This window comes from Amblyraja radiata, chromosome 27, assembly GCF_010909765.2.
Source record: "Amblyraja radiata isolate CabotCenter1 chromosome 27, sAmbRad1.1.pri, whole genome shotgun sequence".
Classification (NCBI taxonomy): domain Eukaryota; kingdom Metazoa; phylum Chordata; class Chondrichthyes; order Rajiformes; family Rajidae; genus Amblyraja; species Amblyraja radiata.
The window spans coordinates 34,538,959-34,611,047 of NC_045982.1; the positions used below are offsets into that span (position 1 = coordinate 34,538,959).

Below are 72,089 nucleotides of genomic sequence, written 5' to 3' on the forward strand. Positions count from 1 at the left end.
TTAGAGTTATCAAGTGGGCACATCTCTTCACTTCAATCACTGATTGAGAAACAGATTGTAGACTATAAAAGATATGATTCATTGCAAGGCCTGATTTCAGCTCATCCTTGGTGAACGATCTCTGGTACACCAGGCTGGTACCCTATTCAGCAGCATCATGCTGTCCACTGATCTGCACCAGGACACCACCATTCACCTCATCCTGTCTCTGAATCCGCGCTGCTGTTAATCTGAATCTGAATCGCCGCTGCTGTTGGTGTCAATATGCAGGGGTTTGGGTACTTTGGAAATGGCAGGCATCTGTGGGAAACTGGGCTTCACTGATAGTGACAATACATTGCAAGGTGCTGGAGACCCATGTGACCTAGTTGGCTCCAGTAAGTCTGGACCTCTGAAGAAGCCCCGGGAAGCTTCTGCCCATTTGACCCACCTGTCGCCACTAAGTCTTGGTTCCTAAAATGGTTTCTGTTATGTTTCAGTATACTGATGCTTAATGTATAGGGGTATATGGGTATACAAGGGTGGGTCATTCGTTAGGGCATGTCGATTGTCTTTCCTTCTGTTCTCTTTGCGCGAGGCTGCTGAGGGCTCAAGTGAGTGGATCCGAGGCAGGCCCCGTGGTGCTGTGTACAAATAAAGAATATGTATACAAAATGTATACAATATGTATACACAATATGTATATAAAAAATGTATACAAATATGTAAACAAATAAAGAAGGGTTTGGACTCCAGTGTTCGACTCAGTGGTTTACTGAACCAGACGAGGGAAAGAGTATTAGATCCGGAATCAACATTGGCAGACCAATTTCCCACCGGCGATGAATAAAGTTCTATTGTATCGTATCGTATCTGATCCAATTTACAGGTTTTCTGCCAGTGCGATGCTGATCACCCACATGTTAGATCATAAGATCATAGGTGATAGGAGTAGAATTAGGTCATTCAGCTCATCACATCTACTCCGCCATTCAATCATGGCTGATCGATCTCTCCCTCCTGATCCCATTTTTGTGCCTTCTCCCCATAACCCCTGACACCGTACTAATCAATGAGAATGAGAAACAGTAAATTTCCATGCATTGGATCACAAAATAAACAGACTGTACACCAAGCATGAAACTTTGAAAAGAAACATTTCCCAAATGAAAGGCCAGAAAGAGACAATACCATCAATTTAGAAGCTACATACTTATTCGCAATGGACTTTAAAGCAGAAACAGAAGCAGACTTTGTGTGCAGGAAGGAACTGCAGATGCTGGTTTAAATTGAAGATAGACACAAAATGCTGGAGTAACTCAGCGGGACAGGTAGCATCTCTGGAGAGAAGAAATGGGTGGATAGGAACTGCAGAGTTTTCCAGTTAGACTGGAAGTGGGCATTATGAAGCCAACATGTAACATGTTTCTGGTGCTTTCCCGACAGTTCTTGCTTAGTCGATCACTAGGTTTCATATCTTGCCATAACAAAAGTTTCTCATTGTACCTCGGTACATGTGATAATAAACTAAACTCAGCTGGATTGGACTGTGGCTGGATTTTTACCGTTGATAATGTAATGTTACCTTAACTACATCAATAAATAGAAGCCGTTTTCTTTTAGGGAACAATTTTTATTCGTAGATCATCAATATTTTGCTAAAGTTGACAAAGACGCCTTGGCCTGGTTTGCTGCATGGAAAAAAACAAAGGAAATAATCGGTCAGAACCATTCATTTCAGAACAAAACATAATTGTAGTTGATAAGATTTTCATAAAGCAGAATTGCCTTTCTTATGCTGACGCACCACGGACAAGCTAAAGTTTGTGCCATGTTTCTTTTAATTCCATAATTAATCTTCAGAAGATAACATGGTAATTCAACTGAAGAGGCAACGGAGAGAAATTGCCAAGTAAATTACAGAGATGTTTCAACACAGATATGTGACAGCATGAGGTGCAGTTGATATACCTTCTGCCTCACAAATCCAGCGACCTAACCAGTCCTGCCCTCTAGTATTACCAGTGTGGAGTCTGCACGCTCCCTGCAACTGGGAGGGTTTCGTTCAGGTGCTCTGGCTTCCGTTCACATCCTAAAAATCTGTGGTCGATACAATAATTGCCTCCAGTGTGTAGGTGACTTGGTGGTGTCTGGAACACGCTGCCAGAGATGGTGATGGAGGCAGATATGATAGTGGCATTTAAGAAGCTTTTAGATAGACACATGTAGGGAATGGAGAGATATGGATCAAATGCAGGTAGAGGAGATGACTTCAACGGCATCATGTTTGGCACAAACATTGTGGGCTGAAGGGACTGTCCCTGTCCTATAATGTTCCATGTTCTAAGTCCAGGATCTTTCATCAGAACAGGGAGAGGGATAAAACACATTTGTTTTCATTTACAGAGAAGATGCAGGAAGGATGTGTAGAATAAAAGGGAATACTTCTAACAGGGTGAGATTAAATATATTAGTGTCGGAAGGAACTGCAATTGCTGGTTTACACCGAAGATAGACACAACATGCTGGAGTGACTCAGCGGAACAGGCAGCATGTCTTGAGAGAAGAAATGGGTGATGTTTCAAGTCTAGACTCTTCTTCAGACTGAAAATCAGGGGAGCGGGAAACGAGAGATATGGAAGGATATTGTGTGAAATATATGTGATAATTAGAGGCAGATAATGCTTTTTTGCTTTCCAAATAGCAGTGCTGTGGGCATGACTGTACTTGCTCATCAATGTCAACAGCAAGTGAACCGATCAGGTATTTTTAAGCAATATTTAGGCACGTTTCAGGTTTCCTTCAGATTCAATCTTTCAAAATGGTTTGTCCACCATCAAGTGATCAGTTTCTGAAGCACAGGGGTTTTCTGAGTGCTGGTAATGTGTTAATATTATTATTACAGGAAGACCTCAATGAATACCTGTCTGTCTCTTCATCTTTTTATTTTTATTTTAGTTAGTTAAGTGTTTTGTTTGGAGGTCTAGACTTTTTTTATGTGGGGGGTGGGGGGGGGAGGGGGAGGGGGAAACTACCTTTCAGGGTCCCTACCTGGTCGGAGTGGCGGCTTTTCTCCGGGCTGCAGCTTTGACCCGTCCTCGCGGCCTACCAGCGGGCCTGGAGCGGCGTTTCCTGTCGGGGACTGCCCAGAACCTCGGCTTCGGCGGCGGCACAGCGCTGGAGCGCTATCGCGGAGCGGGCGATGCCTTGCCCGGGTCTCCGCGCTGGAACTCCGGTGAGCTGAGATCGCCGGGTAAAACATTGCGGAGCTGCGGGACTGTGGAGCGACCAGCTGCGGGCGGCGGCGCTGAACTTAACATCGGGAGCCTGGGATCTCTAGATGAGATCGCCAGTTGCGGAGCTCCAACCGGCGCGGCCTTGTTGGCTTCGGAAGCCGCGGCCTCCAATGCGGAAGCAGCCGTTCCAGGGTTCCCAGGCCGCTGGGAGGACTCTACCAACGCCGGCGAGAACAGCCTGGAACATCGGGCCTCCCTAGAGGCAACTGTGGAGGCCTCAATGGGCCCGACTATGGGTGAACTGGGGTTGGGAAGCCACTCTGGGGGGATGTTCTTTGTGTTTAAGACTTTCATTGGTGTTATGTCTGTATTCTTTTTTTGTGTGCTGCAAAATGGCAAAAAGCATTTCACTTCACTACACTTGGGTGTATGTGAATGTGACTAATAAAATACCTTTAATAGTACCTTCTCACCATGGTAGTTTCTCTGAAGATAGACACAAAAAGCTGGAGTAACTCAGCGGGCCAGGCAGCATCTCTGGAGAAAAGGAATAGGTGACGTTTTAGGTTGGGACCCTTCTTCAGACTCTGCCTGAGATGCTGCCTGACCCACTGAGTTTCTCCAGCATTTTGTATCTATCATCGGTGTAAATCATCATCTGCAGTTCCTTCCTACAGTAGTTTCTCTTCAGTTTAGATGCATGTAAGATGCATGTTATTTCAGTGGGTTTTTTTGATTGGGTGAACAGGGTACATATGGATAGGACAGGTTTAGACGGATATGGGCCAAACGCAGGCAAGTGGGACTAGTGTAGATGGGGCACGTTGGCCGGTGTGGGCAAGTTGAACAGAAGGGCCTATTGGACTCTGAATGATTCTGAATAATCAGGTAAAAAAAACTTATTCATGAATATCTTCATATTACCTTGAGTTTTATAGCTTTTTCTGGATAGTACTGGTTTGTTAAAAGAATGATTTGTTCATTGGACTGATTAATTTTAATTCTAGTGAAAGATATAATTGTCACAAAACTATAGCAATGGAAACCAGAGGACACAGCATTGTCTCATCTCTGTGAGTTACCCCAGTTACTATTGGAAATTAGATGGAAATCTGTGACTTAGTTGGCATTCTTTCCAATTTTACAATCATGGTAGATGTTTTATTTTACTTCGGAGTCACGTGAGTGACTACGTGAAGAACCCGCTCAGCACACATGCGCGGCATTACGTTCAGCAGAGCAACAGCGGCGCATCGGGAGTCAGGCGCTCCCGCTACGGGGTGAAAGAACGGACCGTCAGGTAAGCTCTGAGGTCGGGTTTTTCTTTCACAGGGAGCCTTCTGCTGTCAGGCAGAGAAGAAAGGCTCTAGAACAAACCTGTCCTCCGCTCGACTCCACGGAGGAGCGTTCCATCTGGGGGGGGGGGGCAGCAACAAGGCGGTAGGACCACTTACCCGGCGCTCCGCTATCCCCCGACACCGCGCTGGAAGCAAGCCACGGAAGAGGTGTCCGACCAGTGGCTTCGACTTGTCGAACGGGGACGTCTCTCCACCCGCACGGGGGGGAAAGACAGCCGCCTGAAAAGACCTGTTCCCCGCTCGACTCCACGGAGGAGCGTTCCATCTGGGGGGGGGCAGAAACAAGGCGGTAGGACCGCTTACCGGGTGCTCCGCTATTCCCCGACACCGCGTCCGAGCCCAGCCCGCTAGCGCCTAAGCAGCGGGCTGGAAGTAAAGCCACGGAAGAGGCGTCCGGCCGGTGGCTTCCGACTTGTCGGACAGGGACATCTCTCCACCGGCCCGAGGGAGAGACAGCCGCCTGAGCCGCTGGAGCGGCTCCTGGAGCAGGAGTTCCAGCGAGACACGCTTCGTGAGGGGCGCTCTCGCATGGGAGAGTTCAGGCACTCCCTCCACAGTGTCTTCTGCACTGTCCATTGCTTCCTCCTTACCCGAGGGTAGCTTTGGTGACCAGGACTGGGCTGGTCAAGAAGATGGCTGAAGATCTCGGGAGTATGCAAGGGGTGCAGGAACAGGAAGAGCCACTAGGTGTGGTGGACTGCTACGTGGCAACCCCACGTGCAGGAGGCCGTTAAAGGCCAAACCAGCGGCCAGCATTAACTACCTCTCCAACAGGCCCCTACAGGAGAGGTGGTCAATAAGGCTTTAGGAAACTGCAGCGGATCCTCAGGCTCCTGACGTCAGCCATCACATCGTTTGCTCGTTCCGTGGACAAATATGGAGATGACCACAACCTTCGTAAACAAATCATAAAACCTGCCATAAAATCCTAAATTTGCGGGGTTTTGCATACCCCAACCACTGAGCCAGACCCACTGCTCTTTGGCAAAAACCTCACAAAGCATATGAAGGATATGGAAGAGGCTTTAAAATACCTTCGGTCTCATGAGGGCAGGCCAGGGACGAGCAAACCAAAAACAATAATTCCTAAGCAGCAGCACCGCATCGCGTCCATCAGTCGACGTATACCATATGGGACTGGTGTAAAGCTCGGGGTCCGCATTCTATCCCCGGAAGTCTTTTTTAGGCCAGGGCCTTTTTTCCCCATGGAAAATGCGCCACCCCCCAACATCACCGCCACGTCAAACGACGTGCAAGACTCGTTGGACCAGCAGGAAACAGAAGAAATACCCATAACCATGGAGGTAGGTGGGTCTGGTTCCTACCAGCATATAGAAAATAGGGGCTTAATACTAACAGGGGGGAGATTACACCTGTTTTAAGAAGCACGGGAGTCTATCACGAGTGATCAGTATATACTCAATGGCATTAGTGGATATAAAATACAATTCATACTAGAAAAATTGCCACCAGTTCTAAATTCACCCCAGAGGGTATTTTCCCTCTCCGTTAGAGAAACGAGAGGGACAAGCTGAACTGGTGAGACTAATTACAAAGGGTATCATGGGAAAACATGAACCCTTGGAATTCGTATCAAATATATTCACTAAACCCAAAAAAGATGGTGTATGTCGCATCATCATTGACTTAACTTCACTAAATATGTTTGTTAAGTATATACATTTCAAAATGGAAACGGTTGTTACTGCCAAACAACTAATTTCCAAAGGATACTTCATGGCAAGCATTGATCTTAAAGATGTTTACTATTTAGTACCATTCACAAGGATCATCGCAGATACCTGAAATTTACCTGGATGGGGCAGCTATGGCAGTTTAAAGCGTTACCCAATGGATTCACATCAGCCATAGATTATTCACCAAGATACCAAAACCAGAGCTGACAATATTCAGAAGACAAAAACATATTGTCATGGCATATCTTGATGATATCTTAAATAATAGGCAAGACCATGGAATTGACTATGATAGCTGTATCAGCTACCAAACAGTTGTTCGAAACCCTGGGATTGTCTTACATCCAGATAAATCTAAGTTGAAGCCATCCACAATCATGGACTACTTGGGCTTCACAATTAATTCAGTCTACGTGACTGTAACATTGCCAAGAGACAAAACAGTTGAATTGGCACAATCATGCAACAATTTAATGATTCGGACCTTTGCACTGTCAAAACTTACAAAGAGCAAAGGTACAGGCACCAAAACGACACACAGGTCATTATGATCGTGTCATAAAGTTACCCACTGAAGCAATATCAGAACAACAGTGGTGGGCAAAAAACGTTTGGCATAGTTTCAGCCTTATTATCATCACTAACCCTTGTTAGTTATCCAAACAGATGCCAGTGCTCAAGGCTGGGGAGCAACTAACTCTATATCCAGCACAAGTAGTAGATGGACTAACCGAGAGTCATCGTTACCACTTACACTGGGCATTAATTATCTAGAGATGTTGGGTGACTTTTATGGTTAAAAGCATATGCACAAATATGCAACACTTGCATGTACAGTTACAAATAGATAATACTACGGTGGTGGCCTACATTAACCATATAGGCGGCATAAAATCGGTATCATGCGACATGTTGGTCAACACAATTTGGCAATGGTGTGTTGAAAGACATATTTGGCTATCAGCAACTTACCTACCAGGTAAGCTAAATACAGTGGCAGACACCAGGTCACGTAAATTTAATGACAACATCGAATGGATGTTAAACCCCAAAATATTTGCAAAAGTTATCAAGCAATATGGCACGCCAGATATCGATTTATTTGCATCAAGGCTAAATTACCAGGTACCTATGTATGTCGCTTGGGAACCAGACCCTGAGGCAGCAGCAGTAGATACGTTCGCGCTGGATTGGGGAAATTCTTCTTCTATGCATTTTCTCCCTACTGCCTCATCAGTTGGGGACTACGTACAATACAAATGGACTCTGCTTCAGGTATTTTGATAGTACCCGACTGGCCTACGCAGCCATGGTTCCCAATACTCCATGACATGGTTGTTGAAACTCCGATGGTATTCCCCAGTGACCCAGAGTTATTAACACCCAATGTCGGGCACAAGCCACCCGTGCCATGAACAAATCAAACTCCTGGGTTGCAGATTCTGCACAAACCACTTCTGGGACTGGGATTATCAGAACAAACCGTCGACACCATGTCAGCATCCCTCCGAACATCCACTAAAAACAGCACTTGTCCAGCATCAAAAAATGGGAGAAGTACTGCTTGGATACAGGGACCACCTACTCAACCGCTACAGTTACCAACGTACTGAAATTCCTGGCGAACCTTCACCACGATGAAGGACTCAGCTACAGAGCCATCAACACAGCTAGAAGTGCCCTGCCTGTCTATTTAAAACCAGCTCCAGGACAACAGGCCATGGGGTCCCACCCGCTGGTGGTCAAACTAATGAAGGGTATTTACAACTCTAACCCCCTAGACCAAGGTGCACCCATACATGGGATGTCAGTGTGGTCCTGACATATCTCAGGGGATAGCCACCAGCCAGATCCCTCAACCTGGAACAATCTATGCTCAAAACACTCATGTTGATGGCACTTGTATCTGCACAGAGGGTCCAGTCACTACACCTATTGCGACTGGACAGCATGCTCACAGCTCCAGACCAGATCTCTGTCGTTATCCAGAGACTGATCAAACAGAGCAGACCAGGATCACCTAATCCAGTCGTGGAATTCCGGGCTTACCCGCCAGAACCACGGTTATGTGCCATGACCCACCTACTATCCTACATAGTCACAACCAAAATATTCGAGGGAGATGAAAAGCCTTGTGGGTCAGTCTTAAAAAACCTTATGGTCGGGTGACGAGCCAAACCATTTCGAAATGGCTCAAGCAGGTGGGATAAACACTAACATGTACAAATTTTATTCCACCAGGGCAGCATCCACGTCGACGGCTAAAAGAATGGACGTGCCTATAGACCACATCCTGGCTACAGCAGGATGGTCGGGGGAAAGACCGTTCAGAAATTTTATAATAAGCCGTTGGCAAAACCTGTTTTAGTTGCAGGAAAGATTTTACAGACTGCAAATATTTAATTTAAGCCCAGGGGAGCAATTTAATTTCTTTGTTGTTATTGTTAAAAAATACCATTGTGTTTTTCTACAAACAGATTCATTGGTTGATTACGATAACACACTTCCTCCCTCAAGGACTTCGGCAGTGCGTGAAATAATACCTGTTACACGGTTTGAAATCACAGAGCTTTGAAGTCTTCACGTAGTCACTCACGTGACTCCGAAGTAAAACAGTAAGATTAAACGAGAACTTACCAGTTTGAAGTTTGATCTGTATTTTATGAGGAGTTACGATGAGGGATTACGTGCCCTCCGCTCCCACCCTCATTAATATGGGTCAAAATGTTAAACTGATGTCTCCTTTTCTTTACTATGTTTACTTCAATAACTGTGTCTATCTGTGATTCCACATGGCTGCTTTGAAGTATGCCGCGCATGCGTGCTGAGCGGGTTCTTCACGTAATCCCTCATCGTAACTCCTCATAAAATACAGATCAAACTTCAAACTGGTAAGTTCTCGTTTAATCTTACTATTTTAGTTTATAGTTTAGTTTAGAGATACAGCTCAGAAACAGGCCGTTCAGCCCACCGAGTCCCTGCTGACCAGCGATTCCCGCAAACTAACACTATCGTAAACACATACTAGGAGCGATTGGAGTCTTTGGAGTGTGGGTGGAAACCGGAGCACAAGGAGAAAATCCACGCAGGTCACGGGGAGAATGTACAAACTCCATACAGACAGCACCCGTAGATAGGATCGAACCCGGGTCTCTGGCACTGTACACTCTACCTTTCTAAACACACATTAGCTGTAGTTGCCCCATCACTGCAGTGTGTAAAGTTCAACAGCACTTCATTGTCTATGGAGTAATTTGGTCGGTTTTGAAGCTGTGAAATATTTCACGGAATTTAATGATTATGAATACAGTTCATGGCACAGTGAAGACCAGAGAGATTTTTTTAGCACTGAGCAAGTGATAAGTCTAGTAAAACCCAGTGGTTGCAGGAAACATACATTGAAATCCAGTTATTAAAAATATCCTGTTTGGCAAAAGAAAGTGAAAAAGTTAAAAATCACAACGCATTTATATTCGAGGTCAGAGTCTGAAACCATCCCAATGGCTGCTCTTTGTCTTCTGCAGAGATATAATGCAACACAGATAGACACAAAATGCTGCAGTAACTCAGACGACCTGGAGAAAAAGGATAGGTGACATTTCAGGTCAGAACCCTTCTTCAGACTGAAAATATTGGGTGGGGGGTGAGCGGGGGGGAATAAACTGCAGGGGAAAAAAGGCCCAAATAAATCTGGGCCAGCAATTGCTGACTTCAGGAAGGGTGGAGTCCATAATGGCCCATTGTTGGCTGGGGAAGGTGAGGTAACAAGAGGGATACAAGGATGCGAACAGTGGAACTGGTAGGATGACTAGGGTGGGGGAGAGGTGGAAAGAAAGGGGCGGAAGGGGTGGGAATGTATGAGTTCCTTGAAATGAGAGAAATCAACGTTCAAAGGCCACATTCCTGTAATGTTCTATGTTCTAGGTCCAGGACCTTTCACCAGAACTGTGAGAGGGATGATGGAAGGTTGTTTTTCAGACTGGAGGCCTCAGGCTAGTGAAGTGCCTCAGGTTCAGTGCTGGGTCCATTGCTGTTGGTCATCTATATCAATGATTTGGATGAGAACGGACAAGGCATGATTGGCAAGTTTGCAGATGACACAAAAGTGGGTGGTATTGTAGATAACGAAGATGGTTGTCAAAAATTGCAGAAGGATCTTGATTGATTAGGCAGGTGGGCTGAGGAATGGTTAATACAGATAAATGTGAGACGTTGCATTTTGGGAAGTCTAAGCAGGGCAGGGCCTACAGTGAATGGCAGGTGTTGTAGAGCAGGGGGATCTAGGAGTGCAGGTACATATTTTTTGAGATGCATCTCTAGCAACTGGATTCTCAACTGCCTCGTCAACAGACCATAATCGGTAAGAATTGGCAGCAACACGTCTTCCTCGTCAACCATCAGCACAGGAGCATCTCAAGGCTGTGTGCTCAGCCCACTGCTCTACTCACTCTATGCTCATAACTGTTCAACCACACACAGCTCCAACTCCATTTCAAATTCACTGACATGGTTGACAATCATGGATAGGACAGGTTTGGAGTGATGTTTAGAAGAAGGGTTTCGGCCCTAAACGTTGCCCATTTCCTTCACTCCATAGATGCTGCTGCACCCGCTGAGTTTCTCCAGCATTTTTGTGTACCTCAGGTTTGGAGGGATATGGGCCAAACGCAGGCAGGTGGGACTACTGTAGCTGGAACATGTTGGCCGATGTGGGAAAATTGGGCCGAATGATCTGTTTCCACAAGGTATGACACTATGCTTGGATACAAACACAGGGATGTAATGGTGAGGCTCTAAAAGGTGCTGGTAAGGCCGCATTTTGAATATTGTGAGTAGGTTAACCTATGATGAGCGTTTGTCGGCACTGGGACTCTACTCGCTGGCGTTTAATAGAATGAGGGTGACCTCATTGAAACATACAGAATAGTGAAAGGCTTGGACAGAGTGGATGTGGAGAGGATGTTTCCACTATTGGGAGAGTCTAGGACTAGAGGCCATAACCTCAGAATTAAAGGACGTTCTTTTAGAAAGGAGATGAGGAGAAATTAATTTAGTCAGAGTGTGGTGAATCTGTGGAATTATTTGCAACAGAAGGCTGTGGAGGCCGTCAGTGGATATTTTTAAGGCAGAGATAGATGTATTCTTGATTAGTACGTGTCAGAGGTTATGGGGAGAAGGCAGGAGAATGGGGTTAGGACAATAGACAATAGACAATAGGTGCAGGAGTAGGCCATTCGGCCCTTCGAGCCAGCACCGCCATTCAATGTGATCATGGCTGATCAACCGCAATCAGTACCCCGTTCCTGCCTTCTCCCCATATCCACTGACTCCGCTATTTTTAAGAGCCCTATCTAGCTCTCTCTTGAAAGCATCCAGAGAACCTGCCTCCACCGCCCTCTGAGGCAGAGAATTCCACAGACTCACCACTCTCTGTGAGAAAAAGTGTTTCCTCATCTCTGTTCTAGGAGATGAGAGGTAGATCAGCCATGATTAAATGGCGGAATAGACTTGATGGGCCAAATGGTCTAATTCTACTCCTATCACTTATGACCTTATAACCTTATGACTCTATGACACGGGGTGGGAGATTGCAACCTTCACATGGTCCACCCTGTTTCGACTAATGCAATCAACCTGACGTGCATAAACAAGATCAAATAGAACAAGTTTCCCTACAACTTTAGGCTGCGCACGCCATACGCAAGAAGAAGAAGAAGACTCTATGACACCACCACATTTGTTGGACAATTTACAGCCAGACTATAGGAGGGAGATCAATCATCTGATTGAATTGTGGCAGAACAACAACCTTGCTCTTTTAACATCAGCAAGACCAAGGAGATGATTGTTGACTTCAGAAGAGAGAGGCCGAGGATCCACGGAACCAGTCTTCATCAACGGGTCAGCGGTGACGGAAGTCAACAACTTTAAAGTTCCTAGGTGTGCATATCTCTGAACATCTCTCCTGGGCCCAGCACACTGATACAATCGTAAAGAAAGCCCATCAACGCTTCTAATCCAGAGAGGATTGAGAGATTCAGTCTGTTAACGAATACTCTCTTGAACTTCTACAGGTGTGTCGCAGAGAGATTATTGATTGGTTGCATCATGACCCGGTTCGGCAACTCAAGCGCCCAGGAATAAAGTGGTGAACACTGCCCAGTCCATCACGGGTACTGATCTCCCCACCATTGAAAGGACCTACAGGGAGCACTGCATCATAAAGGCAACCAGCATCATCGGTGACACTCACCACCGTGGCCACACTCTCAAGGTGGCACAGTGGCGCTAGGGTAGAGTTGCCGCCGCCTTACAGCGCTAGAGACCCGGGTTCTATCCTGACTACAGCTGCTGTCTGTACGGAGTTTGTATGTTCTCCCTGTGACCGCGTGGGTTTTCTCCGGATGCTCCGGTTTCCTCCCACGTTCCAAAGACATGCAGGTTTGTTATTTAATTGGCTTCTGTAAATTGTATATTGTCCCGAGTGTGTAGGATAGTGCTAGTGTATGGTGTGATTGCTAGTCAGCACGCACCTGGTGGGCTGTATCTCTAAAGTCTAAAGTCTAGAGACAGTTAAACACTGTTGACTCTTGACTCTCATTTTCCATCCCATTCCCACTCTCACCTCTTTATCCTCAACCTCTAATACTCTTCCAATGAAGCCCAACATCAGTGTGAGCAACAGTTCCTCTCCAGCTTCTCCATATTGCACTTATTGAGACTCAGTGATCACCTTCGGACAAACACCCATTCCTATTTGTGTCTAAACTGGTCAAAGCTGGCCAGAACAGTTCAAATTAAGTCTGAGATGGGTCTCGACCCGAAAAGTCACCCGTTCCTTCTCTCCAGAGATGCTGCCTGTCCCATCGAGTTACTCCAGCATTGTGTCTGCCTTCAGCTAAAATTAATTCTGTTATTCTCTTTAAACCAATTCTCACTAATCTGTTGCATTCTTTCAGCATTGCCTTATTCCAGAATTCCAGCAACTGTTCTCCACAACGCTCGGTTCATGCATTGTTTTTATTCAATCACTCACCACTCATTCACATCCCTTAATTTACTCTGCTCCAGCCAGACAGATCAGCTGTGATTAATAGGCATTTATCATCCTGTCATCAGCGCCCTTTGTGTTGTGGCTCGGTCACCACCCATTACATACATTCCATTTGTTCTCTCCACCCCTCCCTTTCTCCGCAATTGCAAACACACTTGTTTTTTTACATTTCACCATTTCCAATGAAAGGTGGTGGAGCTGGGGCTCCAAGGGTGCTTGCCTCTGCAGATGCTGCCTGACCTGTGGAAAACCTCCAGCCTTTATTTGTTGTTATTCTAGATTAAGTCAATGTCTTCAACATAAAAAGCACATTGGAAAAAAAGAAGAATGGAAAAGTTAGAGGTGGTTGTGGAGGCTTTGACAAAGATCCTTGCATCTTCTCTAGCCACAGTGACGGTCTGGGAGGTCCCGAGAGTGGCTGATGTAGTTCCTTTGTGTAAGAATGGAAGCAAAGAGAACTGAAGCCTTGCATCAGTGGTGGGATTTACTCCAGTTTAGAAGGGAACAGGTTAATTAGAGACAGTCAGCATAGACAAAGCGTAGACTTTGTACGTGGCAGGTCGTGTCTTTCTAACTTGATCGAGTCTTTGAGGAAGTGACAAAGGTCATTCAAGATGTATTCTAGAGAGTTAGATACAGCTCAGGGCTAATGGAATCAAGGGATATGGGGAGAAAGCAGGAACAGGGTACTGATTCTGGATGATCAGCCATGATCATATTAAATGGCTCGAAAGTAGACAAAAATGCTGAAGAAACTCAGCGGCTCAGGCAGCATCTATGGAGCGAAGGAATAGATGACGTTTCGGGTCGAGACACTTCTTCAGACTGAAGATTTTTCCAGCATCTGCAGTTCTTTCTTAAACATATTGAATGGCTCGAAGGGCCGACTGGCCTACTCCTGCACCTATTTTCTATGTTACTATGTTTCTATTGATGAGGGTCAGGAGGTGGATGTTCTTTACATGGATTTTAATGAGGCATTTGATGGTAAACTAATCCAGAAGATTAAGATGCCTAACATACTTGGTCGTGTAGATTTGTAATTTGCTTACTGATTGATGGAAGACAGAGGCTTGTGGTGTAAGAACAATATTCAGGCTAGATGTTTGTGAGCAGTGGAGGTCTGCAGGGATCTGTGCTGGGATCGCTGCTGCTTATAATATGTATAAATGAATGACTTGGACGTAAACATAAACGGGTTGGTTAGGAGGTTTTCAGATAACACCAAGATTGCTGGGAGGACTGTGAGGAAGGTTGTGCAGGTTTCCAGCGGGACATAGATCAGCTGCAGAAGTGGGCAGAGAAATGGCAGATGGAGTTTAATCCGAGCAAGTGTGAGGTGTTGTACTTTGGGGGGTCAAATGTAAGGGGAAGATACACAATGAATGAAAAGGCTCTTAATAGCATTGATGTACAAAGAGATCTGCATACCATAACTCCCTGAAAGTGGCAACACAAGTAAACAGAGTGGCAGAGTGGTCCATTCCTTCTCTCCAGAGATGCAGCCTGTCCCGCTGAATTACTCCAGCATTTTATGTCTATTTTAGGCATATGGTATGGTTCCTTTCACAGGTCGCAGATTGAGTGTAAGAGTCAGGAAGTCATGATGCAGATTTATAGGACTTTGGTGGGGTGGGAGATTGCAACCTTCACGTGGTCCGCCCTGTTTCGACAAATGCAATCAACCCGGTGTGCACAGTCAAATAAGATCAAATAGAACAAGTTGTCCTACAACTTTAGGCTGTGCACGCCATACGCAAGAAGAAGAAGATAGGACTTTGGTCAGGCCACATTTGGAGTATTGAGTACAGTTCTGTTCGCCACGTTACAGGAAGGATGTTGGACGCTTAGAAAGAACACAGAGGAGGTTGGCCAGTCTGATGCCTAGATTAGCAGGAATTAGCTACAGGGACAGAATGGACAGACTTGGGTTGTTTTCTCTTGAATGCCTGAGGTTGCATGGTGAGCTGAGAGCAGCATATAACATTATGAGGGCCATAGGTCGGGTAGACAGGCAGAATCTTTTTCCCAGGATCGAAAAATCAAATACTGGAGGGTAGAGCTTTAAGGTGAGAGGAACAAAGTTTAAAGGAGATGTGCAGGGCATGTTTTTCTACAGGGTCGTGAGTGCCTGGAACGCGGTGGTGGTTGAAGCAGATATGAGAGTGGTATTTAAGAGGCTTTTGGATAGGCACATGGATAGGCACATGGGTATGCAAGGAATGGAGGCATATGGGTCGTGTGCAGGCAGATAAATGACGATCTTGGCAGGATGTTCGGCACAGACATTGTGGGCTGACAGGCCTGTTCTTGTGTTATACTGTTCTATGCATTATGCCACACACAGTGTATTATGTATTATTCATACACAGACATGTAATGTGCTAACACATTTGTCAATGCAAACAAGGTGGTGCGGCACGGTGGCGCAGCGGTAGAGTTGCTGCCCTCCAATGCCAGAGACCTGGGTTTAATCCTGACTACAAGTGCTGTCTGTATGGAGTTTGTATGTTCTCCCCGTGACCTCGTGGGTTTTCCCCATGTGCCCCAGTTTCCCCCCCACACTCCAAAGACAAGTTAAGTTAATTGGTTGCGGTAAAAATTGTAAATTGTTCCCAGTGTGTAGGATAGTGTCAGTGTGCGGGTGATCACCAGTCCGAAGAAGGGTCTCAACCCGAAACGTCACCTATTCCTTCTCTCCTGAGTTACTCCAGTATTTTGTGTTTATCTTCGATTTAAACCAGCACCTGCACTTCTTTCCTACTGATCACTGGTCGGTGCAGACATGGTGGGCCGAAGGTTCTGTTTCTTTTTTTTTGAACTCAACATTTATTGACATAACAAAATACACATACAGACAAAACAAAGAAACACACAAAAGACAGTTGCAAAATGACAAAATACAAATCACCTAACCTCTATTAGCATCGCATCAAATCCTCTTAACATTCTATCATAAAAGCATGTTATTCACAGGCACCAGAGCAAGCTCATCCATTCATATCCTTAATCAATCTTGGCATTTGTAATAGTACCGGTTTCCATATAATATTAAAGGCTGCCTGCTGCCACGTCCTCAACTGGAGTTTAGCAGTTATACTTTCCATCAAGTATACATTTTTCAATCTTTCCCTCCACTGTTGAACATTCGGTGGCATTTCCTTTCTCCATAGCACTGTTATCATCTTTTTAGCAATCGACAGCATCACCCAAAGCAAATATTTCTGATTTTGAATATCTGTCTCCATAGTATCCATCAGTATCCATGCTGTATCTCTAACTAAAAACTCTAAACCATAACCCAGTATTGAAATGGTTTGTAACATTGCCAAAGCTGCCATGGGGCTCTACTCACCATTGGAAGTAACAGCACCCTGCAAAAACTCCATTACGCAGGCCGTTGCCAGGAACCTCCAGCTCTACTCCGAAACAGACCTCTGGCACACCGGGCAATGCACCCATATACTTCAACACACCCGTTCCAACCTTGCCAATCGGCAATATAACCTTCACTTTGTGCCCAATCTTTAGATCCAAGATCGAGCGTGGTGCGTATGCTTTCAAGGGTTGGTCTCTTCTGACATCCACCTTCAATCTATGAGAGAGAATAGAATCGCACTTAATGTAAAAATGACCATAGGACAACACGATACGATAGACTTTATTCGTCCCCGGAGGGAAATTGGTCAGCCGACAGTCACAACACACAAGGTACAGGAAAACTCAAAATTACGTCAAAATACATCACGTCAAAATTAAAATTCAATTAAAGTGACACAAAAAGAACAAGATATGTGAGTGTTGTGTGGCTGCCGTGTGCATAGCGCCTTCACCGGAACCATCCAACAAACACACAAACGAACAAGAGTGTGCAGAAGCTCTTTTGGTGTAAACTGTGTGGAAGGGGGCCTCCGAGAATGAAGGGGGGGGCTGCCTGCTGCCACGTGCAGCGGCCGGCATTAGATAGGAATGTTCAGTGAACTTTTGTAACTTTGTCAGTGTCAAAACGTGGCGACCCTTGTTTACTGCCTGGGTGAGGTCTGCTGTATGATTTTACTGGGTTGTATGAAAATCAAAGCTGGGTACATGTGACAATAAAGTCTCATTGAATCATTGAATTGATTTGCATTATTGAAGAGTTAGATCACAATGATGCAAGCTATCACTCATTCTAGTGATAGTCCATTCTGTTATATCTCCTGTGACTTCCATTTCCATCTCTCAAAACCTGTCGTGGGACATCCATTACAGCTGAACATTCCCTAAACGTCACCCGTAATATATGTGGCTACAAATACGCATATACACATACCCCCTGCACTGAGGCGCACGTATACATGCACACCCACACACACACACTCATGCATGCACGCACACACACATGCATGCACGCACATATACACACATGCACAAGTACGAATGCATGCACAAATACACACTAGCACACATCCACACATGCACACCACACATATGCACACACACATGAGCGTGCACATAGGCACACATGCACAAACGCACACATGCACACGCAAACACACACACCCCTCAAACAGGTACCCCCCCATGGAAGGATGTCCCTCCACACCATATCCATATTGACCTCCATCTATCTCCATATCTGCTTTGTCATTTATCAACCCCCACTGTCTGCTCTGTAGATCCTTTCTCTCTTTTACCTCTGAACCACAGATTTAAAATCGCAACATTAAGGCTAGGCATGATTCAGTTAATATTGGTCCAGAGTAGCTTTCTGTTGGATGTGTCGGCTGAATTGTCATCCTTGTGTCACAGTTCACTGTTGTTGGGAGAATGGCACTGCTTACTTGATTACATTTCATGCATCTACTCATCATGGGGGGCATAAAAGCTCCACCCCAGTCTGCATCACCTCAACATCCACCATCCAACAAAGACAAGCGAGTTTAATCTGTGCTTTCACCTTTTGAACACTTCCCCAACGCCCATCCCAATCAAGTTGCAGCTTGTAGTTACGGCTCTGCAAGGAACAGGAAGAGCAGGATGAAGTGAAACTTTCAACAGCTCGGTGAGATGAACTCATTTAGCCCACGAGTATGTTTAAGTCCAGAAATTGTTCATGTGGCTCTAAGAAACCAGAACTGCAACTTACATTGCACAATGGGAGAAGATGCAACTGTTGACAGAATAAGGCACACACCTTCCTAGTGACACAAGGCTATCTCTATTTATTTTTTCAGGCATGCCCACCAGCTATTAAGTGTCAGAAGGAACTGGAGATTCTGGTTTATACCAAAGATAGACACAAAATGCTGGAGTAACTCAGTGGGGCAGGCAGCATCTCTGGAGAGAAGGAATGGGTGACATTTCGGGTTGAGTCTGACGAAGGGTTTTGACTCAAAACATCAACCTTTCCTTCTCTCTGGGAGATGCTGCCTGACCCGCTGAGTTACTCCAGCTTTTTGTTTCTATCTTTGGTGTAAACCATCATCTGCAGTTCTTTATTACACATCTATTAGTTTTAGTTTAGAATCAGGCCCTTCGGCCCACCGAGTCCACACCCACCAGCGATCAGTTCTAGTTCTATCCTACATGCTAGACACAATGTACAGAAGCCAATTAGCCGCCAAACCTGCACGTATGTAGAACGTGGCAGAAAACCTGAACACCCGGAGAAAACAAGGAGAACATACAAGCTCCATACAGTCAGGATCAAACCTGGATCTCTGGCGCTGGATCTCTTCCCCTGTGCCCATTGCCTATCCTAAATTGTATTTGAGAGGGTCATGAACAGTCTTCTTGAACTGCTCCTCCTTGTGAGGTGCTGATTATGTTCCAGCAGTTTTACCCAGTGAGGATGTGAGAACAACTCCACAAGCTGAGTTACTCCAGCACTCTGTGCATTCCTCCAGCAGTTCATTTGTCTTGGTTCAGACCACTATTTTGTTCTATTTCCCCAGCCTACAGCCAGAGTTAAGTCAATGGCAACAGCAGGAATGCATCATTCTCCATTGGCACCAACTTTCGTCTAGAGATGTTTGCTCAATCCCTTCTGATGAAGTTCATGAAACTAATTCATCAATTTTCCATTTAAATATACTGGATACATTTTGTTTCTGGTCAATCTTGCCAAGAAATTAAATTGGAAGGACACAGTACATTCCTCTCAACCACAACACACACATTAAATAAAAATATATCATGTCTTTGAAATTCAATAACATAATGTAACTCTTAAAGGTGATGGATGTATGGTGTGACTTTATTTAAATTCCATTCTACTGTGTGCACTTGCATTATTCTTCCTGTTCCGTGTCACATTGAATATAGAACGTAGAGCACAAGAACAGGCCCTTCAGCCAGTAATGTCTGTGCTGAACATTATGCCAAGTCCAACTCTTATCTGTCTGCACATACTCCATGTCCCTCCATTCCCTACATACCCATATGCAATCCAAAGGTCTCTTAAATGCCACTATTACATCTGCCTCCACCACTACAGTACCCGGATGCGGCGCCGACGGACGAGAAGCCGAAGCAAAGAAGTCGAAGCCAAAGAACCGAATGGAAACGAGGCTGAAACTTCAACTAACCGAAAGGGCGGGACGCCTAAAAGCCAACTAACCGAAAAGCTGCGTCGCCTAAAAGCAAACTCACCGAATGGCCTCTCTGTCGAAACACCACCTACCCGAAAGATGGCGTCGCCTACAAGCCAATGAGCCGAATGCCGCTCAACAGAAAAGTCAACAAACGGACATGACGTTGCCGGGGGGCGGGACTTGTCTGGGATTGGTCCAGACCTCCGCATCCATCACATCACTGTGAAGGGATGAACATTGTCCCAAACCTCCGCTCCACCCGACCACAGCCGTGGGAGTGTGGGGGCTGTCCCGAGGGATGCGCACCTTTGGCCGCTTTTAACTTGGTGCTTGGGTTCAGATTGCCCAGTCACCTATGGTTTGTGTGGGAAAATGAACCCCACACTTCCGTCTCCCCCTTCTCCCTCCCCTCTTCTCTCTCCCCCCTCTCTCTCACTTCTCTCTCTCCCCTTCTCTCTTTCACTCCCCTCTTCTTTCTCTCTCTCTCCCTCTCCCCTCTTCTCTCTCCCCCCCCCCCCCTTCTCTCTCCCCCCGCTCTCTCCCTTCTCTCTCTCCACCTCTCTCTCCCCCTCCTCTCTCTCTGACAGCTGGAACAGTGGAGGAGATGCAAGTGAACCTCTGCCTACTTGAAAAAACTGTCAGGAGCCCTGTATGGAGTTGAGGGGGGAGGTAAAAGGATAGGTGTTGCATCTCCTGCAGTTGGTTTGGGTGGGAAACGACGAGTTGACCAGGGAGTTGCAGGGATGGAGATGGGAAGATGTGGTCAGTAGTGGGATCCCGTTGGAGGTGATGGCTGACGGGGTGGAAGGTGAGGACAAGGGGGACTCGCTCCTTGTTACGAATGGCGGGAGGGTGGGCAAGAGCGGAGCTGCAGGATATTGAGGAAACCCTAGTGAGAGCCTCATCTATAATGGAAAAGGGGACCCCCATTTCCTAAAGAATGAGGACATCTCCGATGCCTTGGTATGGAACACCTCATCCTGTGCGCAGATGCAGCATAGACGGAGGAATTGGTAGGGGATAGAGTCTTTACAGGAGGCAGGGTGGGAAGAACCTTCTTCCCTGTGGCTACCAAACTGCACTACACCTCCCCCTTCTGTTGTGGAGTAGACTGACTCCCTCCTCCTCCCCCCTCCCCCCCCCCCCAATCTTTTCACATCCCCAATCCTTTTCCACTCGTCACTTTAATTTCATGTTTCATGTATTTTGTGTTTTATGACTGTTGGCTGATCAATTTCCCTCCTGGGATAAATAAAGTTCTATCGCATCTTATCGTTTTGTCCCTAGCGTGAAAGGGTGATCGATGGTCGGCATAGCCCTGGTGGGCCGAAGAGCCTGTTTCTATGCTCCAAACAAAACTATAAGTATATATGCACAGAGGCCATGCATCATTCCCAAACAGCTGAGTAAGGCTGCAACTTTCTCGTAGCTTGTGCATTGACAGCCCTTTCAGCATCTGAAGGTTCAGGATCGAAGCTCAGGAAGTCTCAGCGGAGGTAGTGATCAGGTCTGCTTCTTATTGCTGACATTCTGTGGAATTATCACACCATGGCAGAGTTGTGGTCTCACCATTTAGCTTATTCAAACTTGCCTCAGTTACTATGACACTGTGCTAATGCTTCTCCTTGCTTTGATATGTGTTTCCAGATCCAGTCCTCTGCTCATCCAAAATGGCCGTCTCTTGCTGCTGGATTTGAACGCTGTTCTTTACACAGAACGTGAACAAGGCAATAACAAATCCACAAGAAATATGGGAAGATCAATTCCCTGGCTTTGTTCGGTAACCAAATGACAAAGTGAGAGTTGTATTTACAGTTTTCGCCCACCGAATCCGCGATAACCCGCACACTGACACTATCCTACACACACTGGGGAAATTTACAATAAAACTGAAGCCAATTAACCTACAAACCTGTACGTCCTTGGTGTGTGGAAGGAAGCCGGAGCAGCCGGAGAAAACCCCCGTGGTCACGGGGTGAATGTACAAACTCCGTACAGACATCACCCGTAGTCAGGATCGAACCTGGGTCTCTGGCGCTGTAAGGCAGCAACTCTACCGCTGCCCCGCCGCGCTGCCCTTGTGAAAATGTTCTACTTAGTGTGACTTTTCACAGGTTTAATGTTCTTATGAGATTTTTGTATAGCAGGGGAATCAAGAGAAGGAGAAATTGAACAAATTTGGATGAAGCATTATCTTATTGAAGTGGAGAGTATGCACCAAGGATTGTGTGACGCCCCCTAAATCATCGTCTTATTTAGGAAAAATAAGTCTTTCCCAACAAAAGCCTTAATTCATAACTCTCGCATTAATATTGTATTCATAGAGCCGTAGTGTGATACAGTGTGGAAACAGGCCCTTCGGCACAACTTGCCCACACAGACCTACATGCCCCATCTATACTAGTCCCACCTGCCTGCGTTTTGCCCATAACCCTCTAAACCTATCCTATCCATGGGGTATCTAATGTTTCTTAAATGTTGTGATAGTGCAATATTGTATTACTACTGACATTGAATGTCAGTCAGAATCTTCGGCTATGAAGAGTGATCATTTGTCACTCTGTATAGTCAGTGAAGAACTTTTGATGCCCATTGCTGTTGTTATGTTGGAGCTAAGGCAGCGATGTAAAAACACTTCACTGTTTAGATTCATAATGTCAGAGAGAGACTCGTCACGGAAGCTGACCCCTTAGCCCATCAAATCTGTGTCACCTACCAAGCACACATTTACAATACTCTATACAATGCTATTAAATGTTGGGGATTTGAGGATTAAGTGTCTACTTATAGTTCCATAAGGTCAATTAATTCTTCTTGATGAGGTGTCAGTGGTTATCGGGAGAAGGCAGGAGAATGGGGTTAGGAGGGAGAGGTAGATCAGCCCTGATTGAACGGCAGCCGATTGGCCTAATTCTACTCCTCTTCCGTATGACCTTATGTGGGTTTGCAGGATATTTAGCCTCTGTAAAATTGCCCCTAAGATGTAAGGAGTGGATGAAAAGGTGGGAGCCCATAGAATTAGTGTGAATGGGTGATCAATGATTGGTAAGGACTCATTGGGCATGTTCCATGTTATATCTCATCTGGAACACCTTGCCGTTGCACATCAGACAGGCCCCCTCACTGTCCATCTTCAAATCCTCCCTAAAAACTCATTTTTATTCTCTGGCTTTCGACACTGGCTGAGACATTGCTCCTGTTCTTAGTGCTTTTAATGTCTTTTAATTTTTACTGTTTTTTAGTCCTTCGTTTTACGGTTTTTAATGGTTTGTAACAACTTTTTGTCCATGAGTTCTCATGTACAGCACTTTGTGGCAACTGCGGTTGTTTAAAGTGCTTTATAAATAAAGTTATTATTATTATTATCTAAACAAAATGTCTCATCCTAAACACCCATTGCAGACAGAGGGTCTTTAACAACCATATAACCATATAACAATTACAGCACGGAAACAGGCCAACTCGGCACTTCTAGTCCGTGCCGAACACTTATTCACCCCTAGTCCCATCTACCTGCACTCAGACCATAACCCTCCATTCCTTTCCCGTCCATATACCTATCCAATTTATTTTTAAATGATAAAATCGAACCTGCCTCCACCACTTCCACTGGAAGCTCATTCCACACAGCTACCACTCTCTGAGTAAAGAAGTTCCCCCTCATGTTACCCCTAAACTTCAGTCCCTTAATTCTCAAGTCATGTCCTCTTGCTTGAATCTTCCCTGCTCTCAATGGGAAAAGCTTATCCACGTCAACTCTGTCTATCCCTCTCATCATTTTAAAGACCTCTATCAAGTCCCCCCTTAACCTTCTGCGCTCCAAAGAATAAAGTCCTAACTTGTTCAACCTTTCTCTGTAACTTAGTTGCTGAGACCCAGGCAACATTCTAGTAAATCTCCTCTGTACTCTCTCTATTTTGTTGACATCCTTCCTATAATTAGGCGACCAAAATTGTACACCATTCTCCAGAATTGGCCTCACCAATGCCTTGTACAATTTTAACATTACATCCCAACTTCTACACTCAATGCTCTGATTTATAAAGGCCAGCACACCAAAAGCTTTCTTTACCACCCTATCTACATGAGATTCCACCTTCAGGGATCTGTGCACAGTTATTCCTAGATCCCTCTGTTCAACTGCATTCCTCAAGTCACTACCATTTACCATGTACGCCCTATTTTGATTTGTCCTGCCAAGATGTAGCACCTCACACTTATCAGCATTAAACTCCATCTGCCATCTTTCAGCCCACTCTTCCAAATGGCCTAAATCTCTCTGTAGACTTTGAAAATCTACTTCATTATCCACAACACCACCTATCTGCCACAACAGCACCTATGTAACACAACCAATTTAGTTTAGTTTAGTGATACAGCACAGAAAAAGCCCCTTCGGCCCACTGAGTCCGTGCTGACCAGCGATTCCCACACATTAATGCTATCCTGCACACACTAGGGACAATTTACAATTTTACCGAAGCCACTTCACCTAAAAACCTGTACGTCTTTGGAGTGTGGGAGGGAACCGGAGATCCTGGATTGTTCAGTCGGTGGGGGCACTGCAAGCCGGCGCCCTGTCAGCAGCGTGTCCGGTTTTTTCTACTTTTTTTGTTTTTTTAGTATGTTTTAATGTTTGTTTTTAATGTTCCTCTGTGCGTTTTGTGTGGGGGTGGTGTGGGGGGGGTGAGGGGCAAACCGCTTTGGTCGCCTCCTCCACGGAGAGGCGACTTTTTCCAGGTCACCTCCCCCGTGGCTTAACAGCGAGGATCGGCGCAGCCTTTCTCGGAGATGCGCCCGGGGCTTCAGCGGCGGGCACAGCGTGGACTCTCGGTGTGGAGCTGGTGAGCCCTCGCAGGGGCTCGCCGGAGGGGAGCGCTCCCTTTCGCTGGCCCGTGGCAGCCGGCAGCCTGAAGCCGCGGTCTGCACAGCTCCAGATGGCGCGGCGTCTACAGCTCGGGATCTCACGTGGGGGACCCGGGGAGTAAAAGATTTTCCACCGCGGGTGCGGTGGCGACTTACCATCGCCGGAGATCCCTGGAGGGGAGCTTCGTCTGTCGGCCCTGCGGTCTGCGGTGCTTCTGGCTGCGGCACGAACTTTCAATCTTCGACCGCCGGCCTGCGGCCTACACCAGCCTGAAGCCGCGGTCTCTGGTGGGGAAGAGCCGATCCTGGACTTAACTTGACTTTTACCTTGTCCTTTTACCATCTGGACGCCCGCAGCGATGGCTGCGAAGGGTTGAGGTCCCGACCACGGGGGAAAATGGAGGAGGACTGGCCAATTTCTGTTAAATTTTTATGGTGTTTGTGTGTTCTTTATCATTGTACCGCTGCTGACAAATTCATTTCACTTGCACTTTATGTGCAATGTGACGAATAAAACTGGTTGTATTGTATTGATTGTATTGGAGAAAACCCACACAGTCATGGGGAGAACGTACAAACTCCGTATAGACAGCACCCGTAGTCAGGATGGAACCCGGGTCTGGTGCTGTAAGGCAGCAACTCTACCGCTGCGAATCTGTGTATCCTTGTGGTAGAAGTGTGGGCGGGGATATATATATAAACAACTTGCACCATTCCATCATTGCATGCCTTATGACCACAAGACTGGTAAAAGGCAACGCTGCCAATCTTGGTGTTATCTGTGAACTTACGGATGTTTATCCAGCCGTTCTTTAGTTTGCGTTCCATTGGCAACATAACTGTAGAGAAGAGGTCCACGTCTGTAGGAGGTGTAGCTTGTCACAGAGGTGAGGCGGCTGGCTCCATCGGCAAGGCTGCAGAAGGGCAGGGAAGATACACACTCCCTATCACAGTGCTCGCCTGTAAACGACATCAGCTCCGTCTGACCACTGTCATCAAACTGTGGCAGGAAATCTGTCAGAACAAAGACATACATCAGAGCAATGACAGACACAAAATGCTGGAGTAACTCAGCGGGTCAGGCAGCATCTGTGGAGAAAGGTATTAGGTAACGTTTTGGGTCAAGACCCTTCTTCAGACTGAAAGTCAGGGGAGAGGGGAATGAGAGATTTAGACGGTGCTTGGGACAAATGAATGGAAGATATGCAGAAGCAATAATAGTGAAGGGAATGTGGAGCCCACAATGGTCCATTGTTGGTGTGGGCGAGGTAATAATGAGTTATACAGACAGTGAAGTCAACAGGATGGCAGGATAAAGTAGTATGACAACTAGGGTGAGGGAGGGATGGAGAGAGAGGGGATGCAAGGGTTACTTAAAGTTAGAGAAATTAATATTCATATTGCTGGGGTGTAAGCTGCCCAAGTGAAATATGAGGTACTGTTCCTCCAATTTGCACTTGGCCTCACTCTGACAATGGAGTACATCAGAGCAATATTTTACAACCCAATGAAGAAAATATACACTTTGAATAAATAGTCCACAATATTACAAAAATCATGTGGTACAGGTTTGTCCTACATTTGAACAAGTTATCCAGACTAAATTCCAGTTCTGTTTTCTTAATGAGATCAGCCTATGTGAACTTGTCACATAAAGTTGGCCAACTGGATCCAAACCTGGTTTGACAACAGGAGATAGAGGGTGATGGGAGACAGTTACCTTTGCCATTGGATGCTTGTGAGTAGTGGTATCCTACAAAATCGGTGCTGGGATCCTTTATGCTTGTAACGTGGCTTGGATGTGGAGGTGGAAGGCATGATGTGTTTGTTCATAGCAACTTGAGGTGTGGTAGAGTTGTGGATAGCATGGAAGGTCGTCTTAGGCAGCAGGTTTGATGGTGAAATGGGGTGAAAAGGAAGATGGAGTTGAGTACAGACAAATGGACCATTATGTGCTCCACCTTTCTTGAGTCATCCATGCTGGCTCTGCTTTGTTCTGTACCAGGAATAACTTTGTTCTGTACCTGGTAGAACCTTCCCATACCTCTAGTTTCCCCCTCCCTGACTCTCAGTCTAATGGAGGGTCTCGACCCGAATGTCACCTATGCTTTTTATCCGGAGATGCTGCCTGACCCGCTGAGTTACTCCAGCATTATGTGTCTATCTTAGTACAGGCAAATGTGAGGTGTTCGATTTTGGTAGTACTAAAGAAGCTGGGATATACACCATGAATAGCAGGGTCTTGCGGAGTATTGAGATACAGAGATACCAAGTTCATGAAAGTGACGTCACATTTAGATAACGCGGTTGGGAAGTTTAGATGGTCGAACGACCTTCATTGAAGCTGGGTCACTGCCAGCAATTATTCAACAAACTCACCACCACCAAATGGGGTGCCAACCCAACAGCAGCACGTACTACAGCCTTAGCACTCTGCTTCTCTGCTGCAGAATACGCCTGCCCTGCTTGGGAGAGATCTTCACATGCAAAGAAGATCGACTCATCCTTGAATGCCAGCTGCTGTAGCATCACTGGTTGCCTCCGATCTACAGACATAAACAACGCCTACCTACTGGCTGGCATCGCTCCCCCAGACATCAGGAGAGCTGTTGCAAGTAGGACAGAGCATCTGAAACAACTGACAGATGATAGGCACCCATTACACAACCATGTACCCCCTCCTAGGCGGTTAAAATCCTCTGAGAGCTTCCTAACCTGCATCACCCCATTGGAAACAACACCAACTGAAGCTCGCCTCCAGATGTGGAAGAACAGATTAGCCACTGTCCCTAATTCCACCAAGATGGGCACAAACCAGCAGCAGGGCCCTTACCAGCAGGTGCTGATGAACACTGGCTGAACTGGAGACGTCTCAACCGACTGCGAACCAGGGTCGGGCGGTCAAGGGTGACAATGCACAATGGGGCTACATCGAGGGTACAACAACCTGTGACTGTGGCACACAGACCCAGCAATGCAACACCTACTACAATGCCCATTGCTGGATAATCCATGTACTACTGCAGACCTTGCACTCAACACTCCAGCAGCGCAATGATGTGTACAGCAGTGGCGAGCCACTATAGAGCATAGGACATGAAAGAAGAAGAAGCAATTAAGAAGTGTCCAGATGAGCACTTGAATCACCTAGCTTTGGAAGGCTATGGACCAAGTGCGGGGAAATGGGATTAATGTGGAAGGGTGCCCAACAGTCGATGGGAACATGTTGGTCTGTTTCCATGCTGAATGTTTCTATAACTCTAATTACATCCTCTGGACCATGGTAGTGTTATGTATCTCTGTCACTACATTAACAAGAACCCATATTACAAGTAACACAGAGTCATAGAGTGATACAGCGTTGAAACAGGCCCTTCGGCCCAACTGGCCCACACTGGTCAACATGTCCCAGCTACACTAGTCTCACCTGCCTGCATTTGACCCATATCCCTCCAAACCTGTCCTATCCATGTACCTGGCTAAATGCTTCGGAATCGCTGCGATAGTACCTGCCTCAACTACCTCCTCCGGAAGCTTGTTCCATACACCCACCACCCTTTGCATGAAAGTTCATTGGTTTCTTATCCCTGACCACGGCTGCTTTGTACGAAGTTTGCACATTCCCCCCGTGACTTGCGTGGGTTTTCAGCGGAATCTCCGGTTTCCACCCACACTCCAAAGACATACAGGTTATATTGGCTTGATAAAATTGTCCCGAGTGTGTGTAGGATAGTGTTATTATCCGGGGGTCGATGGTCGGCATGGACTCGGTGGGCCAAAGGGCCTGTTTTCACGCTGTATCTCTAAAACTAAAAACTGAAAAGTACAAAATTAAAATATTAAAATATTATATTAAAAAAATGAATTCAAAAAATACATTAAAATGGGCAATGAACGTGTGGTCCTTTAATCCCTGCTGATACACACCCTCTTTACGAAGTGGGTGAGAGGATGACAGAGCTTTAAGGACATGAGCAGAGGAAAAATCAGTAGCAATGCGTATTTATATTTCCAGACAACACTTGATGCTGAATGGAGATTAGCTGTAAGCGATAAGAGGATGGAGGCAGGCTGAGGAAAGGGGGTGTATATATGACAGATAAAATTGAACGTAAACACAATGTTATATTTTATCATAGCTGGAGCTTAGTGTTCAGATGTGTTCTTGGAGAGGCTGTAGATGATGTTTACTAGAATAGCTCAAGGGAAGATGGTCGTTGGTGGTGAACAGACTGTGAAAGCTGGGGTGTTCTCTTTGGAGCACAGGAGAGTGAGAGGGGAACGGAGAAAGGCAACTAAAAATTAGGGACCTAAACAATGAAGATAGAGTAAACTGGCAGCAGGTTCAAGAACCAGAGCAAACAAGAGTGAAAATAACTATATCTGACAGGGATCGCTCCATTCTCGGAGCTACAGCCATTCTGCACAATCAAAATGCCTGTGATATTTAGTCATGTTATTTAGTTTAGTTTAGAGATACAGTGTGAAAACAGACCCTTCGGCCCACCGAGTCCACGCCAACCACTGATCACCAGTTCACACTAACTCTATCCTACACACTAGGGGCGATTTACAATTTTATCAAAGCCAATTAACTTACAAACCTGTACATCTTTGGAACGTGGGAGGAGACCGGAGCACCCGGAGAAAACCCACGCAGGTCATGGGGAGAAGGTACAAACGGCGTACAAAAAGCACCCGTAGTCAGGATGGAACCCAGGTCTCTACCGCTGCGCCACCGTGCCGCCCTGTACAGTGCACGGCAGGTGAACGGCAGCTCTCATAGAACATCTTTGACAGCTGGGAAGGGGCTTCACAGTCTCACTGGCTGACTTTGACATTCAGAAACATTGAAAAAGACTGAAGCTTGTATTAATGAAAGCAATTTTAAAATGTCAAAAAAAAAATTAATTTGCAAACCATTTGCAAAATTGCAAAAGTATCTTATAAAAAAGCTAAAAACAGTCAATTAAAAAAAAAATGTAAATGCATTTAAACATACTGACACAACAAATGATAATTTCTATCCAGCATGCTTTGGAGAACCACTTCTTTAGTTTAGTTTAGTTTAGTTTAGATTAGTTTAGATTAGTTTAGATCAGTTTAGATTTGTTTAGTCTAGTATCGAGATACAGCGCGGAAACAGGCCCTTCGACCTTAGTCTGCACCGACCAGCGATTCCCACACACTAACACTATCCTACACACACTAGGGACAATTTTACATTTATACCAAGCCAATTAACCTATAAACCTGTATGTCTTTGGAGCGTTGGAGGAAACCCAAGATCTCGGAGAAAACCCACGCAGTTCACGAGGAGAACGTACAAACTCCGTACAGAGAGCACCAGTAGTCTGGATCAAACTTGGGTCTCTGGCGCTGTAAGGCAGCAACTCTATAGCTGCACAACCGTGCTGCCACCGTGCCACCACTGTGCCGCCACCGTGCCACCACTGTTGATTTTGCTTGGATCACTGTCCTCGCTCCAGACTCTGTGGGCAGGTCTCCCCACAGTGAGGTCTGTGAAGATTTACACTACCCTGTTCTCCATGAAAATTCCACAAGAGCAGCTGGCAACATACTGGCATGGATTGTGATGAACCAGCTGGCTTTAGCCCACAACGCACTCAAGCCTTGGGCAGCACAGAGACATACAGTAGCTTGTAGAGCTGCTGTCTAGTCTTGGAAACCCTGGTTCAATCCTGAGCTCGGGTGATGCCCTGGAGGATCTTGTCACCTACTCTGTGTAGGAAGGAACTGCAGATGCTGGTTTACACCAAAGATAGACACAAAATGCTGTAGTAACTCTGCGGGACAGGCAGCATCTCTGGAGAAAAGGAATAGGTGACGTTTCGGTTTCTTACCTCCAGAGATGCTGCCTGACCCGCTGAGTTACTCTAGGACTTTGTGACTACCTTTGATACCTACTCTCTTACACAAAGAATCACTTCTGTGTTTTGTGCTCCTCATCGGAAGTTACGCAACAACTTCCACTACCCCCAGCCACAGTGCATCGCTCAGTTCAGTTCAGGCAAGATTTAAGTAGAATAACCCTCTCTCAAGTTGGAGCAGCTCCTAAAACAGATCATAGGCAAAGCAACTCATGCTGGATGCCGACTCCAGTCCTATTAGTTAGCAGACAGCACACAGTCTCCCCCAGTTTGTATTGGAAACAATGGATGTGTTAATAATGTGCTAACCCTGGACTTGTTTTCAGTAACGATCCATAAAGTCATAAGGTCATAAGTGATTGCAGTAGGATTAGGCCATTCGGCCCATCAAATCTGCTCCACCATTCAATCATGGCTGATCTATCTCTCCCTCTTAACCCCATTCTCCTGCCTTCTCCCCATAACCTCTGACACCTGTACTGATCAAGAATCTATCTAACTCTGCCTTAAAAATATCCATTGACTATTTAGTCCCTTTCACTGAGAATCGCCAGTCTACATAACTTACTGCATGGGTAGTCCACTTCATCACGCATGGAATAATCTTTCCTCTGTCGGCAGGTGACGTTTTGGGCCTGGGTGGTTTCTTTCAGCATCTTGTACTTCCGAGGAAGATCCACATCCACGGTTTGCATTACCTCCTCACTGATCTCCTCATAAGGCTGAAGGATGCAATTAGTAACAGGAAACTCGTTATCACCATTGTGTTATTTCCCAATCACCAATTCGTCAATACTGAGTTTTATTAAATAACAACAATATCACTTTTAATGAAAGTAGATCTGCACAAAATACCACCCATGTGTTGAAAGAAAATTATTGGTTAACACATCTATATATATGGGGAGAGCAGGCACAAAATGCTGGAGTAACTCAGAGGAACAGGCAGCATCTCTGGAGAGAAGGAATGGGTGACGTTTCGGGTCGAAGAAGACTGAAGAAGGGTCTCGAGCCGAAACTCCAGAGATGCTGCCTGACCCACTGAGTTACTCCAGCATTTTGTGTCTATCTCCGGTTTAAACCAGCCCCTGTAGTTCCTTTCTACACATTATTAATGGGGAAGGATAGTTGGTCTGCTAGTTCACATTCAGGCTGTAACGTGTACACTATATGGCTCCTTAAAGGAATTAGTTGTGCCTGTGCTTAGTTGTACAAATGTTGCTGATAACTTTTAGTCGGTCCATATTGGCCAGGTGCCAATATATTGGCGGTTGCCAAACCCCGTCATGTAGCCAGCTGCAGAACCGGGGGAACGCACCAGGAGTGTGTCCGCGGTTCATCTGCTTGCCCGCAAACCCTGGGAACCAGAGGGAGGAGAGAAGCGACAACACTAGAGGATGCCTTTCTACACCTTGAAATCTGGCTGCGGGGGATTCCCCCGGGGCTCGAAGACTGAAGGCCCAGAGAGGAGAGAAGGACGGCTCACTGGTGATCTGCATGAGGTGACGGATGCAACCGGATGCAACTGGAGCTTGGAAAATAGCATCAAAATCTGGTGACTAGCATATCAGTGGGCTGTTTCCATGCACGGCCTTAGACACAAAATGCTGGAGTAACTCAGCGGGACAGGCAGCATCTCTGGAAGGAAGGAATGGGTGACGTTTCGGGTCGAGATCCTTCTTCAGACATCATACATAGGGTCCTTAATCAGGGACTGTCAAATAAAAGAATCAAACAGTTTGCTTACCTGCCCCTCAGTCTCACTCCATTCTGTTAGTGCCTGTTGCTGTCTGTGTTGCCACTCTGTCTGCATCTTGGCTAGTTCCAATTTAATATACTCAATGTCCTTTTCAATCATCGCGATTCTCTGTGTAGACTCTTTACTCTCTTCTTGAAGTCGAATGAATTTCTGAATAATCCCATCTGTGATTAGAGTAAATAGACAGAAATAACGTGGAAAAAGCAATTTACAAATATTTAACACCTGAATTCGGGGCTCGGGACCTGAATTCGGGGCTCGGCCGCGGGCCCAGTGTACAACATCATCGGGAGCTCGCAGGTCACAGGTTGGTGACCTGTTTTTCCAGAGCTCCCTCAACTACAGCTGCGTCCGCTGGACTGGAGGGCGGCAGCTTCGGCGGCTTCGACCAACCCGGGCCACGGAGCTTAAACCGGCCCGTTCGCGGAGCACGGTTGAGCCGCGGGACTGACTCACCATCACCCGGCGGGGTCACAACAACGGAAGCCTGGATCGCCTCAGCGCAGAGGGAGAACAAGGAGGGAAGAGACAGAGACTCTAAGACTTTTGCCTCCATCACAGTGAGGAGGTGCCTGGTGAACTCACTGTGGTGGATGTTAAATTTGTGTTTATTGTGTGTTTCTGTCATTTATTATTATATGTATGACTGCAGGCACGAAATAAAGGAAATTCAATTCAATTCAATTGCTCCTGCTACATTATATATGTACCAGTCCACCACCGATTTTCCGGCACCTTTGCTTCCAGACCCTTGCCGCATTATCAGTTTTGCCGGACCAACCGAGGTCACGGCCTTGGGGCAAAGTCAGCCTCGGAAGTCGGCTATGGGAATGGATCTGCCAGCTCAGTCCAGTCCGGAGTTCCAGAGCCTCGTCTGCAGGGAGCGAATTCCAACCACTAATCAGTGTGGAAGTCCTGATGAGGTTGAGATCGGCCGCCTCACCCAGCCTAGGCACCACATTGTCGTGGGAGTTTCCAGGGTGGGACTTAAAATACCGTCTCATAAATTTATCCAGATGAAAGGTGGTGCCGGACCACCAGTTGCCAGAAAATCGGCACAACTTGCCCACGAGACCAACTTGCCCACGAGACCAACCTGACCCATCTGCACAAGTCCCACCTGTCTGCGTTTGGCCCATACTTCTCTAAACCTATCCAATCCATGTACATATCAAATGTTTCTTAAGCGTTACAATAGTACCTGGCTCAACTACCTCCTCCATCAGCTGGTTCCACTACACTTTGTGTAAAAATGTTGTCCATCAGGTTCCCATTAAGTCTTTCCCCCCGCACCTTAAAACTATGTCCTCTAGTTCTCGATTCCTCTACTCTTTACCCGATGTATTCCTCTCGTGATTTCATACCCTTGTATAAAATCTCCCTTCATCCACCTGCACTCGAAGGAATAAAGTCCTAGCCTGCTCAACCTCCCCCTATAGCTCAGGCCCTCGAGCCCTGGCAACATCCTTGTAAATCTTCTCTGCACTCTTTCCAACTTGACAACATCTTTGCTATAACATGGGACCAAAACTCATTCCAGATAATTTAGTGTCTGATGGTTTACTACAGAACCAGAGGAATGGTGCACAGTCAAAGATCCCAGCTTTCATTTGAGTTATTAACTCAGGGTAGACAAACAGAACTGCAGATGCTGGAATATTGAACAAAAAAACATCAAGTGCTGGAGTAACACAGTGGATCAGGCAGCATCTCTTTAGAAAATGGATATGCTGGATTGTTGGACTGCAGAAGGGTCCAGACCTGAGATTTTGCCTGACCCGTTGTGTTACTTCAGCTCCTTGTGTTGTGAACTCAAGGTCCTGTCCACCTACTGAAGAGGTTGCAAGTGAACCTTACTGTCGATGTCAATGTAATGCACAGCTTTAATTCTTCAATCAATACAGCCAAAACCATAATGCCTGGTCATTTATTTTATTACTATACGATATAGTTTAGTTTTATTTAGTTTAGTTTAGAGATACAGCGCAGAAACAAGCCCTTCAGCCTACCGAGCCCACACTGACCAGCGAACCCCGCACATTAACACTACCGTACACACACGAGGAACAATTTACATTTATACCAAGCCAATTAACCTACCAACCTGTACGTCTTTTATGCCCCCTGCCACTGTTGCGGGCTGGAAGAGTCTGTGTACCACGTGTACATGGAGTGCGTGAGGCTGCAGCCACTGTTCCAATACCTAAAGGAGCTGCTCCTTGCCTTCAGGCTGCATTTTTCACCCACCATCCTCATCTTTGGGCACCCTGTGCGTGGGGGAGAGGGTAGGGCTGAAGATATCGATGGTTGGGTTGCTCCTGGGCCTGGCCAAGCTGGCCATCTGCGAGTCAAGGTGCCAGACGGTGGAGGGCTCTACCCGAGCCGGCTGCCTGCCCCTTTTCCGGGGATACGTCCGTGCCCGGGTGCGGATAGAAAGGGAATACGCCCTGTCTACGGGCACCCTGAGGGAGTTTCGCGACCGCTGGGCACCGAGGGGGGTTGAATGTATCCTGGACAAGGATTGCGATATAGTTGTTTAGCAGTTGCTTAGCATATGTGTTCGTCTTGTATTATGGTGGTGTTTTGTTTTATTGTATTGTGAATACTATTTTAATATTTGAATAAATATTTTTGATTAAAAAAAAAAAAAAACCTGTACGTCTTTGGAGTTTGGGAGGAAACCGAAGCAGCCGGAGAAAACCCTCGTGGTCACGGGGAGAACGTGCAAACTCCGTACAGCCGGTCCCGTACGGAAAAAAATTACATCTCCGTCGGGGTAAGAGATTAGAAAAAGTTTCCCCCAACCTCCTCCCCCTCACCCCCACATAAAACAAGCTACAGAACATTAAAACACATTTAGCATGCACAGATAAACAACAAAAGAAGGAAGGACTGTTGGCGGGGCAGCAATTACTGGTGCCAACTTTCAAGAATTTTAAGTGTTTAAGGTTCTAGATTGTATCATTAGGTGTTCTGACAGCAAGCTATGAGTAATGCCACTCACTAACACGTGAGAACAATTAATGCTATGAAAGGGAGGAACTGAACAGGAAGGCCGGGAGTGATTACCGATCAAACCTTACATCTGTATAGAACATGCTGAAAATAGTGAGCAATGCAGAAGTTCATCCAGAGAGTAAATGGAGTTAACATTTCAGACGTCATCATAATTAAAGGCCAGTGGCCTAACATGTGACCAGTTTTCCTCTGTTCACATATTTTTAGTTCCGTTTAGTTTAGAGATACAGCGCAGCAACAGGCCCTTCGGCCCACAGAGTCCAGCAATCCCTGCACACTAACATTATCCCACATACACTAAGGAAAATTTACCATTTTACAGAAGCCGTTTCATCTACAAACCTGTACATCTTTGGAATGTGGGAGGAAACCGGAGAAAGAGTAGAAAATCCATGCAGTCATAGGGAGAACGTGCAAACCTCGTACAGGCAGGCCCCTTAGTCAGGATCGAACCCGGGTATCTGGCGCTGTAAGGCAGCAACTCTACTGCTGCGCCACTGTGCTGCCCGGTGCTATGCTAATATGCTATGCAATTTGCTATATATTTCCTCCATTTTATATTTATGCTAAACATGTCTAGAGTTCATAATATTCTTCCTTCTTAAAAGCGAGATCAGAATTTAAAATCTTCAGATTATTGGAAATGAGATCAATTTGTCTCCGAAGTTTGATCATTTTTAATAAATTCTAACCCGATTTCAAGGAACACAAAGGACATTTTGGCCAAAGTGTACTTCATTCTTTGGTTACAGACAAAAATGCTGGAGTAATTCAGTGTGTCAGTCAGCATCTCTGGAGGAAAGTAAAAGGCAATGTTTTGGGTCAAAACCCTTCATCAGACCCGGGCCGTCAGCTACTTCTGGTTTTGCGGAGATGCTGCCCGACCAGCTGAATTACTGCGGCATTTTATGTCTGTCTTGGTATGGTATGTTTATCATAAGGTTCACACCTATCTGTCCATGCGGAGGGCCTGTGCGGACCCTGAGGCTTGCACACAGTTCTCCATTCGTTGAGGATGGAATTGGCTCCTGAAACTCAACCTGCAAAACAAAAGAGTTGTGTGGGTAGGAAGTGCAGATGCTGGTTTAAACCGTAGACACAAAAAGCTTGAGTAACTCAGTGAGAGTTGATCAGGTGTTCCGACTGCCTGCCGTGAGTAATGCCATTCACCCGCATGTGTCAGTAACCGATGAGAACTGGATAAATTGCATAGTTACAGGCACTGAGAGCCACGTGCCACCAGACCTATAGCATGGGAAGAAATCATAACCACAGTTTCCTTAAACCGAGTTCAGGAAGGATTTTTTTTCAGATGGATGGTCATTAGTGTGAAGTATTAACCGTGTTTCCCTCACTACAGTTGCTGCCTGGCAGTTCCAGCACTTTTCTTTCAGATTTCCAGCAACTATTTTCGACTGCAGAATTGTTTTGACATAAATGCTTTTATAATTTTTTGCATTTAATATTTGCTTTGCCCTGCATCTGCATGCCATAAGATCACAAGAAACAGAAGAAACGGAATGCCATTTGGCTCCATATTCCAAGATATCAATTTACGAATCAGCTGGCTTCGTTCAGTATATCTCTGCATTGTCCTTTAACAAAAAAAATAATGTCCTAATTAACAAGAACTATGGGGTTATTTGCAGGGTTATTATATATAGGTGAAAAAAAACTAAGTGCTGGAGGAACTCAACAGGTCAGGTAGCACCTATGGAGGGAACGGATAACGGATGTTTTGGGTAGGGGCCCTTCTTCAGACTCCAGACTTTGAGTCTGTGACAATAAGCCAACAACGCTATTGTCCACTGATCTAGAATCCAGGCTGGAATCCAGACATCCTGGATGGAGAGTTTAGTTTAGTTTAGTTTAGTTTAGTTTAGTTTAGTTTAGTTTAGTTTAGTTTAGTTTAGTTTAGTTTAGTTTAGTTTAGTTTAGTTTAGTTTAGTTTAGTTTAGTTTAGTTTAGTTTAGTTTAGTGATACAATGCGGAAACGGGCCCTTTGGCCACCAAGTCCGCACCGACCAGCGATCCCCGCACACTAACACTATCCTTCACATTCTACGGGCAATTTACAATTTTACCAAAGCCAATTAACCTACAAACCTGTACATCTTTTGAGTGTGGGAGGAAACCGGAGATCCCGGAGAAAACCCACGCGGTCACGGAGGAGCACATACAAACTCCATACGGACAGTACCCGTAGTCAGGATCGAACCCGGGTCTCTGGCGCTGTAAGGCAGCAACTCTACTGCTGCACCACCGTGACGCCCTATTGAGGTTGATGCTATTTTACTGCAATGCAAAATCAACAATTGAAAAAGGAATATGATCAGGTATTTAATCATAACCTCAATCAAGGTGCAGACATTAAGTGCAAGGTTGGCTTTAGATTATGTGTGATGTTACTTTCCACTAACATCGCTCCAGCGTTAAACAAATTGGGCTAAAGTTTCTCTCTGGCAATTATTCACATGTCACCTATCTACACATTCCTTTCTACCTCAGCCCCGTACATAAATGTTTTAGACTACAGACGTCCAAAGACGAACAGGTTTGCAGGTTAATTGGCTTGGTATAAAAAAATGTTAAATTGTCCCTGGTGTGTGCAGGATAGTGTTAATGTGCGAGGATTGCTGGTCGGTGCGGACTCGATGGGCTGAAGGGACTATTTCTGCGCTGTATCTCCAAGCTAAACTAAACTTAACTAAACTAGGCATAGGTGAGGAAGGTACACAAAATTGCTGGAGAAACTCAGCGGGTGCAGCAGCATTTATGGAGCGAAGGAAATAGGCGATGTTTCGGGCCGAAACCCTTCTTCAGACTCCATAGGTGAGGAAGAACAAGTTTTCAATACATAGTTTTAAATATAGGATGAGAAGTAGCAGTATAAACCAGAAAATAAAGTTAGAGTAGATCTCAAGAGATTATTGATTATGAAGGAGAATCATAATATCTGCAACAACTTCAAGATGTGAGGAGTTTAGAGGCATGTCAACAGATCTGAACATACAGCAATGGCCATTCCTCTCCTTTGTTTTTCTTATAAACCACCAGTTCCTGGCTTCACATCATTGCCTGCTGATTCAAACATGACACTGAAATTATGATTTTGAATATCTAAATTTAAAAGATCTTGTACACCTGAGAGTTTTGATTTCTACGATTGTTGGTAATAACTAAACGTTTAACTATATTTAAACATCGTTGACAGTCTCAATAGGAGTTGTGTTTCTATTTTTGTTTTGTTTTATTCTGGCAGCATTTAGTACATTATAACTTCAAAGAGTAAGCATAAGAACAGGCCCTTCTGTTCACAATGCCGAGGTTGAACATGATGCCAAAATCAACTAATCCCTTCTGCCTGCAGTTCTCCACCCCCTGCACATTCACATGCCCATCAAACAGCATTCCAAGTGCCAGCAGGAATTGACATTTAGATCAAGCATTTACAATAAAAAATATCCTCGAGTCACCTTAAATACAGTAATTAAACATTTTACAAAAAAACAAAATCACACCACTTTGGATAACAGCAGTCCTGGTTTGTTAAATGTTTAGCTTAGTTTAGTTTAGAGATACAGCGCAGAAACAGCCCCTTCCACCGAGTCCACACCAACCAGCGATCCCCGCACATTAACACTATCCTACACCCACTGGGGAATGTTTTCATTTTTAATACCAAGCCAACTAACCTACAAACGTGCACGTCTTTGGAGTGTGGGAGAAAACTGAAGATCTCAGAGAAAACCCACACAGCCACGGGGATAATGTACAAACTCCGTACTGACATGGAACAGTGGTCTGGATCGAACCCGGATCTCTGGCGGTGTAAGGGTAGCAGCTTTACTGCTGCGCCATTCAAATCCTCTTTTACACTCAGATTGAAGTGAATTGTGAAGTGATGCGTGTGACAGATTTTACATGCATGGTTGACTGAATCTCCAATGTTAGAATGAACTATTATATGCATGTGAATGGCAAGCAACAGAATGAGTAATCATTTTTAACCACAGGTACCTGGCCAATGTTCCTATTCTGACGGATATATCTGCAACATTCACCCATTCGAACAAGTTCTCAACACAGATAAAGTTTCGGGTTCAACCAGTAATTTCACAAGGTTCCGTGGAATGAAATTTCTACTCTTTGTTTTTAACACGTCTCTTGTTTGACATCCCTCAATAAAACCTTTGGTCATCTATTCTGGCCTTTCATCTTTTTAGATATATTATTCATATTTTAATCTCTTTATCGCGGCTTACATAATTTTAATCCACCACGAGTTATCTATCCGTCATAGATTGCTTATTTATTTGTCATATTTATTGTGATGACAAATGCTTATAATACCCCATTGTATTCAGTTGGCACACAGAACAGTACAGCACAAGACCAAGCCCTATGGCCAACAATGTCTGTGCCGAACATGATGCCAAGACCAACTCTTACCTGCCTGCACATAAGCCGTATCCCTTCATTCTCTGCGTATCCATGTGCCCATCCAAAAGTGTCTTAAATGACACTATCATATCTGCCTCAACTACCACCCCAACAGTTCATAATGGCCACCCACCACCATCTATGTCAACATCTTGCCCTGCACATCACCTTTACATTTTGCCTCTCACCTTAAAGCTATGCCCTCTGGTATTTGATTTTTCCATCCTGGGAATATGTTTCTGACTGTCTACCCTATCTGTGCCTCCCAGAGTTTTAGATATTTCTATAGGTCTCCCCGCAACCTCCAGCACTCCAGAGAACACAATCCAACATTGTCCAACATCTCCCTGTTGATAATACCCCATAATCCATTCTGGATGTCAGTTGCTGTGTTGCCAGACATGGGATAATATCTCCAACAGGATCCCACCACTAGCCAGATCTTCCCATTTCCACCCATTTCCGCTTTCTGCATAGACCGTTCTCTCCGCAACTCCATCATTAACTCGTCCCTTCCCACCCAAACCACCCCCTCCCCAGGTACTTTCCCCTGCAACCGCAGGAGATGCAACACCTGTCCCTACACCTCCTCCCTCGACTCTGTCCAGGTACACCGATAGTCCTTTCAGGTGAGGCAGAGGTTAACTTGCACCTCCTCCAACCTCATCTACTGTATCTGCTGTTCCAGGTGTGGACTCCTATATATCCGTGAGACCAATGCAGGCACGATGATCATTTCGATGAACACCTCACTCAGTCCGTCTAAACCTACCTGATCCCCCGGTTGCTAAACGCTTTAACTCACCCTCCCATACTGATCTTTCTGTCCTGGGCCTCCTCCACTGTCAGAGTGAGGCCCAGCACAAATAGGAACAATAGAAGGAACAGAACCTCATATTTTGCTTGGGCAGCTTACAACATCGTGGTATGAATGTTGACTTCTCTAACTTCAAGTTACCCTTGTTTTCCATCTCTCTCCATCCCTCCCCCATCCTAGTTCTCCTACTAGTTTCACTGTCTTCCAGATCGTGTGCCTCGTGTTCACCTTCCTAGAATGGTTCAGCTAACAATGAACCATTCTACATTTCCATGAGCATCGTCTGCTTTGATCTGTCCTTTTCACACCTTACCCTTCCTCTAGTCTCATTCTCCCCTGACTCTCAGTATGAAGAAGGGTCTCGACCCAAAACATTCCTTCTCTCCAGAGATGTTGCCTGTCCCGCTGAGTTACTCCAGCATTTTGTGTCTATCTTCAGTGTAAACAAGCATCTGCAGTTCCTTGCTACACATGGGATAATATTCAGCAGTATCTCATGTTAAATGACTATTTCTGGTGATATTTAAATAAACATTTGATGTGTAATAGATCAACACATTTTAAGAAACAGAAATCTACTATACTTTCATTGATGCAGGCATCAGTAATTTAGAAAACTAGGCAGCAGCAAAACTGAAACTCCAAGAAATTGCAGAGAATTGCAGGTATTACCCAGTCCATCACATAAACCAAGCTCCTCACCATTGACTCCATCTATGATTCACACTGCCTACATAATCAAAGACATGTGCCACCCCTGTCATTCCTACTTCTCTCCGCTCATGTTGGGAGGAAGATACAGGGGCTTGAAAGCACGCACCACCAGACTCAGGAACAGCTTTTTTCTCCTCTAGTTACCAGGCTTCTGAACAGTCCTTCCATAACCTAAGGTACTGCCCGATTCCCCGTACCCCATTACGGACATTGGACTTTGTCTCTGGAACAGATGCGCTATAATGTTGAGAACTATATTCTGCACTCTGTTTCGTCCTTTTTCCTTTACCTATTGTACTTGAGTTTGACTGGGCCCTAATGAGACCACACCTGGAGTATTGTGCACAGTTTGGTCTCCAAATTTGAGGAAGGATATTCTTGCTAGTGAGGAGTGCAGCGTAGGTTGACAAGGTTAATTCCCGGATGGCAGAATTGTCATATGTTGGTAGAATGGAGCAGCTGGGCTTGTATGGAATTTAGAAGGATGAGAGGATATCTTATTGAAACATATAGGATTATTAATGGTTTGGACACGGTCGAGGCAGGAATCTTCCTGATGTTGGGGGAGTCCAGAACCAGGGGCCACAGTTTAAGAATAAGGGGTGGGGCATTTAGAACGGAGATGAGGAATTACTTTTTCACACAGAGAGTTGTGAGTCTGTGATGCTTTCAACAGAGAGTTAGAGAGAGCTCTTAAAGATGGCGGAGTCAAGGGATATAGGTAGAAGGCAGGGTAATGATTGTGCATAATCAGCCATGATCACATTGAATGGCGGTGCTGGTTCAAAGGGCCGAATGTCCTACTCCTGCACCTATTGTCTATTGGATTGCATTTATGTATGGTATATCTGATCTGTTTGGATTGCACGCTTTTGGATAGTTAACCGTTTCACTGTCCATGGGTACACATGACAATAATGAATCTAAACCAAAGACTAAACCTAAACATTTGTAATTTTTAATTTTTTTTAATTACCCAGCGTAGGGGAAATGGAGGACAAAGGTTCAAGGTGAAGGGGAAAGATTTAATAGAGGGGTAACCTTTTCACACAAAGGGTGGTAGGTGTATGGAACAAGCTGCCAGAGGAGGTAGTTGAGGCTGGGACTATCCCAATATTTAAGAAACAGTTAGACAGGTACATGGATAGGACAGGTTTGGAGGGATATGGGACTTGTGTAGCTGGGACATGTTGGCCAGTGTGGGCGAGTTGGGCCGAAGGGCCTGTTTCCACACTGTACCACTCTATGACTCTTCAACCACATCATGTGTACAACAAAATGTCACATCACCAAATATACTCTTGACTATTGAGGCTATATTTAAATGTTTGAGCCACTGTTCTAATAACCAAGATAGACACAAAAAGCTGAAATAACTCAGCGGGTCAGGCAGCCTATCTGGAGAAAAGGAATAGGTGATGTTTTGGGTCATGACCCTTCTTCAGACCGAGAGTGAAGGGAAAGGGAAACGAGAGATATAGATGGTAAATAGAACAAATGAATGAAAGAAGCAAAAAGCAACAATGATCAAGGAAATGTGGAGCCCACAATGGTCCATTGTTGGCTTGAGCTAGTTGACAACGAGTTATACAGACAGTGAAACTAGTATGATGACTAGGGTTGGGGAGGGACGGAGAGAGAGAGGATGCAAGGGTTACCTGAACTTAGAGAAATTAGGGTTATCAGCTGCCCAAGCGAAATATGAGGTGCTGCTTCTCCAATTTGCATGTGGCCTCTCTCTCACAGTAGAGGAGGCCCAGGACAGAAAGGTCAGTGTGGGAATGGGAAGGGGAGTTAAAGTGTTTGGCATTTGGGAGAACACCCTATACTCATGAAGTCTGGTTGTCCGGTACTGCGACAGGCAATTCAAGCCAGGCTAACAGGTGCACTTGTTTCTGGATCAAGAGTCAAGTGTATTCAACAACAGACGGCACAGTGGCGCAGCGGTAGAGTTGCTGCCTTACAGTGCTTGAAGCGCCGGAGACCCGGGTTCGATTCTGACTACAGCTGCTGTCTGTACGGAGTTTGTACGTTCTCCCTGTGTTTTCTCCAAGATTTTCGTTTTCCTCCCACACTCCAAAGACGTACAGGTTATTAGGTAAATTGGCTAGGTATAAGTATAAATTATCCATGTAAGGTAGTGTTAATGTGCGGCGATCGCTGGTTGGTCCAGACTCGGTGGGCCGAAGGGCCTATTTCTGCGCGATATCTCTAAACTAAATTGTACTAAACTAAATTGTCATCTGTACCAACAATGGAACAATGAAATGTATACTTGCATCAGCATAGTACAGCCTATAAAATACAATGCACAGAGATAATATACAAAAAACAAAAATTCAACAAATTTATAACCTCAATACTAGTGCAAAGAAAACCAAAGTCATTAGTGCAAGCAAAGACAGTCCATGAAAGATCATAGATGAGGCTGGTGTTGTGTAATGTTCAAGAGCTTGATGACATTGCAAAAAAGCTATTCTTGACCTTGGTGGTAACAAATTTCAGACTCTTATACTGTACTTCCTTCCCGATGAGTGAAACAAGAGCATGGCCAGGGTGATGTGATATTTTCCAACCCACAAAGAAATAATAATTTATTTAGAAAACTTTCAAGTAGCCCAAGGGTGTCAGATAATATGGGGCGAAGGCAGGAGAATGTAGTTGAGAGGGTAAGGTAGATCAGCCATGATTGAATGCTGAAGTGGACTTGATGGGGGTAAATAGCCTAATTCAGCTCCTAGAACCCATGAACGTATCAACATGTGGGTTATATCACAAAGTTAAAACCAGGAGATGTCTGCTCTTTTAAAAAATATAATTACTATTGCAATTAACTATAAATGCAAAATTCTCCAAGATCACATCAACTCAGTTAAACCAACTTTATTATGAGAAAATATTACTTACTCTTGATGTCCAGTAGGAGAAAGACTCGATTTTGGGCTTCATCTTGGGCTGTGAACATGTAAAAGAATACTGACATTCAGAAAAGCCCAAAGGATCACAGTGCTTCATGCACCTACATGAGCCCAATCTGCTATTGAATGAAGATAGACACAAAATGCTGGAGCCCAAAACTGCATACAATACTCCTGGTGTGGTCTCACCAGGGCCCTGTACAACTGCTGTAGGACCTCTTTGCTCCTTTTGCGGTTCATGTGAAAGAACAGTTCACAAGACATATTTGAATGTAATTAATGATGACAGAGTGGATCAGCTAGGCTTAAACCAGCATCTGCAGTTCCTTCCTACACTGTCGTTTAGAAGAACAAAAGTTCATCTCAAAGAAACCTACAAAATTCTTAAAAGACTGACCAAATTAGACATAAGATACCTGTTTCCGATGGCAGAGAGTAGTTTAACGATGAGGGGTAAACCACAATACAGAGATGTGGAGTTGAGTTGAGTTTAGTTTAGTTTAATTTATTGTCTGGTGTACCGAGGTACAGTAAAAAGCTTTTGTTACGTGCTAACCAGCCAGCGGAAGAAACAACGGATGCTTACAGTCGAGCCAACCACAGTGTACAGATACATGATAAAGGGAATAACATGAATAACGTTTAGTGCAAGATAAACTCCAGTAAAGTCTTGATCAAAGATAGTCCAAGGGTCACCAATGAGGTAGATAGTAGGTCAGGACTGCGTTCTACTTGTTGGTAGGATGGTGCAGTTGCCTGATAACTGCTGGAGAGATTTCTTCCCCTAGACAGTGGAATTTTCTATCATGCAAAAAACATTAAACATAGTCAAGAATGTAAGGGCCTGTCCCACTTACGCAATTTTTTTCGGTGACTTGCTGGCATCCGTCATAGTTGCAGCAGGTCGCCGAAAATTTTCAACATGTTGAAAATCCAGCGGCGACCAGAAAAAGGTACAACTCTTTGGGCGACTACTCACGACCAAACAGGCATCACCCTGTGATGTCACGGGGATCCACAGGGAGCGGGGAGAAAGCTGGATGGGAATACAGAATTTGGATGATGTACCATAGTCAATGGTGGAGCAGAGTTAAAGTGCTGGATGGAGCTCCATATTTTCACATTTCTATGAATAAACCGGTACTCAACTATCTCAGCAGGGGCAGATGAACATGAAGAATTGTAAAGAAAGAGCTATTTTAGTAACATATTTCATGACCACATCAGAAGTTGAAGATTGTAAGGATAAAGGAGATCAGTACCACCAACATCATTCTCCACCAGTTTAACACCCCGTTGAGAATCTTCCACAAGGTTGACCACGAGTACTGTAGGGCCATATCTGCTGGGCATCTGTGGTCTATCAATTGTCCATCTGCTTCTGCATTGATGAGTGTCAGTGGTACAGTCTTCAACATGAGGAGCCAGTCAGAACCTGCCTTCGTGAGGTGGCTGAAAGAGATTTAAACACAAAGTACGTTCTATGTCACATCAATTCAAACCTTAAGGTAAACATGTGTGGAAAGGAACTGCAGATGCTGGTTTACAACAAAGATAGAGACAAAATGCTGGAGTAACTCAGCGGGTCTCTGGAGCAAAGGAATGGGTGACGTTTCGTGTCGAAACCCTTCTTCAGACCTCTTAAGACCTTCTGAAGAAGGGTCTCGACCCAAAATGTCACCCATTCCTTCTCTCTAGAGTTATTGCCGGTCCCACTGAGTTACTCCAGCATTTTATGTCTATTTAAGGTAAACATTTTCGTTCATGCCCATAATTATTTAATAATTATATGATATATCTTCTCAGCTCCTGAATCAAGTGTCCACAGACTGGGATATATTGATGCATTTCACGGTCAACAATTCACACAACAGCCGTCCCAAGCTTTCGGTGGCGTTCCATTGCAACTCTCCTTCATGCTCCTCCCACACTGACTTCTCCAATTGTACAGAGAGGCCAAATGCACAAAGGAAGAACAACATCGCATATTCCACTTGGGGGGCTTGCAACCCAATGGCTGAATATTGAATTTACCTATCTCAGGTGTCAAGAGTCTTTGGTTGTCATCTGGATTTAAGAGAGAGTTAGATAGAGCTCTAGGGGCTTGTGGAGTCAAGGGACATGGGGAGAAGGCAGGCAGGGGTTATTGATAGGGGACGATCAGCCATGATCACAATGAATGGCGGTGCTGGCTCGAAGGGCCGAATGGCCTCCTGCACCTATTTTCTATGTCTATGTCTATATCTATGTATCAACAATGGAACAATGTAATTCTTACTTTCAGCAGCTTAACAGGCCTGTAAATGCAACACATGGGTAATATATAATAAACAAAAACATCCAACAAGCTCCAACCCCAGTATTCGTCTCCCTCACGCACTCACCTGTCCACCTATGTTTTCTTCTCTCTTTCTTAGTATACTTTTGTTTAGGTTAACTGCGTGGGAACAGGCCCCACAGCCCACCGAGTCTGCGCTGACCAGCGAACCCTGTACATCTGCACTATTCTATACATTAGGGACAATTTCCAATCTTTACCTAAGCCAATTAACCTACAAACCTGCGCGTCTTTGGAGTGTGGGAGGAAACCGGAGCACCCGGAGAAAACCCACGCGGCCTTGGGAAGAACGTACAAAGTCCATACAAGACAGCACCTGTAGTCAGGATTAAACCCGGGTCTCTGGTGCTGTGAGGCAAGTTTTGATCCTAGCCTCAAGTGTTGTCCATGTGGAGTTTGCAAGTTCACCCTGCGACTGCTTGGGTTTCCTCCCACATCCGGAAGACAAGGAGGTTAATTGGCCTCACTCAAATTCACCCTTGGTGTGTAGGGAGGTGGTGAGAACGTGGGATAATATAGAACTAGTGTGAACGGGTGATCGCTGGTCAGTGTGGTCTCGGTGGCACAAATGCCTGTTTCCATGCTCTATCTCTAATACTCCAAAACGAAAACACCTTTGTTCACCCCCTTCTCATTCTCTTCCTCCACCTGTTTCCATCTGCCCATCATCCCCTCAGCTGCTGTCCCACACCTACTCACATTGGCAACTTTTCCTCTTCCCTCTCAGTTCTGTTGCAGGGTCTCAACCTGAATCTTTGACCTTTTGTCTCCACATATGCTGCTTGACCCATGGAGTTCTGGCACTGTCGTGTTTGCTTGTTTCACATTACAGCACCAGCTTCAGTGAGAAGTTTCTTAAAGTACAATCGCTAATACAATGCAAGAAATACACCAAAGATAGACACAAAAGGCTGGAGCAACTCAGCGGGTCAGGCAGCATCTGTGGAGAAAAGGAATAGGTGACATCTTGGGTCAAGACCCTTCTTCAGCCTGAAGAAACGTCTCGACCCGAAACATCACCTTTCCTCCACAGATGCTGTTTGACTGGTTGAGTTATTCCCACATTTTGTGTCTAACTTCATAGAAACATAGAAAATAGGTGCAGGATGAGGCCATTCGGCCCATCGAGCCAGCACCGCCATTCATTGTGATCATGGCTGATCGTCCCCAATCAATAACCCGTGCCTGCCTTCTCCCCATAGCTGTTGATTCCACTAGCCCCTAGAGCTCTATCTAACTCAATGTTAACCAGCATCTGCAGTTCCTTCTGATGCAAGAAATACAGCAGTGGATTTGATCACAGCAGTTCCCCCATAAAAACACTGTGATAATGGCCAGGTCATCTGTTTATGTTTAAGAAGGAACTGCAGATGCTGGAAAATCGAAGGTACACAAAATGCTGGAGAAACTCAGCGGGTGCAGCAGCATCTATGGAGCGAAGGAAATAGGCAACGTGTGTATCTGTTTATGTTTGTTGAATGACGAATTAAAATTGAAACTAGGACAATGTTTATGCTCATCTACAAGCATTGCCATGGGATATTTGACATCCACTCCCACCTGCACTCAGCCATTCCGATTTGCCGGAATTTGGCTTCCAATGGAAGACTTCCCATGAGTCATGTTGAAACAAACAAGAGTATTTTTCATCAGCAAAACAAAGTGCTGGAGGAAATAAGTGAATCAGGCAGCATCTGCAGAGACAATGGACAGGCAACGTTTCTGGCTGGGACCCTTCTTCAGACCGAGTCTGAAAACGTTCCCGACCCCTAACTTCGTCCGTTCCCACCGCAGATACTGCCTGATCCGTTCCTCCAGCACTTTTGGCTTTGATCAAAAACTGGCACATGAACACCTAATCATGTCCGCCACTAGAACACTGCAACAGATCTCTTCTATCTTTGAAATGTCACATTTAACTAGGTTTAAAGTTGCTTTCGAAATTCAGTTCCACAACAAATGGTAACAGGTGGCGCAGCGATATGTTGCTGCCTTACAGTGCCAGAGACCCAGGTTCGATCCTGACTATGGGTGCTGTCTGTACATTGTTTGTACGTTTGTACGTTCTCCCCTTGACCTGCGTGGGTATTCTCCGGGATCTCCGGTTTCCTCCCACATTCCAAAGATGTACAGGTTTGTAGGGTGGTATAATTGTAAATTGCCCCTAGTATGTGTAAGATAAGGTTAGTGTGCAGGGATCGCTGGTTGGCGCAGACTTGTGGGACGAAGGGCCTATTTCCAAGCCATATTTCTAAATTAAACTAAACTAAACAAATGAGAACAAATATTTTCACTTTCCCTGGAGCTGCAGCCAACTATTTGAGTCCTTAGGTCCATTTCTGGAATACATTTTGCAAATGTTCAATAGCCAGGATATCAGCTACTGAAACTGAATTTGTAAAATGAGCGATTGTGTACTTGTCAATGGAGCCTTGAACTTGAGCATAGCTCTCCCTGCTGGATGTCCTTCATTCTGCTGTTGTGGTTACCAATCACTAAGTAACTGGAATACCACAGAAATACTCCACTGCCATCTCTTTTACACCGCTTGAAAGGATGTGATTAGAAGGATTAGACAGTGAATGGAATGTGTCAAACATGCATGTTAATTAAGGGGGACATTTTCAACATACCTTTCAGAATTAGTAAGAACAAGGCAGAGCTGAAAATCGCCCCTTCCTCTCAATCATGTACAAAACGTGGTAATGTAAAAATTAAATTATTAATGCCAGTAACATTTTTTTTTAAATGTTTGAATGTAACTTGACATTGCCCAAGGAAAGAACAGGGTAAGATGGCTGCTGAAGATCAGATTTCCCTCGCTACCCGTAAAAAGTTCCTTGCAGCAGATGCCTTCCCGCGGTTCCCGCCCGGAGGATTTGTCAGACGGCAGGAGTTCGCTCGAAGGCTCGGAGGTCGGCAGGGCCCGGATCCCGCCTGGAGGCTCACCGGACAGCGTAACCAGAGGGAGCTGGAGACGTGGGATGTGAGGAGCGTGGACCTGTAGGAGGGTGAACCGGGGTAATGTCCCCAGCGCCTTCAACGTCAGCTGCAGGGGGTGCCCCCGGCACACAAAGACGGCCAGACTTTGGACTTTGAATAATGGCGCCAAAAATGGCGATGCCCGCATGTGTTATATATGCAAAACCAATTTCAATGTGCAGTTACAGATGTGACAAATAAATCACTATTTACTATTGATTATTGGTATGTCAATTTAAATAACAGGAGAAGTCACATGAAGGCACATCAGAACTTTAATCAAATACTACATTAAGTAATAAATATATACCTAAAAACTTACTTTGCAAACTGGTGATGAAAGTCACAAGTGACAATTGCCAATCACGGAAACATAGAAACATTGAAAATAAGTGCAGGAGCAGGCCATTCTGCCCTACGAGCCAGCACCGCCATTCAATGTGATCATGGCTGATCATCCAAAATCAGTACCCCGTTCCTGCTTATTCCCCATATCCCTTGATTACATTAGCCCTAAGAACTATGTCCAACCCTCTCTTGAAAACATCCAGTGAATTGACCTCCACTGCCTTCTGTGGCAGAGAATTCTACAGATTCACAACCCTCTGGGTGAAAAAGTTTTTCCTCATCTCAGTCCTAAATGGTCTACCCCTTATTCTTACACTGTGACCTCTGGTTCTGGACTCCCCCAACATTGGGAACATTTTTCCTGTCCAATCCCTTAGGAATTTTATATTTTTCTATATGATACCCTCTCATCCTTCTAAATGCCAGTGAATATAAGCCCAATATTTTGTTGCTGGTCTAATGAGTCTGCAACAAAGTATTGCATATGCATTTAGCAACAGAATGAAGTTGTGCATCAGTGCATCCAACCAAAGTGCTACAGTCCTACATTCTGTTGTCCTTTGCAGTCCATTACATCAGTTGTGCATTGTGCTTGACAATTAGAGGCTAACAAACGAGGAAGCTGCAGGGCAGCCACAGATTCAAGGTGGTTGAAGATAGACACAAAATGCTGGAGTAACTCAGCAAGACAGGCGGCATCTCTGGAGAGAAGGAATGGGTGACGTTTTGGGTCGAGACCCTTCTTCAGACTAGTCAGGGGAAAGGGGAACAAGAGATATAGACGCTGACCCCAGCACATGCTGAATACATGGCTGAAGAGTTAGCATCAAATTTATCCAGAAAACCTCTGTTCTCCGCCATTACAAAAACCATTCTTCAGCAAATGCTATAAATTCCAAGTGGCAGTAAGGCAAGACGAAGAACACTGGATTGAGTGAAGTCTCTGCGACCAGACAACATCTCATCTGGATTGCTGACAATTTATATTAGAGTCATAGAGTGATACAGTGTGGAAACAGGCCCTTCAGCCCAACTTGCCCACACCGTCCAGCAACGTCCCAGCTACACTTGTCCCACTTGCCTGCGCTTGGTCCATACCCTCCAAACCTGTCCTATCCATGCACCTGTCTAACTGTTTCATAAACGATGGGAGAATCCCAGCCTCAACTACCTTCTCTGGCAACTCGTTCCATACACCCACCACCCTTTGTGTGAAAAAGTTACCCCTCATATTCTTATTAAATCTTTTCCCCTGCACTATATTCCAGAACTGGACATTATATTCCACACCTAGACCTGAGGGGTAACTTTTTTACACCTAGGGTGGTGGGTGTATGGAACGAGCTGCCGGAGGAGGTAGATGAGGCTGGGACTATCGCAATGTTTAAGAAATACTTAGGGTAGAACAGGTTAAGAGGCATATGGGCCGAATGCAAGCAGATGGGACCAGTTGGACAGGGTGGGCAGGTTGGGCCGAATGGCCTGTTTCCAGACTCTATGACTCTATGACTGTAATCAAACTGTTCGAGAACAATTCTAATAGTTACATCCACTCAACAATACAAAAATTGCCCACATATGACCTATTCATTAAAAAAAAAGCAGATACCATTCAGGCAAATGAAGGATGGCGAAATGAATAATGCTTGTAAATAACACTGATTCACTAATAATTTGCTTACTGATAAATGCCCGCTCTGGGTTTTGCTGTGACCATTCTGCTCCAGGCTTCTTCACAACCCTGCCCCAACCATGGCCAACAGAGATGGGTTTCTGAGGCAGGGAGTTAGTTAACTGTCCTAAACATAAAGGCAGCATTTGAGCAAGTGTGACATCAAAGAGATCTGATACAACTGTAGACAATGGGATTTAAAAGAAGATAGACACAAAACGCTGGAGTAACTCAGCGGGTCAGGCAGCATTTCTGGAGAAAAGGAATGTGTGACGTTTTGGGTCGAGACCCTTCTTCAGAGTGAGAGTCAGGGGCGAGGGAACATAGATACGAAAAGGTACTTAAAACAAATTAATGAAAGATATGCAAAAAAGATAAATAAAAGCTAGCAACGAGGATCAAGGAAGGAAAGGTGGGATGCATAATGGTCCACTGTTGACTGTGGGAAAGGTCATAACGGGTGAAACAAACGGTGAAACTCAGCAGGACGACAGTGAAACTAGTACAACGACTAGGGTGGGGGAGGGGCGGACAGAGAGGGAATGCTTGGGTTACTTGAAGTTAGAGAAATGGCCTAAAGTTCATGCCATTGGCTTGCAAGCTGCCCAAACAAAATATGAGGTACTGTTCCTCCAATTTGCATTTTACTTCACTCTGTCAATGGAGGAGGCCAGGCCGGAAAGGTCAGTGTGGGAATGGGAAAGGGATTTAAAGCTACCTAAAGCTATCTAAAGTTTGGCAACCGGGAGATCGTGTTGGCCAAGGAGGACCGAGCAAAGGTGTTTTAAGAGTTTTGTTTAAAGAAAAGGAAACTCTAATGGTTGGAGTGTTCCATCGGTCAAAGGAAGGTAGTGCAGTTGTTGAGTTCCATCATCTCTGCCTCAGGATCTTCAGGATTGTGTCCTAGCCCAACCATCTAGAACTGCTTGGTACACAAAAATGCTGTAGAAACTCAGCGGGTGCAGCAGCTGAGTTTCTCCAGCATTTTTGTGTACCTTCGATTTTCCAGCATCTGCAGTTCCTTCTTAAACACATCTATAACCGCTTCATCCCTGAACTTCCTTCTTTCATAAGATCATAATTGGGGATGTTCAATGATCCCATTATGCTAATTGCGTTTGCAACTCCTCAGAAAATGAATTAGTTAATGCTGGCATGTAGCAAGGTTGGTCAATATTCATGCCACACAAGTGGTCGACAATGACCTAGAGAGATTATTTGATATTCAATTATAATAATATTGCCAAGGCCCTATTGTTAAGATCCTGGCTATCATGATTGACCGGTGATGTAGCTTGAATATAAATATTGCCAATAAGTAACAGGATATCCTGCAGTTAGTCATCTCCAAAACAACTAATCCTGACCTTTCCTGTCAAACTAACACCCCACAAATGATTTAAAACAAAAGAATGCAAGAATCAGGAGTGGTTCAGTGGTTATCTTACAATTATGTGTTAGAAAGGTGAGTGTTCAACCTCTTCCGTATATTTTAACACAATCTAAAATGGACTTTAGCACAGTGGTACGAACCAAAGATCTTATAGCAGAGCAAGATGGCCTACTCCTACGCAAAACACGTAGTACGGTCATGGGCAGATTCATGGGCGATTATAGGACCCATTTTAGCAACCAGCCTCCGCCATCTTGTTCCGCCATCCTGCTCCGCCATCTTGTTCCACCATCTTGCTTCCGGCCAAAGATCGGATCTTTGCTTCCGCCTCCCGCTCCCGTATCTTCGCTTTGGTCTTTGACTTGGGCAGGGAGAGGGGATGCGAGGCCCGGGGCAGCGGGGAGGCCCGAGGCCTTGGCGGGGTGAGGGGGGTGCGCGGCCCGGGGCAGCGGGGAGAGGGGGTGCGCGGCCCGGGGCAGCAGGGAGAGAGGGGGGGAGTAGTGCAAGTGGGGTAGTGGTGGCGCAGGAGGGTTGGGTAGGGCCGGGAGAGGGAGAGAGCAAAGATCTTATAGCGGAGCTCTGCTATAAGATTTTTGGGAGAGAGAGGTGGGGTAGGGGCCGGGGTGCAGAGAGCATGGGAAGAGATGTGGGGTTGTGGGCTGGTGTGTTAAGGGAATACAGCATAGGAGGGGGGGAGACATTGTAGTGTGGGGGGAGGCGAGGGAGTGCCGGGGGGCCGGGGGGGGGGGGGGGTGGGGGGAGTTGAGGGGTGGGATAGGGCCTAGTGTGTGTGAAGTTGCGGGGAGGTTTACAATGTTTATGTTTATTATTTAATGTCCCTTGTCTAGTCTGAAATAAACTTCATCATTGGATATAAGATCAGAAGAAATATAATTGTGTGTGTTATATGATTATATACATCTATATCACATTCATGTATGTGTGTTCATTCCAGCACAATCTAGTCAGTTGTATGCTCATGGAATAAAACCATCCTTAAGTTATACATCTTTTGTAAATCTTGCTCAAAACAAAGTTAATTTTGTGAAATTCTTCAATTAGATAACCTCACAGGCAGATCTCATTCCACTCTCTGGCTATTGGGAAGACCAGACCCCTTTTTATTGCGGAGAAACAACTCCATAGAAAATAGAAAATAAGCACAAAAACATTAAGTAACATTCTAGGGCTAGAGCAACTGGAATCTTCATATTGCTATTAATTTCCCAAATACTGCAGATGTGAACAGTGTGATTACATTAATGTGATTAGATGAATGAATTACAGAGTGCAAGTGTAATACAAAATCAACTCAAACGCAGCATATGAGCCATTTAAAAAGAAATGATTTAAAAAACATTAAAAAAGAAAATTACCAGATGCAAAATTTATAAACATTTTATTCTTTAACAAGAATTAACAGAATTATGAACTAACAGAATTATGAATCTAACCCTATATCACGCACAAAAACTGTTACCCCGCAACGTTGATTACCCTGCGAGTCGGGTCGGATCGGGTAGATTCCGGTTAATACAAAATCAACTCAAACACAGCCTATGAACCATTTAAAAATAAATTATTTAAAAAACATTAAAAAAGACAATTGTTATTCTTGACAAGAATTAACAGAAGTGTGAACTAACAGAATTACACCAAAGATCCTATAGCTCTGCTATAAGATCTTTGGATTACACTGCGAGTCGGGTCGGGTCAGGTAGGTTCCGGTTACTAAAATGGGCGGGGAAAAATGCCCAGGATCCCCTCCGTAGCGTACTACACGTCAGCCCATTGCATTTCGCAGGAGTAGCCTATCTTGCTCCGCTATAGGATCTTTGGTACGAACATGTTAGGCATGACATACAAGAAGCAGTAGATATAGAACATAGAACAGTACAGCACAGGAGCAGGTCCTTCAGTCCACAATGGCAAATTAAACTAATCTCCTCCGCCTCCATGTGATCCATAGCCCTTCATTCCCTCTTAAATGCCACTAACTTAGATGCTTCCACCACCCCTCCTGGCACTCGAAACTCTCTGTTTAAAAGAAATATGTCCCGTACATCTCGTCTAAACTTTGTTCCTCTTACCTTAAAGCTTTACCCTCTCAGCCTTGGGAAAAAGGTTTGTGCTAGTCCTCATGCTCATTTCCAGGAAAAGGCGAGGGATAATGTAATTTCCATTAATTTTGACTTTTCCCCAATCCACCAAATCCCAAGTTTCCAAATCCCCCCCACCCACCCCCTTAATTTTCAAGTTTCCCCTTTTTAAAGCAGATGGTAACAAATAAAATAGGACAAGCTTAGTACAGTTGAAAAGAATAGTATTTCTATTTACACATAAAAAGAATCACTAGTTCGCAAGGATAAACCTAATAGAAAATTATAACAAAAGTTTATTTGATCAGGTTTGACACCATATTTGTAGCTCTGAATTCTTCTTCAACTTCCTCTGATGTCTTAGACGTGTGCATTTGCACCAACCTGAACGACTACCGCCCGGTTGCCCTAACTCCAATACCCATGAGGTGCTTTGAAAGGCTGGTCCTCTCACACATCAAATCCAGCATCCCTGCCTCACTGGACTCTCATCAATTTGCATACAGGGCAAATAGATCCACAGAGGATGCCATCTCTCTGGCTCTTCACACTGTCCTGACACCTGGAAAGACAGGGCACGTACGTGAGGGTGCTCTTCATAGACTATAGCTCTGCATTCAATACGGTCATCCCCACCAAGCTCACAACCAAACTCCACCAGCTAGGCCTCAGCTCGCCGACATGCGACTGGATCCTGAATTTTCTGACGGAGCGACCGCAAGCAGTGAGACTGGGCCCGCACCTGTCCTCCACTATCACCCTGAGCACTGGCACACCACAGGGTTGTGTACTAAGCCCCATGCTCTACTCCCTCTTCAGACACGGCCGTGTTCCTGCAGTCGACACCAACACCATTGTCAAGTTTGCAGACGACACAACAGTGATCGGGCTGATCACCAACGGTGATGAAACAAAATACAGAGCGGAGGTGCAGAATCTGGCGGACTGGTGCTCACGTAACAACTTGTCCCTAAACACCTCCAAGACCAAGGAGCTGATTATCGACTTCAGGGGGTCACATAATGGAGAATACGCCCCAATCTCTATCAACGGGGAAAGTGTGGAGAGAGTGTCCAGCTTTAAGTTTCTGGGCACACACATTTCAGAGGACCTCACATGGTCCACAAACACCGCTGCGCTGGTCAAGAAGGCACAGCAATGACTGTTCTTCCTGAGAATACTGAAAAAGACTGGTCTGCGTCAACAGCTGCTGGCAACCTTCTACCGCTGCACCACAGAGAGCATACTAACATATGGCATCTCTGTGTGGTATCTCAGCTGCACGGAGGCGGAGAGGAGAGCTCTTCAGCGCATCGTCCACAGAGCGCAGAAGATAATTGGGACACAGCCACCAGCCTTGGAGGGCATCTACTATACATGGTGCCTCAGGAAGGCCGTCAGCATCCACAAAGACTCCTCACACCCTTGTAATAGTATGTTCGAACTCCTACCTTCCGGCAGATGTTACAAGGCCTTCTACGCCCGCACCTCCAGACTCAGGAACAGCTTCATCCCCAGAGGTATAGCTGCTCTGAACCGGTCCTGCTGAGTTCCCCCACCCCCAGCATCTGTCTCCCTCGGATGAACTGTCTCCCTCGGATGGTCACGTCGCACATCGACCCGGCACAGACCTATTTGTACTTTAGACTGTTTTACTGTTCTTTTTTCATAAACCATGTTTCTCTGGGTATCTAAATTTTATTAGTTGTTTAAGTTATGGCATCGGATGGAAGCTGCATACCAAATCTCGTTGCACCTATGTGCAGTGACAATAAAATATATTATTATTATTATTATTATTATTATTATTATTATTATTATTATTATTATTATTATTATTATTATTATTATTATTATTATTATTATTATTATTATTATTATTGTTACATAGAGTGATACAGCATTGAAACAGCCCCTTGGGCCAACTTGTCCACACCCGCCAACATGTCCCAGCTACACTGATCCCACCTCTCTACATTTGGCTCATATCCCTCCAAACCTGTCCTATCCATATCCTTAGAAATAGTATGTTGCACAATGGTCAGTAAGCAATACTAATCAATAACTTCACAAATCATGATGGTCATCTTCTTCCTACAGAAATGAGTATTTTATCATCTGATCATTGTCTATTGTTAAATGATTTAATGCTGATTTTGTGTCAATGATAAGACCTGATAAAATATTAACAGATTTATTTAAAATACAGTAAACACTTTAAGTGAATTAAATATACAGCAAACACTGCAATTGAAATAATACTTGCAGAACATTTGAAATGATTTGCACTTTATATATTGGAACATTTCATGTCCTTGCTTCATGTTCTCAGCCTCCCTTTTGTGGATGGGATACCAGCTAAAAACTCATTGTCCTTTTGGGGACAGCCAAGGTGCCAGCTGTCTCACTTACTGCAACTGCCCTGCTGGTAACTAATACAGTAACTAATATGGTGCCATTATAGGAAGAAGCCAATGACAATAGGATAAAAGGGGACAACAAAAGACAAGAAAATCACCAATGCCACATTTCTACCTGTAACCTTAAACTATCAACCTACTATCCACCCCATTGGTGACCCTCAGACTATCCTTGATTGGACTTTGCTGGCTTTATCTTGCACTAAACATTATTCCCTGATCATGTACCTACACTCTGTAAATGGCTGGCTTGTAATCATGTATTGTCTTTCTGCTGGCTGGATGGCACACAACAAAAGCTTTTCACTGTACCTCGGTACATGTGACAATAAACTAAACTTGCACTATGAGGATGTGCAAACTCATAAAACAAACAAGAATTCCTACCTTTCGATCGCAGTTGAGCAATGGGAAGATCTTGTGTGAGCAAATCTTGTCTGTTCATTTTCAAGACATGTTCGTTCTGAGCAGCTTTGGTTCAGTTCTCAATCTGTTAATGGAATGAGACTTCCAACTGTGTACACATACCTCCTAATGTTTCTGTGTCACTCTTAGTAACTGCACGGCTTATCTGACGTAAACAAACACAAGAGGAAACAGACTGTAATCCAGTTCTTGACATGCAGACGTCACTATAATCCATCTCACTAAAATAATGCTTTATTGACCAAACAAGTCTTGGAAATCTGTCAATTTTACCAGACTAATTCTCTCAATATTTATATTTTCAGCTATTTAAATAGAATTTAAATAATGTTGCTGGACCTCAAGTAGCTTTATTCATTATTCAGTTACCCTGCCAGATTTGAAAGCATTTTTAGAGCAGTTAATAGATTCCTTGAAAGCTAACCATCCCCGTGGTGATCATGTTAATTGAAACACATAACAAAAAAGGACAACATTCCACCTCGAACCCATCTTGGAGTCCATGGTCCCGTGTTGTTACAAGTTGAATGTAAGTCAACTTGATATACGTAATGTTGCATAAATATTACTTCAAATAGACAGGTCCCTTTAGTAGCCAATAATAATCGTAGTCAAAGGATAGAAAAAACAACAGTAATTGCATGAAGTGCCTAAAAGATGTGAAACTCCTTCAGTTTAGGGCATTTCATCAGAAAAGCAATAGGCTGTAATCTTCTTGGGCATTGGTATCCGAACCCTGTCCTAGATGTTTGGCCTCATTGTGGTCCCCCCATGTTTTACAACCGATTCACCTGGCAACGTTTGGCAATGACGAGTTATGACTTCCTTCTCAATTATATTTCATCTAAATCTGTGGAAAATTTCATTTAGTTCGGTGACTTGGGTCACGAAAACCGATTTCCAGACACATTTTTGATGCTCGGCCCACAGCCTAACATGAGAGCGATCTGCACGGTGTGGGGAAGAGCTTCGGTCCCGGGCAGCGGGTGTCAGCGCTTTTGTGAGCCGTCTGCGAGCGCTGCGCTGCCGGCCGCCGCAGGAACCTCCCTCCCTCCCTCCCTCCTGCCCTTCAACTCACACGGCAGCGTCAGCGCCGCCAATCCACGCTACACCGTGCACGCCAGACTCCACATTGGGCAGCCGGGGAGAGAGAGAGAGAGAGAGAGAGAGAGAGAGAGAGAGAGAGAGAGAGAGAGAGAGAGAGAGAGAGAGAGAGAGAGAGAGAGAGAGAGAGCTCTCTCCTCTCGCTATGCTCTCTCCTCTACTCGCTCTCTCTCTCTCGCTCTCTCTCTCTTCTCTCTCCTCTCTCTCTCCTCTCTCCCTCTCCTCTCCTCTCTCTCTCTCTCCCTTTCTCTCTCTCTCTCTCTCTCTCTCCCTTTCTCTCTCCTTCTCTCTCTCTCTCCCTCATCACTCTTCTCTCTCTTCTCTCTTCTCTCTCTCTTCTCTCATCTCTTCTCCTCTCCTCTCTCTTCTCCTCTTCCCTTTCCCTTCCCCCCTCTTTCGTTTCTTCCCCGCTCTCTCCCCCCTTTCTCCCTTTCTTCCTTCTTCCCTCTCCCTTCCTCCCTCTTTCGTTTCTTCCCTCTTTTTGTTGTGTTTTCTTTCTCCTTTTTTTGGTCTTTCGTTTCTTTGTGTCGTCTTTTGTGGGCGTGTGTGTGTAAGGTGTGTGTGTTTGTGTGTCTGTCTCCCTGTGTCTGTGTCTCCCTGTGTGTGTGTGTGTGTGTGTGTGTGTGTGTGTGTGTGTGTGTGTGTGTGTCTCCCTGTGTGTGTGTCTCCCTGTGTGTGTGTGTGTGTGTGTGTGTGTGTGTGTGTGTGTGTGTGTGTGTGTGTGTGTGTGTCTCCCTGCGTGTGTGTGTGTGTCTGTCTCCCTGTGTGTGTGTGTGTCTGTCTCCCTGTGTGTGTGTGTGTGTGTGTGCGTGTGTGTGTGTGTGTGTGTGTGTGTGTGTGTGTGTGTGTGTGTGTGTGTGTGTGTGTGTGGGTGTGTGTCTCCCTATGTGAGTGTGTGTGTGTGTCCCTGTGTGTGTGTGTGTGTGTGTGTGTGTGTGTGTGTGTGTGTGTGTGTGTGTGTGTGTGTGTGTGTGTGTGTGTGTGTGTGTGTGTGTGTGTGTATGTGTCTCCCTGTGTGTCTGTTGCCGCATCCTGGCCTTAGACAGGGCTGCCAATTCTCACGCTGATGACAGAATTCTCACGCTGTCTTCAGTCCCTGCACAGTTTGTCTCTTTTGTGCCACATCAGAGCGATCTGTGCAGTCTGTGGAAGCGCGTCAGTTGGCGGCTGTGAGTGACGTCGCATTTCTTCTCTTCTCTTCTTTCGTGGTTGGATGTGCAGCCGCTGACAACATGAAGCAGCCGGAGATGGAACTAACCAGGTGAATCGGTTGTAAAACATGGGGGGACCACAATGAGGCCAAACATCTAGGACAGGGTTCGGCAACCAACGGCACACGGGCTGAATCTGGCCCGTAACCCGAAGAAACGCGTTTTTTTTTTCAATTTGTTTTAGCAGGGTCAGGGCAGGCGAGCCGACCTGAGAACTGCAGCCAGTCTCCGGGACGCGAGCTGATCTGGGAACGGCAGCCAGTCCCTGGGCACGCAGAATGCCAACTTGATCAATATGGACAAATTGGGCCAGCCACGTACATGTTGTATAACTCTGACTCTATGAAGGTCTGAATGGGCTTAGAATGCCCCCACTTTCCCCATTTTGATTCTTGAGATTAATATCCCTTTGCTCTGTTAACAGCGTTAAAGTACTTATGAGGTAGAGTCAGGAAAGGGAACATGTTATTTTTTTTTAGTTTGCTTTAATTTGTTAGTTGATTGATTGTTGACTGCCATAATTTCTGAAATGGTCTGAAAGTAACTTAACTGTTATAAAGCAGTAATAAGTGATATTTGTCCAAACAATTGGAATTTGCATAAAATGTTTGCATTATTAGCAGGACTGCCAACTCTCACGCATTGAGCGTGAGACTCACGCATTTCACAAAATTCTCACGCTCTCACGCTGATCACAAAATTTCTCCGCTCAAAAATCTGTGGGTGCTGAAAGTTTAAAATAAAGCAAAAATTGTTTTAGAGGTGAGTAAAAACCATGAGGGGAATATCAGGTGAATGTATAGTCTTTTTCCCAGGATATGTGATTCAAGCACTAGAGGGGATTGGTTTAAAAGCAAGGCTGTCAAACTACTGGCCTGCAGGATGATTTTGGTTAAAAAAAAAGTAGTTTAGTTTCTCCCATGCAGATGGTGTGATAGGTGAGACACGCCGGCGGTGGTCCCAGCACCAACCCCCCTCCCCCTTCCCCCCTGAGGCACGGCACACACCTCCCACCCTCACCTCCGGCGGCTCTATGTCCATCGGCCGCTCTGTCCACACCCCATGGAGTTTTAACCCCGGCCCGGAGCCAGGAGCGGACCGGGTGAGTGGGGGCGTTGGTGCCGTCTCCGGAGCCTACTATAGGAGGGGGAACACCCACTCCCACACCCTCCCCCCCTCGGTTGCTACGCTCCCTCGCAATTTCTCACCCTCAACTCTCACCCAATGTTGGCAGCCCTGTTTTTAGTGTCTTCCCTCACAGTGGAAAATGCTGATTCTGCTGTGGGGGGGACGTTCATCCTAATCAAATTCTACACAGCCATCATCCAAAGCATGCTCACTTCATCAATTACAGTCTGGTTCAGCAGTTTAGACACTCACTCCCGTAATAAATTACAACGCATAGTTAACAAAGCATCCAAAATCATCAGCACTCCCCTTCCATCAATAGAATCACTCCATCACAAACGGTCTGTGTCAAGGGTGAAGAAAATCATCTCTGATCCCTCCCACCCAGCTCACCACATCTTCCACCTGCTGCCATCAGGAAGGCGCTACAGCTCACTGTCCGCCAAGACATCTCGATTTAAAAACAGTTTTTACCCACACGCAATCCGAATTCTGAACACACTATGATAACAGCACATATCCTCCCCATGCATGTACTGTATATTGTATGATGTTGTGTTTTATGTTATGTTTGATGGGAATCAGCCTACCTTGTAACATCCTGTACTGAACCTGAATTCCACCAGCTTGACTGTGTGGTCATTAAATAATCTAATCTAATCTAATCTAAATTCTACAGTGTGTTGTGTCTTTTCTACTTTTTATTTTATATGGATGTATGGAAACCTAATTTCTTCTCTGTAAAGCACTCTGGTTTCAACACGAGTTGATTTAAATGTGCTATATAGATAAAATTTACTTACCTACTTAACTAATTTTTTCCTCTTCACATACCTAAAGAAGCTTTTATTATCCTCCTTTATATTCTTGGCTAGCTTACCTTTGTACCTCATCTTTTCTCCCTGTATTGCCTTTTTAGTTATCTTCTGTTGCTCTTTAAACATTACCCGATCCTCTTGCTTCCCGCTCATCTTTGCTACATTGCACAATAAGGAAGTAGGGCACTGAGGAATAGTACCACTGATCATCAGCCAATCATTTACACACGAACCCATCTTTTATTCTCCGCACATTCCTATTAACTTCCCCAGTTCCACCCATTCACCCATCAACCAACACAAGAGACACACACAAAAAAACTGCAGTAACTCATCGGGTCAGACAGTGTCTCTGGAGAAAAGGAATAGATGCCTTTCAGATGGAGACCCATCTACAATCAATCAACCTTTATTGTCATCTTGCAAGCAACAGTTGTACAGTGCAAAATGAAAAGACGTTTCCCAGGGAATCGCACATGAAATTCAACACATTTCACACATTATAACACTAAAAACAATCCAGTCCCTGATGGAACAGTATAAATAGTTAAAAGCAGATAAAACAACAACGTTAAAATACAATAAAACCAATCATAAAAATGTCCGGGGCAGCTGATTTGAATGGCCAGTGCCAGTTATTAAAGTGGCCAGTGCCAGTTATTAAAGTGTCCGTGCCAAGCCGCAGAATCAGGTGACTGTGAGTACAGAGTGACTGTTTAGCAGCCTCACAGCCTGTGGCAGGAAGCTGTTTAGCAGTCTTGTAGTCCGGGCTTTGATGCTGCGATATCTCTTGCCTGATGGCAGGAGATCCAGGTGTATGTGGAGGGGGTGCAGTTTGCCCTTAGCAATTCACTGAGCTTTTTTCAGACTGCGGCTCTGGAACAGTTCTTGTACCGAGGGTAGGGAGACGCCAATGATCCTCTCTGCTCCCCTCACTACCCTCTGCAGAGCCTTCCTGTCCGAGCAGTTGCAGGTGGAGTACCACGTATTTATGCAGTACGTGAGTACAGACTCCACCGTACCCCTGTAGAAAGTCCTGAGGATGTTGGTGGGGAGTGAGGCTTGTTTTAGTTTCCTCAGGAAGTGTAGTCGCTGATGGGCCCATTTGACGGTCCCAGTGGTGTTCCTGGACCAGGTGAGGCTGTCTGTAATTTGCACACCGAGGAACTTTATGCTCTCCACTCTCTCCACTGTGGTGCCACTGATGTTGAGGGGTGTATGCTTTGGCTGTGCCCTCCTGAAGTCGACAACCATCTCCTTTGTTTTGTCGACATTTAATTCTAGATTATTTTTGCCGCACCAGTCCACTAGTTGTTTTACTTCCTCCCTGTACATTGATTCGTCATCTCCGCTGATGAGTCCCACCACTGTCGTGTCATCCACAAATTTTATGATCTTATTGTCCCTGAATCTGGCAGCCCAGTCATGTGTGAGCAATGTGAACAACAGCGGGCTGAGCAGACAGCCTTGAGGGGAGCTCAGCGTGATTGAGCCTGAAGTGTTCTTGCCAACACGGACAGACTGCGGTCTCTCTGTCAGAAAGTCCAAGATCCAGTGACACAGGGTGGTGTTGAGGCCCAGCAGGGTTAGTTTCTCCACAAGTCTCTGTGGGATGATGGTGTTAAACGCTGAGCTGAAGTCAATGTACAGGATTCTGGCGTATGTGTTTTTGTTTTCCAGATGCGTGAGTACTGTGTGCAGCGTGGTAGAGATGGCATCCTCTGTAGAACGGTTGGGGCGATAGGCAAACTGGAGGGGGTCTAACGATGAGGGGAGGCTGGCAGTAATGTGGGGTTTCACCAGGCGTTCAAAACACTTCATTATTATTGGGGTCAGGGTGACAGGGCGGTAGTCATTTAGGCAGGCAACCACTGGTTTCTTCGCTATGGGGATTATTGTGGAAGTTTTGAGGCATGTGGGGACAATGGCTTGACTAAGGGAGATGTTAAAGATGTCTGTTAGCACATCTGCTAACTCAGCACATTCCTTGAGCACACGTCCTGGGATGTTGTCGGGTCCGACTGCTTTCCACGGGTTGACCTTAGACAGGATTCTCCGTGTGTCCATCGGGTCTATGGTCAGGACTGGCTGGTCGGTTTGTAAGCAGGGGCTGGCTCTCCCCTTGGGTGTGGTGTTTGCTGCATCAAAACGTGCAAAGAAGTTGTTCAGTTCATCTGGGAGAGAAGTGTCGGTGTCAGTTACCTGCTGCCTTGCCTTGTACCCCGTCAGTGTTTGGATTCCCTTCCACATCCTCCTGGTGTCTCCTGTGTCACAGAGGTGTCCCTGGATTTTCCCTGCGTAGGCACGTTTCGCTGCCCTGATTCCTTTTTCCAGTGCAGTCCTGGTAGATCGAAGAGCGGCTGTGTTACCGGCTCTGTAGGCTGCATCACGAGCCCTCAGCAGCGAGCGCACCTCTGCTGTCATCCATGGCTTTTCGTTTCCACGTGCAGTGAAGGTTTTCATGATAGTGACATCCTCGGTGCACTTGGCAATGTAGCTGGTTATAGTCTCTGCGTACTCCTCGATGTTGATGAGGTCATCATAGGATGCTGCTGTCCTGAACACATCCCAGTCAGTGTGCAGGAAGCAATCCTGCAGTGCTGAGGCTGCTCCCTCTGGCCAGACCCTGGTGTGTTTTCTCTCCGCTCTACAGACCCAAAGCGTCACTATTCCTTCGCTCCAGAGGTGCTGTCTGACCCACTGAGTTACTCCAGCTTTTTGTGTCTATCTTTGGCTTAAACCAGCATCTACATTTCCTCCTGCAGAACCAACTAACCTAGCAAACTCCACATCTTTACCAGACAGGGGTAAGGTGGAGCACTGGGAGGAAACCCATGAAGTTACAAACTCCACAGAGACTGTATCAGAGGTCAGGACTGAAGCCACTTTGCTGGGTCAGTGAGGCAGCAGCTCTCTACCAGCTGCACTACAGTGCTGTTCATGATTTTACAATATTATAATGTTTAAGTTTCTAAAATAAAAAAAATATTTATAGTTTGTAGTGTAACTTTTTCACATAAAGGGAGGTAGGTGAATAGAACGCGTTGCCGGAGGAGGTAAGTTGAGGCAGGTGCTATCACAACAAATAAGAAACATTTAGACAGGTTCATGTATAGGACAAGTTTCAAGAGCAGATGGGACCAGTGCAGATGCGGCATGTTGGCCGGTGTGGGCAGGTTGGGCCGAAGAGGCCGTTTCTCCGCTGTAAGAATCGATGACTCTAGTTATAAGGCACCTTCCCTTTCACAGAAATAATTATGGCTAATGAAATACTTCTGAAATATTAACTTTTTGTGTAGGAATGTTCAAAAATGGTAATGTCTCCCAGAATTAGGCAAGACATCAGGGAGAATGTCCCCAATCACACTCATTTTTAAATTCCAACAAAAATTCTACAAAAAGTAGACTTCTCATTAGCTATTGAAAGCTGAACCTTCTCGTAAAATGTAACAATGAGTTTACAGCCAGCATCTCTGCTGGTAGCTGTTAATGAAACCTTTGATTAAACCCTGGAAACCTGATTCCAATTAAATAGTTATTCAAATTTTACAATAAAAGTTAAAATGGCCACACCCATCTGATGATGCAACTTTTTTCTTTAATCGTGAAGTTTTTATTTCGTAATCCAAAAAATCTTGACATTTTTAAGTGTTACCTCGTTCTTTCAATAGTCCAGGCGAACCTTTCTGTGTTTTCAGTACAAACATACTAAAAGACAAGTCACCTTCATTAAGTGTCCACTCGATTCAGTTGCAGTATTCTTGCCTTTAATTAGGAAGAGTTGGTTGATGCACGCTGTATTGTCGTGCAGTACTGAGAGTGCTGCATTATGGCGATCACAATGATATCCCGATTGCCTGTTCAGGGAGATGTGAAAGATTTTATTTTGCCCCCTTATCAAACAAAGCAGTAATTCTACTCAGTCACTGAATCAATCACTGAAGCAGTTTCACTGCCCAATAGTCTTCTATGTTCGGAGAATGTAGGAAAGGTTTGGAGGGCTATGGACAAAATAGGTCAAGTTTAGATGGGACATCTTGGTCAGAGTTGGACCAAGGAGCATATTCATTGATAACTAAGCTTCACAGTTAGACCTTGGAAAATGTTGATCACTTCTTGTAACTCAGGAGCGATCTCGCAGAAAATCAGACATCTCTGATCAAATTTACCATCGTCTTCAATGTACTAGCACAGCCTTTGGTCAATTGTGAAGGTTCTTTGTGAACTTAGACCTGGAAAAAGCTACCACACTGCAGTGATCCCTTGCATATTTTTTAAACTGGGATACAGATCATCAGATGTTTAAGGTGTTTCAGGTTTCAGACTCATTAACCTGTACAATATCTTTTATTATTAACACCCTCCTCTTACTTCCTCATTTTCATGGGCCTCTTGATTCTTCAGCATGCCAAGGAATTTGGTGCCTTCTGTGAATATAGCTTGCTACACAAGCAGGATACATTCACAAGGATTGGTACACCAATAATGGGATTTCAAACTGACGTCACCCGTGCATGGTCCAAAATGATGCTGCCTGACCTGCTGAGTAATGCCCCTGTCCCACTTAGGAAACCTGAACTGAAACCTCTGGAGACTTTGTGCCCCACCCAAGGTTTCCGTGCGGTTCCCGGAGGTTTTTGTCAGTCTCCCTACTTGCCTCCACTACCTGCAAACTCCGGCAACCACCTGCAACCTCCGGGAACCGCACGGAAACCTTGGGTGGGGCGCAAAGTCTCCAGAGGTTTCCGTTAAGGTTTCCTAAGTGGGACAGGGGCATTACTCCAGCACTTTGTCCTTTTGTGTATTAACCAGTATCCACAGTTCTTTGTTTCTACAATCAATGGCATGACTGCCTTGACAGCATTGATGTACAGAGGGATCTTGTGGTCCAAGTCTATAACATGCAAGTGGCATCACAAGGGGTTTGTGTAGTAAATGAAGGCATATGGTATGCTTGTTTTCATAGGTCAGGGCATTATCTTCCTCGTTCGTATGGTGTGCACAGCCCAAAGTTGTTAGACAACTTGTTATGTTGGATCTTCTGTTTGTGCACGCCAGTTGCATTGCATTCATCGAAACAGGGTGGACCTCGTGAAGGTTGCAATCTCCTACCCCGTGCATTGGGTATAAGAGTCCGGAAGTCATGATGCAGCTTTATAGGACTTTGCTTATGCTGCATTTGGAGTGAAACTCAAAAAGCTGGAGTAACTCAGCGGGTCATGCAGCATCTCTGGGGAAAAGCAATACACAACATTTTGTGTTGAGATCATTCTTCAGACTCATTTCTCATTTACAGTGTTGCCTGCAGTTCTGGTTGTCCCATTCCAAGAAGGATTTGGAGGCTTTGGGAAGGGTGGAGAGGCGGTTTAGCAGAATAATGCCTGGATTAGAGGATATTAGCTGCAGGGAAAGGTTGGACACTTAGATTGTTTTCTCTTGAAAGTCAGAGGATGCAGGGTGACTGGTTAGAAGTAAATAAAACTATGTGAGAGACACAGATGAGGTAGACAGTCCAAACCTACTTCCCTGGGTGAAAATATTAAATAAGATAATTTTTAAGGGCATTAAGGGCATAAGCGATAAGAGGAGAATTAGGCCATTGAGCCCATCAAGTCTACTCCGTCATTCAATCATGGCTGATCTATCTCTCCCATCTTTAAGGTGATAGGGGTAAAGTTTTAAGGAGATGTGTGGGAGCACCTGGAGCTTGCTGGGGGTGCAGGCTGGTACAATTGTGCAAGTAAGAGACTTGTAGATGAGCATTTGGTTATACAGTGATTGGAGGGATATGAATTATGTGCAGGTAGATAAGAATATGTCTTGGCATCATGTTCGGCACAGATAATGGGCTGAAGAGCCAAGTCCTGTGCTGTAGTGTTCTTTGCACTTAGTAGGGCAATAATTAAAAGACTGAAATTAAGTGCAGCGCCCACAATTTGCTTGAAACTTACGTACCAAGATTACATCCATTGTGGAGTGTCAAGTTCCAAGTGATTACCAGTTAGTTAGTTTAGTTTATTGTCATGTGTAAAGCTTTTGTTACGTGCAAACTCATCAGCGGAAAGACAATACATGATTACAATTGAGCCATCCAGTGTACAGATGCATGTTAAAGGGAATAATGTGAATAACTTTAGTGCAAGATAAGGTCCGATTAAAGGTAGTCCAAAAATCTCCAATGAGGTAGATAGTATCTCAGGACCGCTCTCTAATTGTTGGTAGGATGGTTCAGTTGCCTGATAACAGCTGGGAAGAAACTGTCTCTCAATCTGGAGGTGTGTGTTAACAAACTTCTATACCTCTTGCCTGATGGGAGAGGGGTGGAGTGGCTGGGGTGTGACATCCTTAATGCTAGTGGCCAGCATACTTGTGTTACCATAGAAGTATAGTGGGTCAAGGTACAGTTAAATACCATTGGTAGCCACTATGCTAGAGACATTATGGCAGTGGCAGTGGCACAAGTAAACAAGGAACACAATTTCAGGACATCTTTTGGACGCGATTTTCACTCAAATATAAATACAGGTAATAAACAGTAAAAATGAATTGTAACTTTTAATAAAAACTTTGTCAAACAAAATAATTTCCAAAAGTGCAGTTCTAAATTGTACCCTAATGGCAACATAACTAAGGTGAAAGTATTAGATAAATTATATTCTAATGTACTCAGTGCTTTCCTCAAATTTGCAGCGCACCACTTTAAATGTACAAATGCATTTCCAAGCAGAAATATAATCTCTCAATATAATCTCTCTCTGACATCCTAACTCCCAAGGAGCAGAGTTAAATAACATTGCTTAACACCACAAAAATATACATAATTTTGTATTTAGAGCTTTTATATAACAGTTTTATATAACACATAGGGCTCATGTAGTCGACCTCCCCATGGTAAACACTGTCAACTGAGCTCAGTCGCCGCAGCTGGAGCGTGCGCCCTTTTTAGGGCGGGCACCTACAGATGTCGAACCGGATGGCATCACCTTGCTGCAGCTGAATGCGGAAAACCTCAACAAGGCCAAGACCACCATCATTGAACATCTGCTACAGACTCGCAAAGTCATTGCAATCCTGCTCCAAAAGACTCACAAAAGTGATAGCTCCCATCTGAAGATCCCTGGTTATACCCCGGCCGGCCTACACCAAGAGCGACACCCACGGGATTGTCACTTTTGTAAGGAACACAGCAAAATGGAAAGCGATTGCAGTGTTCCCTCCTGACTCCGACGTGGAATGGGCAGCAATGCAAGTCGAAGGTGTCACGGTCATCAATGTATACAAGCCAACTTCAACCAAGCTCCACAAAGACTCCACCCCCACCTTTGGTCCGCCCTGCATCTACGCCGGAGACTTTAACTGCCACAGCACCACCTGGGGCTATCGTTCAACTAACTCAGATGGCGCTGCACTAGAAGTCTGGGCCTCAGCTCCTGCCGTTCAACTCCTGTACGACCTAAAACAACCGGACAGCTTCCACTCTGGCAGGTGGAACACCACTACCAACATTGACTTGGCTTTTGCAAACCTGAATGGACCATCCTCACACCGTATCATCCTGGATCACTTCCCGAAATCACAACATCGCCCATCTCTGATTATCCCGGACAACCACATCGAGCTTCTCCCAACCAACCCTGCAAAGAGGTGGAATTTCCGCAAGGCCAGGTGGGACCAGTTCACAAGTCTGGCGGACTTCTGGATCGACAGCCTTCCCACCCCCACCTCCACCAATCTGGACAAAGCCTACTCAGCCTTCTGCAAACTCCTCATCAGGGCAGCGAACAGTTCCATTCCTCGCGGCTATCATTGCCGGTACATCCCCACATGGGACGAAGAGTGTGACGCATGCTACGATGCATTCCTGGACGCTGAACCTGACGAAGAGGCTGCCTCCCAGAAGTGCAGAGAGCGGTGGGAAGAGACAGTCCAAGGAATCGACTTCACACACTCCAGTAGGGTGGCTTGGAAGACCTTGAATCGCCTCACTGGTCGAAGTACTCGCCCAAAGCATTGCCCTGTCATGGCCAACTCCATCGCCCCCCAGCTCCTGGCCAACGGCCACTTCAAAGACACTGACAAGGATCATATTCGTTCTGTCAAACAGGAAACCACTAATCTTTGGAAAGTTCCAGTCGCTGATGGGCTCCTGTCAGCAGCCTTTTCCTCTGCAGAACTCTCTCCTGTCATCACTCAATTGAAATGCGGAAAAGCCCAGGGTCCTGATAACATCCCCCAGAATTCCTGAAACACTGCGGTCCTAAATGCCAGGTCTGGCTCCGTCAGTTCTACTCCTCTTGCCTCATTGGTCAGTCCATTCCGAAGATCTGGCGGAAAGCCACCGTCATTGCGCTACCAAAACCAAACAAGCGTGTGTACGACCCAAGGAACCATCGACCCATCTCACTCCTCTGTGTCCTGTACAAGCTTTTGTACAGGACGCTGCACTACCCACCAAATAGTCAAGCTGACCAACAACATCGAAGACAGTTTGGAAAAGGTTTGCAAGGCGGGCTTCACACTGGTGGACCTCACTGCCGCCTACGATACAGTGTAGCACCAGGGCCTGATCTTGAAGCTCCTCCACACCATTCCTGAGTGCCATTTAGTGCGGTTCCTTGCCAACATCCTGGCCAACTGCAGTATTGTACTCAAGACCAGCGACGGACAATCTAGCCGACTGCAACGCCTAAGAAACGGAGTCCCCCAAGGCTCGGTCCCCATGCTCTTCAATCTCTTTATCAGCGATCTGCCACGCACGACATCGGGCCAGTATGGATACGGAGATGACCTGGCCCTACTGCATTCGGACAGGAGTTGGTCAAACATGGAGGATGTCATTCCAGTGGATATGGAACTTCTCACGGGCTGCCTTAAGACCTGGAGACTAAAACTGAGCGTGGCAAAAACCACCACAACGGCCTTTCACCTAAACAACAAGGAAGCTCAATGCCAGCTAACCGTCACTCTCAATGGGTCACCCTACCCTATAACCCATTTCCTTCATACCTTGGTGTGAAACTACATCGGCAGCTGACCTACAAGCAACTCCTTGACGCTCTCCATGCTAAAATCTTGGCGCTGAACAACCTCCTGCGTTGCTTGGCTGGATTGTCATGGGGCGCCTGGACATCTACTCTCTGAACCAGTCTCTTGCACTCGTGTACAGCGCCGCTGAGTACACCGCCCCAGCATGATGCAGTAGCGCTCATACTAGCAAGCTAGACGCCATCCTCAACGACACCACACGGATCATCACCGGCTGCCTACGTCCTACTCAGACGGATCCTCTGCCGGTGCTCACAGGTATCGCACCCGACAAGCTTCGCAGAGAGTACTTCACCCACAGGCTGGTGTGCAAGGCCCCATCGGACGCCAAACATCCTTTGCACCACCTCGCCCAGGACTCACAGCAACTGGGACCTCAACGACTATCATCTTGTCGCCCCTTCTCCCGTCACGCAGCCATCCTCTGTGGCTCCGGTTTCAACACACTAGGAGCTTGGAGAACCAGCTGGGAACAGACTTTCCGACCTCCTCAATTCACTGTTGCACCGAACACCACAGCCCCACCTGGCTCGGACCTGCCCCGCAAAGAGTGGGTCGCCCTGAACCGGCTCCATGCAGGGGTTGGCCGGTTCAACATGCATCGCTGGGGTCTGCGTTCATACATTTCATACATTAACAGTTCAGTATTCATTTATACACCTGTGGTCAGTGTTCAACTCATTAACAGTTTTGATAAATATATTGAGTCATTCCCATCTGTAGTGCATCCAAAAAGTCTCGCCGGCCACATGTAAACAAGCAAATGTGGGGTCGTAAAGT

General features: G+C 45.4%; 1 protein-coding gene across 1 annotated transcript; it reads right to left on the reverse strand.

Moving 5' to 3' along the window:
• Nucleotides 1–996: 996 nt before the first annotated feature.
• Nucleotides 997–58,181, reverse strand: LOC116988613. The gene is made up of 9 exons (XM_033045486.1): nucleotides 57,965–58,181; nucleotides 45,588–45,777; nucleotides 44,315–44,362; nucleotides 36,383–36,473; nucleotides 32,404–32,579; nucleotides 31,225–31,378; nucleotides 25,557–25,779; nucleotides 16,680–16,919; nucleotides 997–1,670 (listed from the first exon to the last, which is right to left on the reverse strand). Exons 2-9 carry the CDS (start codon nucleotides 45,741–45,743, stop codon nucleotides 1,613–1,615), a joined length of 1,146 nt encoding a protein of 381 aa, XP_032901377.1. The 5' UTR covers nucleotides 45,744–45,777; nucleotides 57,965–58,181; the 3' UTR covers nucleotides 997–1,612.
• Nucleotides 58,182–72,089: the final 13,908 nt, after the last annotated feature.

Bases quoted from the DNA above. Each gene is read 5' to 3' on its own strand.
- LOC116988613 (XM_033045486.1), bottom strand. From the start codon at position 45,743: ATGTTGAAGACTGTACCACTGACACTCATCAATGCAGAAGCAGATGGA. The intron at 36,474-44,314 runs GTAAGTAATATT...TTTGTTTTGCAG, and splicing joins TCTCCTACTGGACATCAAGA to GTTGAGTTTCAGGAGCCAAT. The intron at 16,920-25,556 runs GTAAGTTCACAG...TCTCTCTCATAG, and splicing joins GAACGGCTGGATAAACATCC to ATTGAAGGTGGATGTCAGAA.